Source organism: Ascaphus truei, unplaced genomic scaffold (assembly GCF_040206685.1).
Source record: "Ascaphus truei isolate aAscTru1 unplaced genomic scaffold, aAscTru1.hap1 HAP1_SCAFFOLD_289, whole genome shotgun sequence".
Lineage (NCBI taxonomy): Eukaryota > Metazoa > Chordata > Amphibia > Anura > Ascaphidae > Ascaphus > Ascaphus truei.
Window position 1 is genome coordinate 63,568 of NW_027455848.1, and position 72,089 is coordinate 135,656.

At 44.8% G+C, this 72,089-nt stretch overlaps 2 protein-coding genes and 2 long non-coding RNA genes across 6 annotated transcripts; 3 read left to right on the plus strand and 1 right to left on the minus strand.

The window, feature by feature from the left end:
• The first annotated feature begins 14,262 nt into the window (after window positions 1-14,262).
• On the plus strand, window positions 14,263-47,451 carry LOC142483040 (uncharacterized). Its single transcript, XM_075583126.1, has 10 exons — window positions 14,263-14,478; window positions 22,065-22,181; window positions 23,001-23,067; window positions 24,733-24,806; window positions 35,925-35,979; window positions 36,068-36,129; window positions 39,477-39,587; window positions 45,294-45,354; window positions 46,287-47,313; window positions 47,436-47,451. The coding sequence occupies exons 1-10, from the start codon at window positions 14,419-14,421 to the stop codon at window positions 47,449-47,451; spliced, it is 1,650 nt and encodes a 549-aa protein (XP_075439241.1). The 5' UTR covers window positions 14,263-14,418.
• LOC142483041 (uncharacterized) lies at window positions 27,710-34,628 on the minus strand. Of its 3 annotated transcripts, XM_075583129.1 has the most exons (3): window positions 33,931-34,628; window positions 32,922-33,101; window positions 27,711-29,757 (listed from the first exon to the last, which is right to left on the minus strand). In XM_075583129.1, exons 1-3 carry the CDS (start codon window positions 34,172-34,174, stop codon window positions 29,621-29,623), a joined length of 561 nt encoding a protein of 186 aa, XP_075439244.1. In that variant the 5' UTR covers window positions 34,175-34,628; the 3' UTR covers window positions 27,711-29,620. The 3 variants fall into 3 exon arrangements, 2 of the variants coding, with proteins under 2 accessions (XP_075439244.1, XP_075439242.1); XR_012797194.1 differs by having other exon boundaries at window positions 27,710-28,733; window positions 32,922-34,628; XM_075583127.1 differs by having other exon boundaries at window positions 27,711-33,101.
• A 129-nt stretch (window positions 47,452-47,580) lies between the features above and the next one.
• Window positions 47,581-54,416, plus strand: LOC142483037 (uncharacterized). Its single transcript, XR_012797193.1, has 3 exons — window positions 47,581-47,631; window positions 53,800-53,854; window positions 54,337-54,416. It is a non-coding gene; the product is annotated as an uncharacterized LOC142483037 (long non-coding RNA).
• Window positions 54,417-65,413: 10,997 nt separating this feature from the next.
• On the plus strand, window positions 65,414-69,170 carry LOC142483042 (uncharacterized). The gene is made up of 2 exons (XR_012797195.1): window positions 65,414-65,502; window positions 67,966-69,170. It is a non-coding gene; the product is annotated as an uncharacterized LOC142483042 (long non-coding RNA).
• The last annotated feature ends 2,919 nt before the right edge of the window (window positions 69,171-72,089 follow it).

The following is a 72,089-nucleotide window of genomic DNA, read 5'->3' on the forward strand; positions in this document are numbered from 1 at the left end:
TCCTGCCTACAGTATGTGATGATATCACAATGTCTCTCTTACATCACAGACAGGCTGACATCATCACACAGGCTGGCGGCCAGCAAGAGACAGAAATGCAGATAGAGACACACTGACAAATACATACACTGTAGGCACAGGCACCATGCGGCTTCTGCACCATAAAAGTTCATTTGAATCAAAAATAATGTCATCTTTTAAGTGAGGCGCTATTGAAATCTTGGGGGTCTAAGTGTCAAGACAATCTTGACATAAAACGGAGGCATCATTTTCAATCATTCAATAATGATGTGCTTTTGGATGACAGTATTCTATGAGATATCATGGGAAAATAATAGGAGACATAATGGAAATACAGTATCGTCCAATTTGTGACCATAATGCGAATATACATAGCGCTTCCTTCACAGGAAATAATACATGTGACATAACGGGAATGTAGTAAGTATGTGGGTTTGGCTGGGATTATCCTACATCCTGCAGGGATATAATAACTGGGAAAACGCTATATTTGATACCGCCACGTTGTGGGATGAGCGAGTAAACATTGCATGTCATTTCCCAGAATCCCTTGCTGCAGTGGGAGCACTGTATGCTACTGTACTGTAGGTGATAATGGTTGAAATATATATATATATATATATATATAGATATATAGATATATATCTATATATATATATATATATATATAGATATATATATATATATATATATACATACATACACATCAACCAGTACAATAATTTAAAAGGGGGGAATTAAAATGGTTGAAGTGGATAATGACAAGTATATACCGATCCAAAAAAACAACTCCTGAGCATGTATGTACTGCTTACATGGATGTACTATTAGCATGTACAGTGTTGTTTGTTACTGCAGTTACCAATTTATTTCCATTTTAAATATTTAATTTCTCTGAAATGGTGCAAGCAAATTGTATGAAAAGTTGCAAACGAATACATGAATGTTTTGTATCCAGAGTCAGGGGGATGAGATGAGATGGGGTCATGTTCATACAGTATTTGAACTGTACATTACTAAAAGAAGGCTTTTTTTCTATGCAGATACAGTATAGTGTTTCAAACACATGCTATACACACGTACACACACATACACATACACACACACACACACACACACACACACGAGGTAATGTAAAGATGTGGGTGAACAGAGCGAAAAAGATTGTACTAGAAACGCTTATTAACATCAAAGGAATGGGCCTAAAGCAAAAGTTTGAACAGCAGCAGCAGCTGCAGTACCCTTGATATCTATGGATGGGACAGATACCCCCTGCAGACGCACGCACGCACACACACACACACAGGGAGGGGTCTGTAGTGTGACAGAGCACACCAGCTTCGCCACCAGGCACTCCTTCTTGAATTAAAATAAAACTATCTCCTTACCTCTTTCTGGATGCCCCCTCTTTACCAACAAGAGGGACAGGACCAGCTCTCCTCAGCTTCCATTTTCCTCTTCCTTTCCTCTCTCCCTTGAAAACTTTCTGCACCTGAGACAGTGGGAGGGAGGGAGATAGAGCATGAAACAGCACCCCAAATCCTGTCCCATTACAAGCAGCACAGGCTTCTGTCCCTCTACTCCTCTGCCTCCAGTCATTTGCATGGGAGGGAGGAGCTGCTTGCTCTCTCTCTCCCTCTTTCTCCCTCTCTCTCCTCTACCTCTCTCCCTCCCTCTCTCTTTTAGAAGCTTTACACCTGCCATCCTGCCTACAGTATGTGATGATATCACAATGTCTCTCTTACATCACAGACAGGCTGACATCATCACACAGGCTGGCGGCCAGCAAGAGACAGAAATGCAGATAGAGACACACTGACAAATACATACACTGTAGGCACAGGCACCATGCGGCTTCTGCACCATAAAAGTTCATTTGAATCAAAAATAATGTCATCTTTTAAGTGAGGCGCTATTGAAATCTTGGGGGTCTAAGTGTCAAGACAATCTTGACATAAAACGGAGGCATCATTTTCAATCATTCAATAATGATGTGGTTTTGGATGACAGTATTCTATGAGATATCATGGGAAAATAATAGGAGACATAATGGAAATACAGTATCGTCCAATTTGTGACCATAATGGGAATATACATAGCGCTTCCTTCACAGGAAATAATACATGTGACATAACGGGAATGTAGTAAGTATGTGGGTTTGGCTGGGATTATCCTACATCCTGCAGGGATATAATAACTGGGAAAACGCTATATTTGATACCGCCACGTTGTGGGATGAGCGAGTAAACATTGCATGTCATTTCCCAGAATCCCTTGCTGCAGTGGGAGCACTGTATGCTACTGTACTGTAGGTGATAATGGTTGAAATATATATATATATATATATATATATAGATATATATCTATATATATATATATATATATATATATATATATATATATATATATATATATATATATATATATATATATATATATACATACACATCAACCAGTACAATAATTTAAAAGGGGGGAATTAAAATGGTTGAAGTGGATAATGACAAGTATATACCGATCCAAAAAAACAACTCCTGAGCATGTATGTACTGCTTACATGGATGTACTATTAGCATGTACAGTGTTGTTTGTTACTGCAGTTACCAATTTATTTCCATTTTAAATATTTAATTTCTCTGAAATGGTGCAAGCAAATTGTATGAAAAGTTGCAAACGAATACATGAATGTTTTGTATCCAGAGTCAGGGGGATGAGATGAGATGGGGTCATGTTCATACAGTATTTGAACTGTACATTACTAAAAGAAGGCTTTTTTTCTATGCAGATACAGTATAGTGTTTCAAACACATGCTATACACACGTACACACACATACACATACACACACACACACACACACACACACACGAGGTAATGTAAAGATGTGGGTGAACAGAGCGAAAAAGATTGTACTAGAAACGCTTATTAACATCAAAGGAATGGGCCTAAAGCAAAAGTTTGAACAGCAGCAGCAGCTGCAGTACCCTTGATATCTATGGATGGGACAGATACCCCCTGCAGACGCACGCACGCACACACACACACACAGGGAGGGGTCTGTAGTGTGACAGAGCACACCAGCTTCGCCACCAGGCACTCCTTCTTGAATTAAAATAAAACTATCTCCTTACCTCTTTCTGGATGCCCCCTCTTTACCAACAAGAGGGACAGGACCAGCTCTCCTCAGCTTCCATTTTCCTCTTCCTTTCCTCTCTCCCTTGAAAACTTTCTGCACCTGAGACAGTGGGAGGGAGGGAGATAGAGCATGAAACAGCACCCCAAATCCTGTCCCATTACAAGCAGCACAGGCTTCTGTCCCTCTACTCCTCTGCCTCCAGTCATTTGCATGGGAGGGAGGAGCTGCTTGCTCTCTCTCTCCCTCTTTCTCCCTCTCTCTCCTCTACCTCTCTCCCTCCCTCTCTCTTTTAGAAGCTTTACACCTGCCATCCTGCCTACAGTATGTGATGATATCACAATGTCTCTCTTACATCACAGACAGGCTGACATCATCACACAGGCTGGCGGCCAGCAAGAGACAGAAATGCAGATAGAGACACACTGACAAATACATACACTGTAGGCACAGGCACCATGCGGCTTCTGCACCATAAAAGTTCATTTGAATCAAAAATAATGTCATCTTTTAAGTGAGGCGCTATTGAAATCTTGGGGGTCTAAGTGTCAAGACAATCTTGACATAAAACGGAGGCATCATTTTCAATCATTCAATAATGATGTGGTTTTGGATGACAGTATTCTATGAGATATCATGGGAAAATAATAGGAGACATAATGGAAATACAGTATCGTCCAATTTGTGACCATAATGGGAATATACATAGCGCTTCCTTCACAGGAAATAATACATGTGACATAACGGGAATGTAGTAAGTATGTGGGTTTGGCTGGGATTATCCTACATCCTGCAGGGATATAATAACTGGGAAAACGCTATATTTGATACCGCCACGTTGTGGGATGAGCGAGTAAACATTGCATGTCATTTCCCAGAATCCCTTGCTGCAGTGGGAGCACTGTATGCTACTGTACTGTAGGTGATAATGGTTGAAATATATATATATATATATATATATAGATATATAGATATATATCTATATATATATATATATATATATATATATATATACATACACATCAACCAGTACAATAATTTAAAAGGGGGGAATTAAAATGGTTGAAGTGGATAATGACAAGTATATACCGATCCAAAAAAACAACTCCTGAGCATGTATGTACTGCTTACATGGATGTACTATTAGCATGTACAGTGTTGTTTGTTACTGCAGTTACCAATTTATTTCCATTTTAAATATTTAATTTCTCTGAAATGGTGCAAGCAAATTGTATGAAAAGTTGCAAACGAATACATGAATGTTTTGTATCCAGAGTCAGGGGGATGAGATGAGATGGGGTCATGTTCATACAGTATTTGAACTGTACATTACTAAAAGAAGGCTTTTTTTCTATGCAGATACAGTATAGTGTTTCAAACACATGCTATACACACGTACACACACATACACATACACACACACACACACACACACACACACACGAGGTAATGTAAAGATGTGGGTGAACAGAGCGAAAAAGATTGTACTAGAAACGCTTATTAACATCAAAGGAATGGGCCTAAAGCAAAAGTTTGAACAGCAGCAGCAGCTGCAGTACCCTTGATATCTATGGATGGGACAGATACCCCCTGCAGACGCACGCACGCACACACACACACACAGGGAGGGGTCTGTAGTGTGACAGAGCACACCAGCTTCGCCACCAGGCACTCCTTCTTGAATTAAAATAAAACTATCTCCTTACCTCTTTCTGGATGCCCCCTCTTTACCAACAAGAGGGACAGGACCAGCTCTCCTCAGCTTCCATTTTCCTCTTCCTTTCCTCTCTCCCTTGAAAACTTTCTGCACCTGAGACAGTGGGAGGGAGGGAGATAGAGCATGAAACAGCACCCCAAATCCTGTCCCATTACAAGCAGCACAGGCTTCTGTCCCTCTACTCCTCTGCCTCCAGTCATTTGCATGGGAGGGAGGAGCTGCTTGCTCTCTCTCCCTCTTTCTCCCTCTCTCTCCTCTACCTCTCTCCCTCCCTCTCTCTTTTAGAAGCTTTACACCTGCCATCCTGCCTACAGTATGTGATGATATCACAATGTCTCTCTTACATCACAGACAGGCTGACATCATCACACAGGCTGGCGGCCAGCAAGAGACAGAAATGCAGATAGAGACACACTGACAAATACATACACTGTAGGCACAGGCACCATGCGGCTTCTGCACCATAAAAGTTCATTTGAATCAAAAATAATGTCATCTTTTAAGTGAGGCGCTATTGAAATCTTGGGGGTCTAAGTGTCAAGACAATCTTGACATAAAACGGAGGCATCATTTTCAATCATTCAATAATGATGTGCTTTTGGATGACAGTATTCTATGAGATATCATGGGAAAATAATAGGAGACATAATGGAAATACAGTATCGTCCAATTTGTGACCATAATGCGAATATACATAGCGCTTCCTTCACAGGAAATAATACATGTGACATAACGGGAATGTAGTAAGTATGTGGGTTTGGCTGGGATTATCCTACATCCTGCAGGGATATAATAACTGGGAAAACGCTATATTTGATACCGCCACGTTGTGGGATGAGCGAGTAAACATTGCATGTCATTTCCCAGAATCCCTTGCTGCAGTGGGAGCACTGTATGCTACTGTACTGTAGGTGATAATGGTTGAAATATATATATATATATAGATATATAGATATATATCTATATATATATATATATATATATATATATATATATATATATACATACATACACATCAACCAGTACAATAATTTAAAAGGGGGGAATTAAAATGGTTGAAGTGGATAATGACAAGTATATACCGATCCAAAAAAACAACTCCTGAGCATGTATGTACTGCTTACATGGATGTACTATTAGCATGTACAGTGTTGTTTGTTACTGCAGTTACCAATTTATTTCCATTTTAAATATTTAATTTCTCTGAAATGGTGCAAGCAAATTGTATGAAAAGTTGCAAACGAATACATGAATGTTTTGTATCCAGAGTCAGGGGGATGAGATGAGATGGGGTCATGTTCATACAGTATTTGAACTGTACATTACTAAAAGAAGGCTTTTTTTCTATGCAGATACAGTATAGTGTTTCAAACACATGCTATACACACGTACACACACATACACATACACACACACACACACACACACACACACACGAGGTAATGTAAAGATGTGGGTGAACAGAGCGAAAAAGATTGTACTAGAAACGCTTATTAACATCAAAGGAATGGGCCTAAAGCAAAAGTTTGAACAGCAGCAGCAGCTGCAGTACCCTTGATATCTATGGATGGGACAGATACCCCCTGCAGACGCACGCACGCACACACACACACACAGGGAGGGGTCTGTAGTGTGACAGAGCACACCAGCTTCGCCACCAGGCACTCCTTCTTGAATTAAAATAAAACTATCTCCTTACCTCTTTCTGGATGCCCCCTCTTTACCAACAAGAGGGACAGGACCAGCTCTCCTCAGCTTCCATTTTCCTCTTCCTTTCCTCTCTCCCTTGAAAACTTTCTGCACCTGAGACAGTGGGAGGGAGGGAGATAGAGCATGAAACAGCACCCCAAATCCTGTCCCATTACAAGCAGCACAGGCTTCTGTCCCTCTACTCCTCTGCCTCCAGTCATTTGCATGGGAGGGAGGAGCTGCTTGCTCTCTCTCTCCCTCTTTCTCCCTCTCTCTCCTCTACCTCTCTCCCTCCCTCTCTCTTTTAGAAGCTTTACACCTGCCATCCTGCCTACAGTATGTGATGATATCACAATGTCTCTCTTACATCACAGACAGGCTGACATCATCACACAGGCTGGCGGCCAGCAAGAGACAGAAATGCAGATAGAGACACACTGACAAATACATACACTGTAGGCACAGGCACCATGCGGCTTCTGCACCATAAAAGTTCATTTGAATCAAAAATAATGTCATCTTTTAAGTGAGGCGCTATTGAAATCTTGGGGGTCTAAGTGTCAAGACAATCTTGACATAAAACGGAGGCATCATTTTCAATCATTCAATAATGATGTGGTTTTGGATGACAGTATTCTATGAGATATCATGGGAAAATAATAGGAGACATAATGGAAATACAGTATCGTCCAATTTGTGACCATAATGGGAATATACATAGCGCTTCCTTCACAGGAAATAATACATGTGACATAACGGGAATGTAGTAAGTATGTGGGTTTGGCTGGGATTATCCTACATCCTGCAGGGATATAATAACTGGGAAAACGCTATATTTGATACCGCCACGTTGTGGGATGAGCGAGTAAACATTGCATGTCATTTCCCAGAATCCCTTGCTGCAGTGGGAGCACTGTATGCTACTGTACTGTAGGTGATAATGGTTGAAATATATATATATATATATATATAGATATATAGATATATAGATATATATCTATATATCTATATATATATATATATATATATATATATACATACACATCAACCAGTACAATAATTTAAAAGGGGGGAATTAAAATGGTTGAAGTGGATAATGACAAGTATATACCGATCCAAAAAAACAACTCCTGAGCATGTATGTACTGCTTACATGGATGTACTATTAGCATGTACAGTGTTGTTTGTTACTGCAGTTACCAATTTATTTCCATTTTAAATATTTAATTTCTCTGAAATGGTGCAAGCAAATTGTATGAAAAGTTGCAAACGAATACATGAATGTTTTGTATCCAGAGTCAGGGGGATGAGATGAGATGGGGTCATGTTCATACAGTATTTGAACTGTACATTACTAAAAGAAGGCTTTTTTTCTATGCAGATACAGTATAGTGTTTCAAACACATGCTATACACACGTACACACACATACACATACACACACACACACACACACACACACACACGAGGTAATGTAAAGATGTGGGTGAACAGAGCGAAAAAGATTGTACTAGAAACGCTTATTAACATCAAAGGAATGGGCCTAAAGCAAAAGTTTGAACAGCAGCAGCAGCTGCAGTACCCTTGATATCTATGGATGGGACAGATACCCCCTGCAGACGCACGCACGCACACACACACACACAGGGAGGGGTCTGTAGTGTGACAGAGCACACCAGCTTCGCCACCAGGCACTCCTTCTTGAATTAAAATAAAACTATCTCCTTACCTCTTTCTGGATGCCCCCTCTTTACCAACAAGAGGGAGAGGACCAGCTCTCCTCAGCTTCCATTTTCCTCTTCCTTTCCTCTCTCCCTTGAAAACTTTCTGCACCTGAGACAGTGGGAGGGAGGGAGATAGAGCATGAAACAGCACCCCAAATCCTGTCCCATTACAAGCAGCACAGGCTTCTGTCCCTCTACTCCTCTGCCTCCAGTCATTTGCATGGGAGGGAGGAGCTGCTTGCTCTCTCTCTCCCTCTTTCTCCCTCTCTCTCCTCTACCTCTCTCCCTCCCTCTCTCTTTTAGAAGCTTTACACCTGCCATCCTGCCTACAGTATGTGATGATATCACAATGTCTCTCTTACATCACAGACAGGCTGACATCATCACACAGGCTGGCGGCCAGCAAGAGACAGAAATGCAGATAGAGACACACTGACAAATACATACACTGTAGGCACAGGCACCATGCGGCTTCTGCACCATAAAAGTTCATTTGAATCAAAAATAATGTCATCTTTTAAGTGAGGCGCTATTGAAATCTTGGGGGTCTAAGTGTCAAGACAATCTTGACATAAAACGGAGGCATCATTTTCAATCATTCAATAATGATGTGGTTTTGGATGACAGTATTCTATGAGATATCATGGGAAAATAATAGGAGACATAATGGAAATACAGTATCGTCCAATTTGTGACCATAATGGGAATATACATAGCGCTTCCTTCACAGGAAATAATACATGTGACATAACGGGAATGTAGTAAGTATGTGGGTTTGGCTGGGATTATCCTACATCCTGCAGGGATATAATAACTGGGAAAACGCTATATTTGATACCGCCACGTTGTGGGATGAGCGAGTAAACATTGCATGTCATTTCCCAGAATCCCTTGCTGCAGTGGGAGCACTGTATGCTACTGTACTGTAGGTGATAATGGTTGAAATATATATATATATATATATATATATAGATATATAGATATATATCTATATATATATATATATATATATATATATATATATATATATATATATATATACATACACATCAACCAGTACAATAATTTAAAAGGGGGGAATTAAAATGGTTGAAGTGGATAATGACAAGTATATACCGATCCAAAAAAACAACTCCTGAGCATGTATGTACTGCTTACATGGATGTACTATTATCATGTACAGTGTTGTTTGTTACTGCAGTTACCAATTTATTTCCATTTTAAATATTTAATTTCTCTGAAATGGTGCAAGCAAATTGTATGAAAAGTTGCAAACGAATACATGAATGTTTTGTATCCAGAGTAAGGGGGATGAGATGAGATGGGGTCATGTTCATACAGTATTTGAACTGTACATTACTAAAAGAAGGCTTTTTTTCTATGCAGATACAGTATAGTGTTTCAAACACATGCTATACACACGTACACACACATACACATACACACACACACACACACACACACACACGAGGTAATGTAAAGATGTGGGTGAACAGAGCGAAAAAGATTGTACTAGAAACGCTTATTAACATCAAAGGAATGGGCCTAAAGCAAAAGTTTGAACAGCAGCAGCAGCTGCAGTACCCTTGATATCTATGGATGGGACAGATACCCCCTGCAGACGCACGCACGCACACACACACACACAGGGAGGGGTCTGTAGTGTGACAGAGCACACCAGCTTCGCCACCAGGCACTCCTTCTTGAATTAAAATAAAACTATCTCCTTACCTCTTTCTGGATGCCCCCTCTTTACCAACAAGAGGGACAGGACCAGCTCTCCTCAGCTTCCATTTTCCTCTTCCTTTCCTCTCTCCCTTGAAAACTTTCTGCACCTGAGACAGTGGGAGGGAGGGAGATAGAGCATGAAACAGCACCCCAAATCCTGTCCCATTACAAGCAGCACAGGCTTCTGTCCCTCTACTCCTCTGCCTCCAGTCATTTGCATGGGAGGGAGGAGCTGCTTGCTCTCTCTCTCCCTCTTTCTCCTCTACCTCTCTCCCTCCCTCTCTCTTTTAGAAGCTTTACACCTGCCATCCTGCCTACAGTATGTGATGATATCACAATGTCTCTCTTACATCACAGACAGGCTGACATCATCACACAGGCTGGCGGCCAGCAAGAGACAGAAATGCAGATAGAGACACACTGACAAATACATACACTGTAGGCACAGGCACCATGCGGCTTCTGCACCATAAAAGTTCATTTGAATCAAAAATAATGTCATCTTTTAAGTGAGGCGCTATTGAAATCTTGGGGGTCTAAGTGTCAAGACAATCTTGACATAAAACGGAGGCATCATTTTCAATCATTCAATAATGATGTGGTTTTGGATGACAGTATTCTATGAGATATCATGGGAAAATAATAGGAGACATAATGGAAATACAGTATCGTCCAATTTGTGACCATAATGGGAATATACATAGCGCTTCCTTCACAGGAAATAATACATGTGACATAACGGGAATGTAGTAAGTATGTGGGTTTGGCTGGGATTATCCTACATCCTGCAGGGATATAATAACTGGGAAAACGCTATATTTGATACCGCCACGTTGTGGGATGAGCGAGTAAACATTGCATGTCATTTCCCAGAATCCCTTGCTGCAGTGGGAGCACTGTATGCTACTGTACTGTAGGTGATAATGGTTGAAATATATATATATATATATATATATAGATTCAGAGGCAGTCACGTGGCGACAGCCTCTGAAAAATCAAATTTGACCAGCACCAAATTTCGCGCCGCCACGTCGCATTGCGCTTACTATAAGCGCACACAATGGCGGCAATACATGTTTTGCCGCAACGTCGCCGGCATTATAAGCGCAGCCTAAGGCTGCGTTTATAGTACTGGCGACTGCGATTTTGCGCAGTGCCTTAGCAAGTACATGCAGTCCATCGCGGGTGCCCATAATGGGGTCGACGCGATCGCTGGAAGACTTCTTCGGCCCAAAAAAACCTTGCGCACCCCTGCTTTACGGTAATGTCATGATTTGCGTGGTGGGAAATTTAAGTGGTGGTCTTGCAGCCTCCATACTATTTAAGAGAGTGGGGAGCACTATACTTGCTCACTGCACCTGACATAGGGAATCATTCTCTGAACTGTTGTGATCTTTCTGCAAATAAATGCATGCCTTTTTTTTTTCCCAACGTAAAATAGTGCGCGCGACAAAGTAACGGAGTGATGTCGCCGTCGCAAAAACTGGAAGCCGGCAAATTTTGATTTTTCAAGGGCTGTTGCGTCACGTGACGGCCCTTGAACAAATCAAATTGCCGGAATCCCGCAACGCTGCTGCCCGGCGAAACATAACTTCCGCCGGTGGCGACGTCACACGTCGAGTCGCGGTCGACGGCATTATAGGCACGGCCTTAGATATTGTGGAGAAGGCTCGGTTCAGTGTCCAACTTATTCCAGACTGACTTTCATCAGACTATATTGAAGTCTATGAAACCCCTCATGCTAAAAATCAGTGACGAACTCAGAATCAGTGATATGGAGAAAATCAATGGGCATTGACATGTCTGATATAGTTATCAGCATCGGCAGCCCTCACTTTGTTGTCAGCCCGAAATCTGTCCTCATGAAGCTGCTTCCCTGCGTTCCGCTTCAGTTGAAGGCTATGTCCTATTAGATCTTACAATGGTTAAGGAGCATTATGATTGGTAACAAACTATGGACAGTGGTGGTAGTGCATTTGATAAAAGCTGTGGTTTGGTGCTTGGTTGCTGAAGAATAGAATTTCTTTTAAAGCATTTAGAACTGTGAAGTGGCTAAACAGGATTTGAAGCAGTACAAGCTCCTTGTAACTGTGGGATAGTCACTTTGTCTGCTTTGTCCTTAAGCTCCAAGGCCCTAATGTAACATGCTGTGGAGCCGCTTCTTTGTGCAAGAAACTATTTTAGTCCCTATTGTTTAAATGGAGCTGCTCTCTTCCCCAGTGCAGGAAAGTAGTTTCACAGCATATTGTATAGTGGTGCAATAATTAAACGGTGAGCTTTAGGCCCGCGCTTATAGTGCCGGTGGTGGCGACGCGACGTCGCCCGAAAACATGCATTGTCGCCGTCGCGTGCGCTTATAGTAAGCGTGACGGGGCGACGCGATTTTTTGCAGCCGGAAGATTTGATTTTTCAGGGGCTGTCGCCTCGTGTGACAGCTCCTGAACCAATCAGTGGCCTGGTCGCCCGCGCCGCCGCCGCAAAGCGAAATACAACTTTCGCTAGCGGCGACGGGTGACGTCACGTGTCGCCGTCGCGGTCTCTATACGCGCGGCCTTACACAGGCAGGGGACTAGTGCCTGGAAGCTGTATATAGAGTGCTATATAAATGAATACTGTAGTGCATTATCATACCATTACAGTTAGTCCCCGCTCTTCAACGTTTCACTATACAACGAATGGCATATCCAGGGGTGAGCAAACTTTTTATGCCGAGCCCCCCTTTTCATCCATGACCTTTCTCGGGGCCCCCCTGCCTGATGTAATAAAAATCGTATGGAAAAAAAAACCCTTTATTAAACGGTATACAATGTAAATACAAATATGTCTAAATACTTATATATTTCAACAGCTCACGCTTGCAAAATTAGGCTGCGTCCATGTTGCCGCTGAGAGCGGTGACATCTCAAAGCATGAGTCACATAATTTTGCAAGCACGAGTGGGGGGGGGGGGAGTGGATCAGGGCTATTTTTGTGTGTAGCTGTGTGTGTGTGGCTGTGTGCATTGACTGCTGCTGAGCGTGCTACAAAGACAATTTTGTTTGTCTCCCCAAGCGCCAAGCTTGGGAGAGCGTACGTGCACAAAGGCAATCCTTTAGGGTGGGCATTCATCCACTTCTTTGCTACCTCCCTTTCCTCTCTCCATTTTTTTCCCTTCCCTCCCTTTTTTCCTTCTCCCATTTGCCTTTTTATTCTCCCTGCTCTTTAGCTTGCTTTCCCCAGTGTCATCCACACTCCTACCTACAGTATTATGTATTATTTATTTATTTCCGTTTTCAATGTTGTGTTATTTTTAATTATTTCTGTATATTCATAGTATGATTGATAGTGGCAGCCTACCCTTTCACTTGCAGAGGAAGTTGCAGAGGATCGCAGCGAAACAGTTTGCCAGCGGAGAGCAGGAACCCAGCGCTATTGCAGGGCAGACACCGGAAGGAGGGGCGTTTGACATCACAGCGCTGGGGCGTGCTCCTCCCCGTACCTCCGAAGCCCTCGCGCGTGCGCACACACAATCACGTGGCCGCCACCGGCACTATCCTGTTCGCCCGCGCACATCTTCGGCTGCCCGTCCGTGCACATCTTCTTGGCCCTTCCATGCACAGCATCTGCCGGCCCACGCACACCAGGTTTCGCTGCACGCGCCCCCATAGATAATCTTGCGCCCCCCCCCCCGTTTACGCACTGCTGCATTCAATCACAACACAGACACAGCACACATGATCACAACACACACAGAACACATACTCATATCACAACCTACACAACACACACAGACACAACACACACACTCAATCACGTAGCAAGCGTGCCCTCTATAGAACAGCCCTTGCAACGGTTTCACTATCCACGCTACTTCCAGAACGGATTCCATTGGATAACCGAGGACAGCCTGTAATTATACACAGTACTATGCTGTTAAATTATTCCCCTTTCCCTGGCTGGAGATGAGATCAGCTCCAATCTAATGTGACTACAATCTTGTCCAGTACTCAAAAGCACCTTCACAGCATATTGAATTGGGAAGGTTTGTAGAATACAATCAGATCTTCTTGATGAAAATGAAAAGGCCACTTTCGGTCCAGAACACCTACATGTCACTCATGTTCTGTCCTTGGAGACTGATATCCGTGTTTCCTTCAACATGATTTCTGCTTTAATAACAGAAAGAGTAACATTGTTAAAAGAACGCACAGAACACGCGCACCTCAGCGCACAGAACACGCGCACCTCAGCGCACAGAACACGCGCACCTCAGCTAGGGAGACTGCTGCCCCAGCCCCCTCCGTGCTGCATTACTGTGACTAGGGCTGGCGTGCTGGCTATCAGTGACGTCACTACGCCTGCCCTCACCACCAGGCGCTGGTTTGGTGGCATAGAACGGGGCGTCTGCAGCGGCGGCGGCGGCATCATCATGCAGGGCGCAAGGGCAGGAAGGAGCGGGCAGGCTGCTGATCCGCGGCCGTGCAACGAGGTAACCACGGGCAGAGCCGGCGGGGCACTGAGCAGGGTTACCCCACGCGCTGCCAGGGTGGCAAGCAACACACGGGCAGAGAATTGGGTAAAGAGCGCCTTGTGCATGAAGAGCCGTGCTCAGAAGTCCGTGATTAGGGTGAAAGAGCCCGGACTCTGGGCCGGGTAGGCAGTAATATGCAAAGGTGAAGAGTGTCTGCTTCCTGGAGTGACAGCTCTCTGCAGGGCCCCGTGGTTGGATTACCCACTGGCCCTATCTCACCAGCCTTACACATCCGTTCATACAATTCATCTCTCATTCCCAGCATAGGACACTGCAGGTTTATGTGGTGACATCTGGGATGGGGCAGGAGTGCATCGCCATGTTAGCAATGGTTTGGCTAAATGTTACTGCATGTGTACTGTCCAAGTATTATTTTTTTTATCATAGGAATTCAGATTTTACTGCTTTTACACCTAGTTGTTTTTTTTGTTAATAATAAAACGCGTTACACGATTGTTGTGTCCAGCAGTTCTGATTAAAGCATTTACTGTAGTAAAAGAAAAACACTGCACAGAACAGCAAAGCGTTAATATTAAGCTATTATTGGATTCTTGTTTTTTGTTTTACACAATTGCATCCACATTTTAATGTATTGAAAGTATGCAGAAAAATTCATTAAAACATTTTTTTTTACATAGTGAAACCATGCAACACTGCATGTGTAATTTTTGTAACTATGCCCAAGACATACAGTACTTGAAAAGGAGAGGTAACTCAATGTATTACTTCCTGGTAAAACATTTTTATAAATAACTCATTTAACCCCTAACCTGCTTGCAGAAACACTGAAGTTTATTGCTGGCCCTGTGACTGAAGGAATCCGAGTACTTTGACAGCAAAGCTTTGATTTGCTATTGAGGGTGATGTTTAACCCTTTGAAGAAAAAAAATGTTCCCAGCACTCATAAATGATGAGTAAGTGTCAAATGGATATGCCAAAAAAAACTTTACCCATATTACAAAATCATAACAAAAAACACGAATGAATGAACAGTTTAGACACTGTATGTATATATACATGCAAGAACACACGGATAGAGAGAGAACAGAGCACAGTGTGTGAACACAAATCCAAAACACCGTGCGCAAAAGGGAAATACTACACACAAGAACAGATGACCAAAGGGGGGGGGGGAAATGAGAAGGAAAAGAACACAATGAAAATCTGTTACCACCGAAAGGTCTGTGGTACTTCCCTTAAGACCCTTAGGCCTTGCCCCCGCTGCCTACTACAGCGTCCGCTGTGGCGGACGCTGCGCGCACGAGAGCCCTCCCCGCAATGGCGCCGGGCCCGCTGCGAGCGGGGGCCGCAGCGCTCGAGCGAGAGCTACTCCTGCTCTCAATAGAATTGAGAGCAGGACCTAGCGTCGAGCGATACGGCACGCCCCCCGGCGGTTCAGCCAATGAGGGCGAACCTGCCGGGTGACGTCATGGCCACGCCCCCGTCACTCCTCCGCCACGCCCCCCCGGTCTCTTACTGCAGCTCCCTGCAGACCAGGTAATCGGCTGCACGCGCCGCCAATCTCGCGGGCGCGCGTTGCAGCTGAGTTACAGGGGCCGTAGCCTTAGGCTGCGTACATTGTGCGGAGACGACGTGAGTGACGTCGCTTGCGCCGAAAACAAACACTAGGGCGCCATTATAAGTGTGTATAGTGTGAGCGCGTGCACAAGAGCGACCGGCGCTTCGCGCGACAACCTTTATTGAATTTGCTGTGCGATGCTGGTTCTCGTGAGCAGTTCGCCCAATGAGTGTGAACCAGCTCTGTGACATCACAGCCACGCCTCCCTGTCGCTTCTGCCTGCAGGACAGAACAGGCGAGCGTGACGTTGCACACGCATTCACTATGGACGAGTCCTTAGTTAGGTCCTCCCTTGTTGGCAAAGAAAAGATGTAAAATGTGTACTGTAGTCCCAATGATGGGAAAGCAGTTGCACAATGGCTGGCCTATGTAATAGCCCAAGAAACAGGTATGTCCTCTAGCAGTGATAAACAAAACAAGAAAAGCTTCCCTGTTGAATGCACTCGTACAGTGAGTGCGTTCAACAGGGAAACTTTTCTTGTTCTGTTTATCATTATTATATTGTTCCTATTGCACCTCCAGTGTTAACATATCAATCAATATATTAAGGCTGCGCTTATAGTGCCCGCGGCGGTGACGCGACGTCGATCCGAAACAAATACATTGACGACCTCGCAAGTGCTTATAGTAAGCGCAACGGAGCGACATTGCAACCAAACATTTTGTCGCCGGGTCTATTTGATTTTTTAGAGACAGTCGCCACATGTGACTGTCTCTAAACCAATCAGGGACGTCGCTTCAAATCAAATTATAACTTTCGCTGGTGACGTCTTCTGCCGTCGTCGCCAGCACTATAAGCGCGGCCTTATACTGTAAGTACCAGGTCGCACTATATTCGGGCAAATATGGTACTTAGGCTGATGCGGGAGTATCATCCCTTCCCCCTTTCCCACAGAGCTCCGAAACTTGTGCAAAAAAAAAAAAAGCTAAGTACAAGCAAAAGTTCAAAACGCTGGAAAGCTCCAAGTATAAGCGTCCTCAATACTAAATATTCCCCAGCAGGGCTAATGGTATGTGATGCAGGAACCAAAGAACCGTATAGCTGCAAATTCAGATTTCCTCCCTCCCCCTTTTTTGGTCATCTGTTCTTTTGTGTAGTATTTCCCTTGTGTGCACTGTACTTTGTTTTGGAATCATTTGTGTTCATATTTTGTTCACACACTACTCGGTTTTATCTGTGTGTGTGTGTGTGTGTGTGTGTGTGTGTGTGTGTGTGTGTGTGTGTGTGTGTGTGTGTGTGTGTGTATATATACACACACACACACACTACATTGTTCATTCATTAGTGTTTTTTGTTATGATTTTGTAATTAAGTAAAGTTTTTTTGGCATATCCATTTGAGACTCATCATTTACCTTTCAGTGCTGGGAACTTGAGTGTGTTTTCGTGTGGATATTTTCAAGGGTTTTAGGGTCCCTCGCATGTTCCACTTGTACCACCATTGCGCTTTTGCATAGATGTGTTTATTTTTAGAGTGCTGCCTATACTCTATACTTTAATGTTTAACCCTTTGGTTGCGATCTTTCAGTGACCACGGGAATAGAGGAAATATGGTAGGGCACTCGACCTGCATTGCGACCTTTTTAAGTGCTAGATAAGACCAGGAGGGCTTTAGCGTTTTCCAGGTAAATCCAAGCGTAGAGTATGTTACAGCAAAAAGAAAAAAAGTGAGAAGCGCAGTCAAAATTGGGTAGTGGTAAAACTAGACACTTTTATTAAAAATCCTGTCCCAGGGATCACCCTCTAGGACAACAAAAACATGATGATCAATATATAGACAATAAAGTTTAAAAACTGTGCAGATGAAGCTGTTGTGCAATTGCACTCAATGGGTCTCCAAGGGGTTAAAAACGGGAGAATCCCGGTGTACAGTCAGAGTCCTGTAAACTGTGCGCTGCCCGGGCAGATTATGATATAGAGGGGTACCCCAGGGTTGAAGCAATGCTCGATATGCTCACCCTTTAATCGCTGCTGGTCCGTGGGGGTCCGATGACTTTCTTCAATCTCGAAATTTGCTCCAGTACACGCTGCACAGATGCACGTTGACACACGATACCACGCAGCCCTCCGGGTGTCCGGGTCTGATGTCACTTCCGGCCGTGACGCACAGACCCTTCCCGGTAGTCTCTGGACTGCGTCCGTCAGCTCTCCTCCTGGTGGTTGCCGATGAAAGGCAAACAAACTTGAAACAGGTGCTACTGGCTGGAGCCCACTGTATGATGTTGCTTGCTCCACTGCACTGAATGAGAGCAAAAACCCTATGCTCCTCCTCCTACGCGTTTCACCATGAAGATGGCTTCGTCAATTTGGGGCCCCTTATTTGCCTGACAATGTCTTGGTTAAATCTCATCTGGAATTCTAAGGACATCTTTTTATTTATAGATTATGTATGCCATGATCTTATTGCTTTTTCCAGTTGTTTCTTTGCCATTAATACTGCGTCATTGCTCTGGAACACATTGCTTCACGAGAGGCCCACGCCAAGTATAGGGCGTAGGATAACCCTCTATTATATGCTGGAACATTACTGCTGTAGTGTTGGTAATGAGCTTCCCATATGATTTGGGTTTTATTGTAGAACAGTTGCCTTTAATCTAACCCAAGCAGACCAGATTTTAGGAACCATTAATGAAGCATTGGGCAATAATGCAGTTACTTTTGGACATTTAAAGTAACCCGTATCAGTTGGCATTATTTTAATGATTTTTTTTTTTTATTATCGAAACTGAAACTCAGAGGAAGGCCAGCGCTAAAACGAGGCACGGGCCGTGGCACCCAAATATTGAGGGGGAGTGAAACGCAATCGCCAGGAGCAGTAGTGGTAATGTCACAACCTTTTGAAGTGGGTGATCACCGTTAAAAACCCAGTGTCTGCTGCCTACGTCCTGGGTAAAGTCACTTTACGTCCCCTTGTGCCTCAACTACTGTTATTATAATGTTACATTATAATGTTAATAGTGCAGGGATTTATGCCTGAAAACAATCCAAGCACAGGAATGCATAAGCAACAATATTATATTATCATATCACAATGTCCCTATATTATTACCTCAACTTCAAAAAGAGTTTCCCGTGGTTTTAAGCTTAAAGCTACAGCGCCAGTGAGCGTGCGCGAGCAACGGAGTGCCTGGTGGCGCTCGTGGCCTTCAGCCGAGCAATCTGAGGCGGCGGGGGCGCAGCCATGATCTCATGTGTCTGCTTCGCCCTCATTGGCTGAACCGCCACCGTGACGTGGCCATCGCTCGGCCGCACCATAAGTCAAATTTCTTGACTTCTCAAAATGTAGTCGCCACTCGCGCTTGATCATATGCGCGCATGCACTGACTGGGGCCGGCCCCATAGAGCCGTATTTTGTACGTGCTAGCAGTGGGGACGAGGCCTTATGCCTTGTCCATGAGGACGGAGCGCCATGGCGCTCGCTTGCAGCACGGGCGATTCCTGGCCTGCAGTGTAGCGCGATGGGCGGCTTGCTCGGGGTGTGCCCGTGATGTCACGTGCGCAGTTCGCTCTCATTGGCTGAACCAAGCACGTGACCGGCCCATCGCGCAACAGACAATTTTTGTCTCTGCATGAATCGCGCCTACAGACGCGCGAGCGCGCACACAGAGTATGGACACTCCAATGGATTTACATTGATCAACATGGAGAGGCCTAAGGCTGCGCTTATAGTGCTGGCGACGTCGCGGCAAAACAAATATATTGCCGCCATCGTGTGCGCTTATAGTAAGCGCGACGGATTGGTCGCGATCGCTGGAAGTCATCTCTATTTGATTTTCCAGCGACCGTCACCTGACAGTCGGATCGCCGGCACTATAAACGTAGCCTAAGGCTTGCTACCGCCGGGTCACTTATGACTTTTAATATGTCTCACTATCGCTTTAGTGGGTCGGTGTGTGTGTTGCACACTTTTTTGATTTGCGTTTAGGTGTGTATTGTGTGTTGATCTTAATGTCGATCCGTTAATACAGTACAGCAGTGTTTTCTTTATAAAGCTTTCTATGGTTGCCTGCATTTCCCCCTTGGTTTGGACTCCAGGGCCCTGACACAGCGCTTTGTATATTGCATACTTTGGTTAGTCACAAAAACCTGGTCTCTCTGGTGTCCCTAAGGGTAGACGTGAGAAAGTATGGCTTCGACGTTATTAGAGATGGACGAGCGTGTTCAGTCTGCAAATTCTCACGCACATTACTATTTCTTTGCAAATCCGTGGAGGTTTGTGCAAAGAGTTTGTTATAAAAAGTTTGTGCAAAAACATGCAGTTTCACCTTGCGCCACTAGAGTTCGCACCGACAAACTTCATAAATTTCGCTGAGACTCGTTATCACTAGAGTCCCAAGTGCTATACAGGCATACCCCGCTTTAAGTACACTCACTTTAAGTACACTCGCGAGTAAGTACATATCGCCCAATAGGCAAACGGCAGCTCACGCATGCGCCTGTCAGCACGTCCTGAACAGCAATACCGGCTCCCTACCTGTACCGAAGCTGTGCGCAAGCGGGGAGACTATAGAGCCTGTTACAAATGCGTTATTTACATCAGTTATGCACGTATATGATGATTACAGTACAGTACATGCATCAATAAGTGGGGAAAAGGTAGTGCTTCACTTTAAGTACATTTTCGCTTTACATACATGCTCCGGTCCCATTGCGTACGTTAATGCGGGGTATGCCTGTATATACCTCCCAAAACACACCATTTTATACAACGTGGAGAGAGACGTGCACCTAATGGAACACCCCTGAGATTCCTGGGAAACATGCTATTTTATTTATGCAATATATATATATATATATATATTATATATATTATGTCTTTAACAAAACTACAAAAGTTACAAACGTGACAACCGGTCATGTTTCACTCCCCACAAAAAGCGAAATGCTGACCCTGAGACCATTTTGGTGGACACTCATGAATGTGATTGCATTGTGCAGTAGTTTAAGTGGGGCAACGTAAAGTCATCAATGCACTCACAAGATGCCAGTATCAGCGGGTTCATCAGAAAAGTGGGTAGTTCTCCTCGAAGGCATTGCAGCTGTATATGCTGGATGCTTCTAGTAGTGGTCTGACTGCAGAGTGTGCTGGAAATGTCACCCGAGCCTATTCCCACACTCCTTTCCGGTATCTTCACTGCCGCGCGTGTCCGGAGCCGGTTCATACTGTTTTTTAGTGAAGTGCAGAGACAACCTTGTGTAATATTTTGGTTCAGTGATTCATAAACCGCCCCATTATAAGGAGAGAACTCACCAGTGTAACATCATTTAAAGCTTGAATAAAACAGTGTTATCAGGGTAATTGTGCTCAAAACCAAATATAAGTGCAATTCTTAAATAAGAAAGTGCTTAGTGAATTATTCAATACTGTATAACAATATAAAATATAAACTGAAAATTCTGTGATGAAAGACCAGAAAGTGACAATTTTCACTTTTTGATTATTTAAAGCTTACCTGAAACCCAGCAAGAATACCTAAGATTATAGGAACTACTGCCAGGTTTACATAAAATGGCTATTATTTGTAGGGTTTTTTTTTGTGTGTGTCAAAACAAGCACACAAAAAAACAACAAATATCTCAGGAATTAAATGGTCCATTGAAGGTTGGAGGACCATGGATCAGCTCAAGGGGAACCCAATTCCAAGTAAGTTATAAACCAAATAAGAACCAAAAAGGTATAGCATCGTGAGCTGCTGATTTTTAACCTGTCTTGAGTATCAAACAGTAATGTTGAAATTAAGTTCCAGCACTAGTCTTCCATCCTATTATGCTTGGTTCTGGTTAAACATCAGGTAACCGACCTCCTAGATAGTTAGTGAACGTATTGGCTTGTTTGTTGCCCCTTCTTCTGTACTACAACAATGACATTAGTGAGACATTTTAAGAAGTTAAAGCCCTACCCTGAGTGCCTTTGTCGGTGAATTCGGAAGACTTGATTTTTCGTGTTTAATTTTACCCTACCCAGGTCTTCGCTGACCTGTCCTCCGGGAAATTGCCTCTGGACCCAAGCGGCGTTTTGAACAGTGAACTGGACAGAAATGAGAAGGTCTTCCAAGCTAAAATGACAATGATTTTAATGAAGGTAGGAGCCATATCGCTCTACCATGAATATATGGATTGATGTTTCTTACATGATATTTTCATTTAACCGTTTAAAGCCTATGCCTGTGCTATATATTATTTATGATGTGATCTGCATCAGGGGGGTTCGCAGACATTTCTCAGGTCTGTCAGAGGAATGGAGTACATGGGTTTGAAAGCCTGTACAAGAGTAGAGAGAACACACCTGGTACACCTGTGCATGTGTTTTCACAGGCTACTTTAAGTTGGTATTCCATATAAAGTGACAATCTCCTGTGCCCGCCATAAAAATAAATGTTTATTTCATTTCTAAATTCTGTAAGGGCATTCTGGATAAATGATTTTTATTTTTCTTCCCCTCCGAGGGAAATAAAAATGGTTGCTGCCACCCACAAACATTTTAAAGCAGCTATTTGCATGGGGATGTCTTAACAGTGCAATAATAAACCGGTGAAAACTGTGTAAACCAGTTTTTTGGAAAAAAATTAAATAGAACAAGAAAAATCTGCACAATACAATCTAACTGTTTTGGGTTCTGATTTTTATTTTTTTTATATATATATATATTATTTTGGTGGGGGATGCTGCTTCAACCCTAATTTTAGTGGAGCACCTGAAAAAGCAGATTGTGTGCTGCAGTACAACCAGCAGTGAATGTTATATCTGTATCCAACACACACCACCACGACATTCCATATCAGATAAGTGTGAGGTGTAGCTGAATAATGTGAAGGTATTTGTTGTTATGGTTCTGTCTGCTACAAAGTAAATAGTAACTGCTGCAACGCCTTTTCATGTCTGTTTTTTTTTTTTTACATAGTACGACAAGCCTTTTGAAGATGATCTACTAATAGATATTGCAAGTTTAACTTATGATACCCCAAATGGTAAGGAAGTATTTGCAACCGATAAAAGTCCATGGGAAATCTCATGTGAGTGGGTAAATTGTTCTTTTAATCGGTTAATTGTTGGAGCCAAGAAATGTAGTCTGGTCCAATAGCACGGACATGTAAAGTGTTTATATTTCCAAATGAACATGAAAACTACTTACTACTTTAAAAAAACAAACCCCAGGAAATGTCAAGTGACCTGTTAATACTGTGTATGATTGTATGCATAATAATTGTACGGTTTCATTTTCTGGCTTGTTATATCTTGTAACATTATTTTAATGCGTGTCTCACATTCAAATGAATGTTGCAAGTGTTAAAGATCCCATCGGGACCAGAGATTGATCTATTTAATTAAACACTTGGAACATTCATTTGCGAGTGGCGTTTGTTGGAGATTCTGCAGTACCAAGGCAATTACACCAGTGCTGCTGTTTTGGTGTCCCGATTACACTGTAGTAGCCAAGCGTGTCAGCTTTTTTTTATGGTGGCACTCCTCTCTATAATTGCAATATGGCATCGCTGAAATTGGAGAAAGGTGGGAATAGATCTAACTGCTTCATATTTTTTTACATTAACCATCATGTCAAAGAATGAATTGCTTACAGGCATACCCCAGTTTAAGGACACTCACTTTAAGTACACTCGCGAGTAAGGACATATTTACAATAGCACCATACCTCTGTGTCCATACGCTTGCTTCGCGAGTGCGGACACTTATTCTGCCCTACAGACCGCCGTAGTAGCGATGCGCTGATTCCCCTCGCCCAATAGGCAAACGGCAGCTCGCGCATGCGCCTGTCTGCACGTCCTGAACAGCAATACCGGCTCCCTACCTGTACCGAAGCATCGATAAGTGGGGGGAAAAGGTAGTGCTTCACTTTAAGTACATTTTCGCTTAACATACATGCTTTGGTCCCATTGTGTACGTTAATGCCTGTATATATATCTAAAAAAAATTTTAGACATGTGTCCAGTGTTGCAAAGATCAATGGCTTCGTTTTGGACAGAACATGTAATTAATTTCCTGTTGCACGTGATTTGATCATCATTTCTTTGTAGCTATTAGTAAGTGTAGGAAGATGTTTGTGTCATCCCTACCAATGATATCAAAATGAACGTCTTCGGCCAGTTCATATTGGGACCTCCTTTCATTAATTGAAAGTTGAACACGATCCACTTCTCTCTCCTCAAGTCTGCAATACTTTCCATCTTTATTCAGCCATCCACTTATCTCTCCGTTATGCTCCTTGAGTGGTTCATTTAACACTCCTACCTATCTCAGTAGATGTCTTCTCAGATGTTTTGGCTCTTTTAACCTACTTCTGCCCACTGGTTCAGAGCAAGTCTCTGTAGCTGCCAGCATTTCTCTCCTCTCGGGCTACAGCCTAATTCTGACCTGATATTGATACCAACAGCTGCTACTGCAAGCATTCCTTGGTTGGGTATCCAGACTACAGCAATATTTGTGCTACCATTGTAGTTCACCTAGCACTGTGATGACACTTTTTAACCCATTAAATATGACAAGAAAAAGCAAACCTATAACGTCTAGCAATCCAATAAATTATTATCTCAACGGATGACTCCCCTTCTCTGCTTTATTTAATGTGTTCATTTTTACTCAATCTTTTCTTTCTTTTTTTTTTTTTTTAAATCTAGGACCCAAAATATGGAATGGCTGCTATAAAAATATTAAAAAGAAACCGAAATATAAAAATCGTTCAAAGAAAAAGGTATTTATCAACTTTGTAGTCTTATTTTGCTTAAGATAGATAGAAAAGACAAGCCCAAACCCTCATAAAGCATTACTAAACAAATATTTTAGTGGGTAAAAGGTACTGAATACACATATGGTACAGTGGAAAAATAAAAACAATTGGGTATAATAACCATCAGGAGTCGTCGGAATACCAGACCCTCATAGGCACACCGAAGTGACAGGGACCCCACAAGGAAGCCCAGCCAGCCTATTGGTAACAATGCAGGTAGGTGTATTCACACAATCACTGCAGCATTGGAAATACCCGTTCCGATAGGGAAAGCACCCTCTCCCGGTCCAAAGCATACACTCCATCACTGCAACTAAAATTTTCTTAAGACACGCTTGCGGAAGCCCCTTCTAAAGCCGCTCTCATTGCGGCTGCAGGGGCTCGCTGCCGAGCAGCAGCGCGCCTCAGCGCCTAAGCACTGACCATGCCCGAGGCCTAAGGCGTCCACACCCCACGCTCCACTCAGATGAGCAGGTTAAGCTGGAATCATAAGCAAAGAAAAGAAAGAAAGCTCCCTAATAGCCGCACAAGAGAACACCTATACCTATGTTAAAAATTACTATTTATTAATAAATGATTAAAATATATTTATTGCAGCAAAAAGCTAACGTGAACCAAAGTGATTAAAATAAATTAAAAAACGGAGCAGGTAACTGTATGCCTAATTCAAACTAACAGTGTATGCTAGGAATAACTATTTTAGAATGTCCCACTGCTATATAATTATACTAACAGTGGTAGTTATACCAATACAGTTCTATATAGTTTGAGGACTACACCTAAATGGAGAGTATAGCTTAATGTAGTGTGTGTGCTCAGAATAATATATTTGTTGAGCCAGCTAATGCTAGTATACGGATATATACACACACATATGTACCAGACCAACGGGTTCAAAGGTAAATGAACATAGAGGTCTGTTATGTTTAGCAGAACAGCTATTTCAAGATCACAAAGTATGTGTCTTGTACTCAGAACCATGACAAATAGGAAAGTAGTCAGAGTGTTGTGCTTCCTTTAGAAGGCTCCGAAACACTCTAACTGAGAGAAGGCAACAGTCCTCTCCGATATAGCCAGCGCACTAGGTGGTGACGCTTAGCTTGCCCAACATATGTTTCACCGTTGTGGCTTCATCGGGGGCTGGAATCACCTCCTTTCAGGGAGCAGCTGCGACACAGACACTCAAGGGTGACGTCACCGCTCAGGAGTGGTACAGAGATCAAATGATTACCGGTAGCATGTGTCACGGGAGACCAGGACTAACACGCATGGTACATCATTGGTGGTTTCTTCTCGCTCTTCCTCATCTGGATTATGCCCCGTGTTTTCCATGCTCCCATAACATTTCATGCATAAATCCTCAACTCCCTTTTAGATAAGTGCAAAGTCTTTTATGGAGATAATGTGTAATCCTTTCCCCTCCAACAGGACATACATGTACAGGTAAGGGAGGAGCTAGGTGTCCCTCTATAAAAGAGCTCTGTCCACCAAAGCTTGGGATTTCTTCCATTATGAGTTAATGTTCCTTTTTAGTAAATGCTGCAGCAATTACAAATTGAAGACTAACCCGGTTAGGGATTGACTAAAAAGAAAAATGAAACGGGAGCAATGAATTGCTGTGACAAGGACTGCCGTACCCTCCTGAGGGACTTACACATGCATACTCTCATATGCATACGTTGAAATGTGTCCATATATATATAACCAGTGTTCGACAAACCTATACATTTGCTCGCCCCGGGCGAGTGGATTTATCCCCCGGGCGAGTAAATATTGGCCCAAGCAGCACACGTTTAGTACTAGGTGGCGAGTAGATTTTTTTGTGTGGCGAGTAGATTTTTTGGTGATTTGTCAACCACTGTATATAACCATACACAAACAACTTTAATCACAAGCGTTTCCTGATATTAAGTATTCATATATAGCATATCACGCACAGTGAAAGCCCAAATAAATACTTATTCTAGTAGTACATTTATTATTATTATTATTATACCTATGTGGTCACACTTTTTTTTTTTACACTGCTTTACAAAGCAGATCTAGAATTTCCAACAACATGCATTGAAGTTGTGGTTCGGTCTTGGGTTTCTTTTGTCCCCCCTAGATTGGAAGCAGGAGCTGTACTGCGTTATTTTCAGCTTTGGGAATCATCTCTTGCAGATATACTTGCCTCTGACCCCCAGTGGTGGATTTTCCATTAGGCCTGTGCCTAGGCCGGCATATTTCTTTACACCCCCTCCCCCCACAATATAAAGAGGCCCCTCTCTCTTCCCCACTGGTTGCTGCAGGAGAGAATAGGGCCTCTAAAGTTCTTACCTTCTGCGTCATGCCGCGCTTCTTCTGCAGAGTCAAATGACGCAGCGACGTCCGGTACCATGGCAACGTGCTGCCGTGTCACATCGCGGTACCATGACAACATGACGTCACGTTACCATCGTAACGCGAAGCCATGGGACGTTGTAGCTTCATTTGATGCTGCAGAAGGAGGGGCGCGGCACCAGGTAAGTGACTATGGCCGGCAGTTTTTGTAAATCCACTACTGGTGACCCTCGGTACCATCCCCTGCTGGGGTAACAAAATTGCATCCTTTTGGCCCACGTGCCATGGGAGGTTTTAGATCCAGTAAGTACCAACAGCAACTACAGAAGTTAGTATCTTGGGAAGCATGGGGTCCGCAGAACCAAAACGAATGCGGTTCAGCTTCATACCGATTTACAATATGTGACCTTAGTATGGAATGCTCCTTTCAGAATTAAATATCTTAACAAATGTATAGATCCTTTTTATCTTAAGTTTGATATTTACATTATATGCATGCGTTGTCTGGTTTTCAAAACGTAAACATTTTCATTGACCAAGGAGGCGCGAGCTTCCCCCCCCCCCTCTCATAAAAACCCTCTACATAAAGACATACAAATAACAAGAGGACACATATATGGAGGTAAAAGGCCGCGGCTTATTTATTAACACAAATGGGGATAGCGTACCACCTGTCCGCGCCAGAATGCTCAGGGCTGGGCAACGCAAAGGGGGCACCCGGAAGTACGTCCCGGTGACCTGCCCAATTGCTTCAAACCCCCCGATAACCAGCCCCGAGCCACTTCTGGGGAACAAGCACCTACCCCCCCCCCCCCAACTGCCGCCGCGACAAAGCAATTGGTCCACTGACCCCTCCATCGTTATCTTTTCTTCCTTGTCTCGAATATATACTCTTATTTATCTGCAAAATAAAGAAATGTTAACACCCCCCCCCCCAACTGCCGCCACCAACGGGCCTGTTTAACCCCCTTAAATCAGACCCGTACCGCCATACCCCTTATGACCTCTTCCAAACCTTCCTGTAAATCATTTTTAAACATATCCACACCCACATCCGACAACTGTACCCCATCTTCCCTAAACCATCCACTCAATTAAAAACTAAACTGCGGGTGACGAATGACCCCACCCCCACATTGAACCAAGAAATTCCCCACCTTCCTGTTTAACCTCTTCCTCATCTTGTTAACTCTCCCCGGGATACGCGCACCTTTCCAAACCAACCTGCATATTATCTTATTATCTCGGACCAAAATAATTGCACCTTTGGCCAAAACGCTAACATGCGCGCCAAATCTTGCTTAATCTGCTGGAATAAATCAATCGACCGCAATTTTGCCACATCATTACCCCCAACATGAATAATGATGATGTCCGGTGCCCTCCTACCCCTGGCCCTAGAAATTAGCAGCGGAAAAAGACGTCCCCACCGCATCCCTCTCATCCCCCACCACGTTACCTCCACCTGCTCCATACTCAAACCTAAATTCTTTCCATACGGGCGCGAATTCACCCTCTTCCCCGCCCAGTGTACCATTGAATCTCCCACGATCCAAATTACCACGAAATCTGAGGAGGCAAAAACATGGTGGGAAAAAAGAAAAACAACAGCAGAGTGATTACTCTATCGCAACATTCTCCCCTACCAAATCCGGCCTGATGTATGTCCGGTAACTGTCTGACTTCCAGCGCCCAATCCTCCGTATCTTTGCTACCGCGAGCCCAACGCGTGCTGCTTCCGTCGCTGCCCCAATGCGAAAAGAATGCGTTCCATACTGCCCCCTTCTAACCCTTGCTGCTTGAGACACATCCGAAAGACCCGCAAATATTGAAACCTTGACAATGCCCCCCCGTTCATGTGCACTAACAGTGGACCCCCTTGTTCTGGCCTAATGGCCAAATAATCTTCCAAAGCTTTTACTGGGCACACCACACTTCCAGGCAAACCCTTCAACAAGATCCACGCTCCCTTTCCTTTCGGATCCGTTTTAGACCTCCGTACCAGCAACCTCACCAAACCTTCTCCTAAACTTACGTCAGCCCGCTGCAAGCCACCCCCTCCTTTCTTGGATACACAAACCAATTCACCTGCTCACAGAGCTGCAAAAAATGCTATGATGAATGTGACCTTAAAAAGTACTGCCTCAAAACTGGAAGAGCATACCACGTCTGTGACCCACAACAAACCTTCCAAAATTACCGGCGTCACTGGTCTTCTGCCATCCCTGCTAGTTATCCCTTTAACCATGCCTGCTAGCACCTTCCTTACCACAAAACACATCAACCCTACCATTCAGCCTAAGGAAGAACGATATACCCGCCATCTTTCTCCCTATGGATCCACCAGCTAAACACTTGTCCCTCAAACTCATCATGTGACCCAGCAAAATGTCTACCTCCGAGATCTTTCCTCCCGCCAACCTTTCCGCCTCCCGAAATTCTCGCCAAGCAGCCACCTAAGCACCCCACGTACCCGGGGCGAGTGAAGCCTTGATTATATCAATCACACCTCCGTTACCAGATCCCACAAGACTGCTGGGCACCGTTCGCCCTGGGTCTCCGCCCCCGGTGCCAACCTCCGAAACAGCTCCATCTGCAAACGTGATAATGCATCAGCAATGTTGTTCTCCACCCCAGGAACATGCCTAGCCTTGAAACCTATATTAAGCTGTAAACACCGTAACACAAAATGCCTCAACAGAACCAACACTGGTGGGGACCGTGAACCAAAATTATTCACAGCCTCCACCACACCCAAGTTGTTGGACCAAAACGTCACCTCCCTGTTAGCAAACTTGTCCCCCCAAAGATGTACAGCCACTAGTAAAGGGAAAAGTTAAAAAAATGTCAGATTCCTGATAAGCTGAGTCCCTCGCCAATCCTCTGGCCATTCCTCCGCACACCAAGCTCCATTAAAATATACACCAAACCCTACTGACCCAGCCGCATCCGTAAATAGCTGCAGCTCATCGTTCCGCGCTGGACGCCCCCTCCACAACGTCCTTCCGTTGTAACTCTGTAAGAATTCTTGCCACACCACCAAATCCTTCCGAATATCTGTTGTGACCCGAATGAAGTGGTTGGGACACCTTACCCCCGCTGTAGCTGCTGACAAGCGCCTGGAAAACACCCTTCCCACAGGCATAATGCGAGCTGCAAGCACCAAATGGCCCATCAAAACCGGAAACTGTCTTAATGAGGCCTTCCTAAGAAGCATGAAATCCTTTATCATACTCTCCAAAACAACTAACTTCTCAGGAGGTAACCTATATTCCCTGTTCACTGAATCAATTACTATGCCCAGAAAACTGAGAGTGGTCGTGGGTGCCACTGTTTTTTCATTCGCCAAAGGAACCCCAAATTCGCGCGCCATGGCTGAAAATGAAAAAGCCACCTTGCGCACAAATCAGACCCCTGCGGACCAACGAAAAGGAAATCATCCAAATAATGTATGATCCCTGCTGCCTGCACCCTATTGCGGATCACCCACTCCAAAAATGTGCTGAATGTTTCAAAATAAAAACAAGACAATGCACAACCCATAGGTAAACAAAGGTCAACAAAATAAAGCCCTTCCAACATACAGCCCGATAAATGAAAACCATCTGGATGTACCGGCAAGAGTCTGAAAGCTGACTTAACGTCAGCCTTCGCCATCAATGCCCCCTGCCCCATCCTTCCCACCAAAGCCGCCGCTTGATCAAAAGTGGCGTAGCTTACTGAGCATAAGTCCCTATCTATCCCGTCATTAACTGACGACCCTTTCGGGTAAGACAGATGTTGAATTAACCTGAAAGCCCCCGTCTCCTTTTTTGGAACCACTCCCAACAGTGACACCCTAAAATTTTTCAGTGGCGGGGAAAGGAATGGGCCCGCCATTCTGCCCAACTCAATCTCTTTATCAATTTTTTCTTTTGCCACATCCCCATTCAACCTGACCAACTTCAAATTCCTCTCGCCCCCCGATCCCTTCTGATACTCAAAGGGGATCCTGAATCCTTCCTTAAACCCCTCTCGTAATAAGCTAGCTGCCCGTCTATTGGGGTATTTTTCCAAAATGTGCTGAATGTTTCAAAATAAAAACAAGACAATGCACAACCCATAGGTAAACAAAGGTCAACAAAATAACGCCCTTCCAACATACAGCCCGATAAATGAAAACCATCTGGATGTACCGGCAAGAGTCTGAAAGCTGACTTAACGTCAGCCTTCGCCATCAATGCCCCCTGCCCCATCCTTCCCACCAAAGCCGCCGCTTGATCAAAAGTGGCGTAGCTTACGGAGCATAAGTCCCTATCTATCCCGTCATTAACTGACGACCCTTTCGGGTAAGACAGATGTTGAATTAACCTGAAAGCCCCCGCCTCCTTTTTCGGAACCACTCCCAACAGCGACACCCTAAGATTTTTCAGGGGCGGGGAAAGGAAAGGGCCCGCCATTCTGCCCAACTCAATCTCTTTATCAATTTTTTCTTTTGCCACATCCCCATTCAACCTGACCGACTTCAAATTCCTCTCGCCCCCCGATCCCTCCTGATACTCAAAGGGGATCCTGAATCCTTCCTTAAACCCCTCTCGTAATAAGCTAGCTGCCCGTCTATTGGGGTATTTTTCCAGCCAAGGCGCCATTGCCTCTGCTGAAACTGGCGTTCCCGCCTTCCTGAACAGCCTGCTGTCCTGCTCCCTTGAAACCCTTACTATCTTTCTTAAAGCACTTTGATTTGGGATGCTGACCCCCGCACCCAGCGCAAGTATGTTGGAATCTACATACAATTCTCAAAATTGCATCTTGACTCGTTGTAACGCCAACATACCCCCGACTGCTTCCCACCTGCACGCCCTCTCCCTGATGTGCGCACCTGAAAATGCTCCCGCCAGACCCCTTTGAGGCTATTTGACCCACGAAAGGACGACCCCCCGTGTTTCTGAAACGCTTTTCTAATCGTATCCTGATACTTAAAAAGCGCCGAGCATAAATGCGGATCCTTTTCCCCCGCAACGCCCGCCAAAATCCCAAATGCCTGCGACCAATTACTGAACTTGCGAGGAAAAAGACGCTTTTCCACATCCTCCTTTTTAGCCTCCCCCTTTTTTTTTCCGGATTTAGCTACCGCTTCATTGTAACCCGGAAGCAATGACAAAATCTCAACGTAATCACCCGCCCAAATCTTTTCCTTTACTTCCTTTGACAAATGCACGCCTAAGGAACGTGATATGGTCGTACATGAGTCCCCATAGGCCGCATCCGGCAGCCTTTTTGAACCTGCCAATGGCCTTCCGAGCCCTGTCCCCTGCCCAGCACCTGAATTCACCACCGGATGCTCACCTAACAAACTAACAACTGTCGTTAAATCAGCTCCTTGTCCCGCCACCTGCACCGGCAATGCTGTGGCCGATGCCAACGCATCTTGAATAACTTTCGGCACTGTGCTAAGGGTACAACCTGCTGTACTCTCCCCACCCAAAGACACCTGAGCCAACTCTCCACCCACTGTTCCACGGTTGCTCCCCCCATCAAGCACTGAATCTGACCCCCCCTGCCGCTCACTTGACTTGCATGCCTCCACTGCTTGCTTAGTGGATAATAACGTTGTCATCGGCAATAAAGCTAACTGAACGCCCTTAACCACCGCACTAATCATTCTTGCCTCGGCATCGCCCGCTAACCCCAACTCCAACACCTGTGGCCCAGGGGAGCTAACAATGCCCGGCAAGGTAACGCCCTTATTTCCCAAACAAGCAACTCTTTTTCGCTTACCCTTCGATGCCCCAGTCCCCGGCGGTGTTTTGAACCGCCTGTCGGGACCTGCCCCAAGACCCTTGTCCTCTAAGCCTCTGACAGCAAGCTCAACCCGAGGCCCGGACCGCTTGCGAGCCGTGGACGACGTACCAGCGCCACGAAGCGAGGTCGACCGCGTCCCGGCCGTTCCAGATTTACCTGTAAATGAGGAAGCAAATATTAAACCCCCAATTAAGCTAACCTTTATTCCTGAATAAACGCTTATTTTTTATTTTTTTTTAAAAGGACCAATCCTTTACCTACGTTCTCTTCTAGGCTGGGACCAAACCCCCCAACCTCTATTTTTTTTTTTTTTTTTTTTTATTACCAACTATCCTTTTCCAGCTTTCCTTTCACCAGTAACCGGCTATGGCGAGCATGTCGGCCCTCTCCCAAAATCCCCCCCTTTTTTTTTTTTTTAGGGGAGAAATGGAATACTTAGCCACCTACTGCTCGCCTCCATCCATGCTTTTTTTTTTTTTTTTTTATATAAGGTTGGGACCCATGTCCCACCCCTGTTTTTCCAGGGACCCATGTCCCACCCTTGTTTTTTTTTTTTATTTATTTTTTTTTTCTCAGGGACCCATGTCCCACCCTTGTTTTTTCCAGGGACCCATGTCCCACCCTTGCTTTTTCCAGGGACCCATGTCCCACACCGGTTTTTGTGGGGACCCATGTCCAACACTTGTTTTTGTGGGGACCCATGTCCCACACCTGTTTTTGTGGAGACCCATGTCCCACCCCTGTTTTTTCCAGGGGCCCATGTCCCACACCTGTTTTTGTGGGGACCCATGTCCAACACTTGTTTTTTGTGGGGACCCATGTCGCACACCTGTTTTTGTGGAGACCCATGTCCCACCCCTGTTTTTCCAGGGACCCAATGTCCCACACCTGTTCATGTGGGAACCCATCTCCCAGGCTCCTCCCAAAAGTCACCCAGCCTTCAACCAAATAGGCTGTGATTTCCAAAAACTCCGCCATGACATACCCTTCTGCACCACCAACGCTTCCCGTGCTCCGTAACTAGGACCCCCTTCATCACTTGATGATGGCCACGCCTCAGCGCAGGTAGCATGGGAACCACCCTGTCCTCTCGCGTTTCCACGACTGCCCAAACTTCCTTGATCACTTCCAGCTTTCAGCACTAGTGCACACATCTGCTTCTGAAACCATCCTTCCTCATTGTTGTGCGCCTCCGCCAAAAGCTGCATGGTGCTGACCTGAAAGGACATCGCTACTAGCGCTGAATTTATCCAATGGCTCGTCAAACACTGGTTTAATTCCACCACCTAAATCCTGCCAGCAAACTACTCTTGAACTCTTGCCTGGCCGATCTTTCCACGAAAACCAGTTCACTTGAATAGACTTAGAACCGCTCTAAAGCTTTTTTTTTTTTTTAAGTATGGTGTCACCCACGACACGAAAAACCTTAGAATTGGCTTCCATTAACCACAACCAAGACCAACCTCAAAAGGCGTTTTTTTTTTTTTAAACCTTTTTTTTTTTTTAATATATATTTTTAATTATTTATTTAATTATTATTATTTTTTTAAATGGACAGCCCCTGTTTAAAAGAGTGGAAGAAAAAAGGGGGGGAAGGAAAAGGGCCAATATCTCCCCAAGGAGGAGGGAGGAGGGGGGGCAAAAGCCCACCATTCCAGCCAAACCACGAACAGCCCCCTCCCCCAGACGTAATAACAGCCTTGCCCCCAGCCCCCCCCCAAAAAAACCACCCCCTGATCATCGTCAGGAGGCGGAACCACATGACACTCGTGTATGCAAAGACCTCCCTTGCCATTAGCCCAACCGCACGGCTAAGCGTGGGCTGGGCGAGCCTCTCTTCCCCCCCCCAGCCACACAAGCGGCCACAATAGGAGGACAGGAACAGGGCTCGCAAACGGCGCCAAGCAAAAACCTCCACGCCGATGCGCCTTCCTACACGCATCAGCCCCAGGTAGGAGTCACTCTCCTCATCCTTCTCCCTCCTCCCCCCGCCGCTGCTACCAATAAAACAGCGCGATAACGAAAGGCAGGACAAAAACCTATCCCTACTCGCAATCCCCAACCTCCCCCCGAGCACCGGCAAAACCGGCAAAAACACATGGGGGGGGGGGGGCGGAGGGTCCCTCACCACGAGGAAGGAAGGGAGGTCCCACGCAGGACAAAAAACAACAGCCTTACTTGCAATTCCCCCCCCCCCCCCCCCGGGCACTGGCAAAACCGGCAAAAACACACGGGGGGAGGCGGAGGGTCCCTCACCACGAGGAGGGAAGGGAAAATCCCTCACCCCGGGAGGGGGGCCCAAATCAAACCAATTTTAACCTACTAAACGCAGGAGAAGAGAGGAGAGTGTGTGAAACTGTTGAACGCCAAGGAACAAGTGACAGTTGCTTGTTCCTTGGCTCTATTTAAAAACTAACCGCCCCAACTGCCTTCCCTGATCGTGCACGCGACCAACAGCCTAGCTGGGGGGGGGGGGGGGCCGCACCCCCCGGTCAATAGCTGTAGCCACCCATGCGGGCTAGGCCAGCTCTATAACGGGTAATGAGGATATTACATTTAGATTTTTTTTTTTTAATACGTGGGGTTTATTGATTGTTATTCACATGTTCCAATGATAAAGGGGGTGACCCCCTTGCCAGGTGTGATTTGCCTTTTGTGTTGGCAAAACAGAGTGTAGAGTAGATTATTGATTTTATCTATGAAGCATGTTTATACAGTAGCTGAATATAGATTCCCAGTTCACCAGCGTGGCCTCAAATTCTCTCGCCTCACAATTCCATCATTTTAACTTGAGTATGGTTTAACCAGCATTTATCAGCTGGCTGTTCATAGGAGTTATCAAAAAGTCGAACGAAGATGCAATGCTGATACCTGAAATTTGTTTTAATGGGTGACATTATTTACCAGACATCCATATTCTGTAATTATTTCACTGTTTTTAGAATAAAGGTGTGATACTTTCGTTTTACTCCTTGTCAGGTGCATGCGATTGAAGATAATATTAATGTGTGCTGTGACAGCTACGTTATCTCCGGTAAGAAGGATAAAATATTACTCTGTCCCTAAAAAAAAAAAATACTAAATGAATTGGTTTGCAAGAATATATTTTCTTTCTGTTAAAGGTGAAGATGACAGTGGAAGCCATCCAGATACTACCAGCAATTCCGAACTGAAATCTTCTAATGTAAGTACTGTCACAGGAGACCAGAACTTTTACACCGGGATCACTAGCACCAAATAGGACAAGGTTGTTGAGTAAAATGAGGTTTATTCTGGCACGCCAGCAGACAAAACAAAGATGCACAAAGCAAGATACAATACCACCTGGGGAGTAGACTAGCCTCGCTAGGTGCAGGGGCCTGCTTCAAAAAGGCTTGCCCTGTCCGCTTCTCGTCCAGGATATCAGAGTGCTGATCACACAGCAGCCCCTCTAACGTATCTCCAGCTGGTCACAGTCAAGATCCAAACTCCTTCACAGAATGTCTCCCAGATAGATTCTCTGATCAGCAGTGCCTCTTATATAGCCCTCTGTTGCTATCCTTTACATGGGACGGGTTGCTGGCCAATCAGAGCAGACCTGATTAACCACTCTTTCCCACTCGCCAAATGTCTTTAACACCTCCACGTTCCCAGCCTTTGTCACAATACACATTTCTCTGAAGGAACCTCAGCTGATTAAATCACAGAGTCCCCTCTATAGAAATGTACACATGCAAATCACATTACAAGTCTGTCATCTTAGAAATGAGCACATACAGTCACCTAATCCAATTTACACTTTACAGGGCTGACTCCCAAATCACATCACAGAACAATGTTGATTCACTAAACTGGGGGCTTGCATTTACAGGGAATAAAGTGCTTTGATTTACATACATAGTGCATTATACTTTCCCTGTTCTCCCCCAGATATTAAAGTACATTTGGCCAAAATAAGCCTTACATAGGTGGCCAAGTTACATGGATTATGGGGTAGCTAGCTGGGCTTCATCCCAGTTTTGTGATGACAGCTACCCCATCCATCACAAGTACAGGTAGTCCTCGCTGTCCAACGTTTCACATTACAATGAATGGCATATCCAATGCTTTACAATGCAACCCTATGGGCCATTTTTCTACGCCGGAATGCGTTATCCAACGCTCACCACCACTGATTAACATGGGACTCACTTTACAACGTTTTCATTATCCAACGCTACTTCCAGAACGGATTCTGTTGGATAACCAAGGACTGCCTGTTATTTATTTGCTCCTGATAATGAATGCAACACGAAGGCCTCGGTCAGGGTGGCGCTGAGCGGGCGCTCACGCTGGCCGCGATGAAACACATTGCGACAATGTGTGGCCAGTGTGAGCAAGTGCATGAGCGGCGCCTACCTGCTTGCCAAAGCAAGCAAAATTGAATTTGTTCCTCGCACATCACGTGAGCTGTTTGCCCAATGAGGGCGAACCAGCTCTGTGACGTCATGGCCGCGCCCCCAGTGTGCGCATCTAGCCAGCCACAAATCTCCCAACCGAGCAGGGAGAGTGACGTCACCGCGCATGAGCGCCCGCTCCCTGCCTGGCCTCTGCCTAAGGCTTAATAAATTGTTTGCATGAGAATGTTTTGCTTTATTGTTCAGCCATTAACTACATTATTTAGGGTGCTTTTGTGTGTACCTCTGATGGGGAGGGAGCGTCCTTCTAATCATTCAATCTGACTACATCTGTCTGTCTTCAATGACAAAAACACTCTAACATGGAGTGAAATGAGTGTGGAGGTAATTGCAGCAGTTCAATGAACCAATCCCTATTAGTATTTATATTGACAGGAAACAAAAACAAAAAGAACTTACCCTGTTACTCTTCCGTCACTATGTATTAATGTTCCTTCATAGTTTTAAATGATTCAATGACTGTCATACATTTTTTAATAAACCAACAACTAGAATTTTTCAGAGATAATTGAGTGTACAGAGATTTACAAACCCCTGCATCTCTTTTTCATGTGCAGATGAAGATGCACAACTCTCTCAGCGATTACCCGCACGATCTAGCGTGCCTAAAAGGGTTCAGTTGTTGCTGCTCCCTCATTGGATACAGTGAAATTCATTATTAACTTATTACATTGTTTTGCTGGTGACTTAATTGCCTGATCTATTTTCTTATATATACGCTCCGCGCTGAGCCCCTGCATCCTCAATGAGGATGCCTTGAGAGGGGGCTCACGCGAGCGTCCGCAGGCATGCTGAGGCGCTGGATTTTTCAGCCGACAGCCAAGCTGTTTTTCAGAGCGCTGTCGGCTGAAAACAACCAATCAGCGCGGAGCAGCGTCAATGTCACGGCGCCGTGACGTTGACATTGGTGCGTCGCGGGCGATTGGCCCAGCGACGTCACTGCCCCGCCTCCCTCAGTCTCCCCCCGCCTCCGATCGCGCCCGCTGGCTCGCCTGCATGGGCATGAAATCGCGCAGATTTCAGCAGGCGAGCCTCAGCGTCAGCGCGGTCCAGCCCTGCTTCCCCTTCTATGGACCCAGCCTTAGGCTTGGATTTGAACCAGGGATGGTGGCTATTTTGTCCGATGTGGAATGTGTTGCTTACAAAAACAGGAAGTCCATCTTCAGTTTGGAGGCAAACTGACCACCAGAATTTCCCACGTTTGCGCAATGTAACCATTTATTTAAAATTCGTTTTTGAGAGACGGGCTTTTTTTCTGTTTCAATTTTGTTGTTGCAATTAGTTAATACAAAGAAGTGAGATTTTAGCTCAGGGGACGGGTTTAAAGCTGCAGTTCAAGCAATATCCTACGTGTATGTTTGTTTTAATAAATCAGTTCTGTACAATGAGAAAATACTTGTAGCCCTTTTTTTTTTTTAACAATTTTTTAAAGACATTTTTAATGTATTATAATGTAACAAGCATTTTTGTTTCTATAGCAACCATTTACAAAGTCACACACACTTCCTCTTCTGAAACGCTCTGGCATACCCCTTTTGCCCTCTCTAGCAGTACACCAATTGTATCTAGTGGCTGCCTGGTCACATGATCTTTCCCACAGAACTTTGCATCTTGGGGAATCTTCTGCTGCCCTAATGGTGATGTAAAGAACCCCCAAAACCAAATCTTCAGCGATTAATTACAGGAGAAACAATCGATCTGCAGCTTAGCTAATCACTTGTCAGTGTGCAGATTTTATTGATGCACATATTAAATGAAAAAATAAATACATTAAAAAAAAACGGCAGCCTGAACTGCAGATTTAAGTAAATCATTCCATTTATGTGACACCCCATACTTTTTGGATCAAGTTAAAGGTCTATTTTCCCGTGGGAGGTATCCACAAAATATCACTGCACAGTATGGTCTGTCCAAAATGAAATCGGAAGGTGGGTGCTGAATCCTCCCCTTCTTCCCTTTTTTTTTAAAAATTATATAAATATGCTTCATGATCTATTCTATACTATATATAGTGATATATATATATATATATATATATATATATATATATATATATATATATATATATATATATATATATATTTTTTTTTAACAGGATCATGCTCCTTTAGTGCATTTTTCAGATCTGAAGCTTGGGAAAAAATATGTTGCAGATGTAGATATTATTGTTCACTTCAATGAAAGAGCAATTCCTAAAACATTGGCCGTAAGTATATATTTTTGAATCTTACATTTTAGAACCACTGCTCTGTACACATTGCAAGTTCTCTCCAAACAACTCTTCCACACACACATTTTCCATGATATCTCACTTTTTAGTCTCCTATTCCTCAACTTGCATCCAAAACCTCTGCCGGGTCCAAACATTTTCTACCTACCCTGGAACATCAAATTTGCCTTACCCTTCACATAAGGTGTCTGAAAAACGCCTTCCTTCGAAGAATGGTTTTCAACATCCTCCTGTTATGTTACTCTGCTTATTCCTGCCTCTACTGCAACACACATTAGCTCAGGGGTGGGCAACTCCAATCCTCATGGGCCACCAACAGGTCCGGTATTAAGGATATCCCTGCTTCAGCGCAGGTGGCAGTTTTTGACTGAGCCACCTGTGCTGACGCAGGAATATCATTAATACCAGACCTGTTGGTGGCCCTTGAGGACTGGAGTTGCCCACCCCTGTGCTAGATTCATAGTAGTCTTTACAACCACACCCATCTTTTGAAGTGAAACTTTAATGGCACCTAGTAAATTCTCATAGGACAAAATCTCCTTCACGGAGGCGAAAATGTGTAACGGAAGTGACGTAATTTGCTGGTGCTGCACCGCGCATACACAGAAGTGGTCGCCGCATGCGCAGGTGACATCAGAACCGCTTGTGCAGGAGCAGTCAGAGTGCATGCGCAGAAGCGGCAAAAGTTGCATCCACATGCGTACAAACGCCTGATGGCATTCGCGCATGTGCTGAAGAACTTTTCCATTATCGTGCATGCGCAGAAACAACTAACAGAGGCCAGCACCGCATTCGCAGAAACGACCAGAGCCGCTTGTGCATGCGTGTAAACGGCCGTCCACCCTCACGCATGCATAGAAGAGGTTTCCCATTTTCACGCATGTGCAGAAACAGCCAGAGCTGCTTGCACATGTGCTGGATGTTGGGAAACGTTGCTATGGTGTTCCCACTATTTATGGCACACCTGGCACATTTTGTGAGGTAAATTCTCGCTTCATCAAAGGTGATTCAATAGCCCTCTAAATGAGCAGAACATGAGCTTATAAAGAAGTAACAATTGATATTACACACCCATCTGTTAAATTCATTGTATGTATGAAAGAAAGTACAACTCTGTCTTGTCCTCGTCTCTTGATCTACATGCCCCGCTTTCTCTCTGCCGCCCTCGCCCTTCTAACCCTAGACCCTGGCTAAATTCCCACACGCGCATGCTGCGTTCCTCCACTCGTTCCTCTGAACGCCTCTGGAGGAAGTCTCACACTCTCGCAGACTTCCTTCACTACAAATTTATGCTATCCTGTTTCAACTCTGCCCTCTCGCAAGCTAAACAAGCCTACTTTTCTGCACTAATCAACATGCACAAGTCTAACCCACGCCGACTGTTCTCTGTCTTTGATACTCTACTCAAACCACCCTCAGCTGCCTCTCCTTCTTCCATCTCCGCTCAGGACTTTGCTGACTATTTTAAGGAAAAGGTGGAATCCATACGGCAGAACATCCCCTCTGTTTCTTCCCCCCATCCTACACCTCTTCCTAACTCTCCTCCTGCCTTCCTTGAGTCTTTTTCCACTGTCTCAGAGGAGGATGTGTCGCTGTTGATCTCCTCTTCTCCCTCTACCACTTGCCCTCTTGACCCCATTCCCTCCCATCTCCTAAAACCTCTAGCTCCTACTATAATCCCTACGCTTACACACATTTTTAACTCCTCCCTCTGCTCTGGAACCTTTCCATCCTCCTTCAAACATGCAACAGTCATACCATTACTCAAAAACAGCAAGCTTGACCCTACCTGTCTTTCTAACTATCGACCTGTCTCCCTCCTGCCTTTTGCCTCTAAACTACTTGAACGTCTTGTATTCTCTCGCTTGCTCCATTTTCTCAACACCTATTCTCTCCTAGACCCTCTACAATCTGGCTTCCGCACTGCTCACTCCACCGAAACAGCCCTCACCAAAATAACTGACGACCTCCATGCTGCCAAAGACAGAGGTCATTACACTCTGCTCATATTACTCGACCTCTCTGCAGCATTTGACACCGTGGACCACCCTCTTCTCCTCCACATTCTCCATACTCTAGGTATTCGGAACAAAGCTCTATCATGGATCTCATCCTACCTCTCCCATCGTACTTTTAGTGTCTCTTCTGCTAACACCTCCTCCTCCTCTTTTGATCTCTCTTTGGGGGTACCCCAGGGCTCTGTCCTGGGACCTCTTCTCTTTTCTCTGTACACACTCTCTATAGGTGACCTAATAACATCTTTTGGGTTTAATTATCACCTCTTTGCCGACGACACACAAATATACTTTTCAACACCTGACCTTACACCTGCTGTACAAACCAAAGTTTCTGAATGTCTCTCTGCTATATCATCCTGGATGGCCCTCCGACGCCTTAAACTCAACATGGCTAAAACAGAGCTCCTCATACTTCCTCCCAAACCTGGCCCTACTACCTCCTTCCACATTACTGTTGGAACTACAATCATTCACCCAGTAGCCCAAGCACGCTGCCTAGGGGTCACACTCGACTCCTCTCTCACATTCGCCCCTCACATTCAAAACATTTCTAAAACTTGTCGCTTTTTCCTCCGCAATATAACTAAGATACGCCCTTTCCTCTGTTGTTCGACTGCTAAAACTCTGACTCAGGCCCTCATTCTCTCCCGTCTTGATTACTGTAACCTCCTGCTGTCTGGCCTTCCTGCCTCTCACCTGTCTCCCCTACAATCTATCCTAAATGCTGCTGCCAGAATCACTCTACTCTTTCCTAGATCTGTCTCAGCATCTCCCCTCATGAAATCCCTCTCCTGGCTTCCGATCAAATCCCGCATCTCACACTCCATTCTTCTCCTCACTTTTAAAGCTTTACACTTTTCTGCTCCTCCTTACATCTCAGCCCTAATTTCTCGCTATGCACCATCCCGACTCTTGCGTTCTGCTCAAGGATGTCTACTTTCTACCCCCTTTGTATCTAAAGCCCTCTCCCGCCTTAAACCTTTTTCACTGACTGCCCCACACCTCTGGAATGCCCTTCCCCTCAGTACCCGACTTGCACCCTCTCTATCCACCTTTAAGACCCACCTTAAGACACACTTACTTAAAGAAGCATATGAATAGCACTGTGGATATTCTGAACACAGGATACATAAAGATTGGCCCCCTGCAGACGCACTTACCAGAACTCCCTCCTACTGTCTGTGTACGTTCTCCCTACCTACCAATTAGAATGTAAGCTCCTCAGGGCAGGGACTCCTCTTCCGAAATGTTACTTTTATGTCTAAAGCACTTATTCCCATGATCTGTTATTTATATTATCTGTTATTTATTTGATTACCACATGTATTACTACTGTGAAGCGCTATGTACACTAATGGCGCTATATAAATAAAGACATACAATACAATACAATACAATACAATGTATGCAACTGTCTAAATAAACAAACACTTCTGGTCTAAGGATAATTGAAAAAAAAAACTTAGTATGTGTGTTGAAAATTTATGAATGAAAAGAACCAGCAACACAAGCATGAGGATGAATAATAAATAAAATACAAATGTATCACATACTGTAACTAAGGACAACATGGGTAATCCTGAATGAAAGCAAAATATAGAAGTGAGTTTTAAAAAAAAAGTGTGTGCCGATCACGCGCGTTCGAAGTGAAACTTCTTTGTTTTGTCACTGATTTGTATTTTGATTTTTATGATTTTGATTGAATGAAAGACTTTTGAAAGTATCGGCATTTAGATACTTTAAAATCCAAATTATGTATACAGGTAAACCCCGTTATAGCGCGGTCCTCGGGGACCACCCGATCCGACCGCGCTACAAACGGGGTCGCGCTAATTAAATTAATTAATTAATTAAACAAATTTAAAAATGGCCGCCGCGCCCGGGGTTCCGTGTCTACAGAGGGGGGAGAGCTGGGATCGCATCATCGCACTGTGCTGCACTGTGCTACTCCTCCCTCCTCCCCAGCAGTCAGAGAGCTGCAGGCAGTGCTTGGAGAGTGCGAGGCTCAGGGCTGCAGCCTTCTCTCCATGGCAATTTTACTCACATGTCCACTGATCACCCGCACAGCAGCTTCTCCTGCTCTCACTCGCAAACTTTTCAGGGACGCCAGGGGAGCCTGCCCTGTCTAGGAAGAGAGCTGTGTGTCTGTGTGTCTGTGTTCCTGATAGCTTCTCCTGCTCTACACCACAGACATTCTATCCTGTGTGTGGGGGGGGGGGGGGGGGGAGAGGGAGAGAGTGTGTGTGTCCTGTGAGTGTGTGTGCTGTGCAGTGTCCTGTGAGTGTGTGTACTGTGCAGTGTCCTGTCAGTGTGTGTGCTGTGCAGTGTCCTGTGAGTGTGTGTGCTGTGCAGTGTCCTGTGAGTGTGTGTGCAGTGTCCTGTGAATGTGTGTGCAGTGTGCAGTATCCTGTGAGTGTGTGCAGTGTCCTGTGAGTGTGTGCAGTGTCCTGTGAGTGTGTGCAGTGTCCTGTGAGTGTGTGCAGTGTGCAGTGTCCTGTGAGTGTGTGCAGTGTCCTGTGAGTGTGTGCAGTGTGTGTGCAGTGTGCAGTCAGTGTGTGCAGTGTCCTGTGAGTATGTAGTGTCCTGTGAGTGTGTGCAGTGGTGCAGTGAGAGTGTGTGTGCAGTGAGTGTGTGTGTGCAGTGAGAGTGTGTGTGTGTGCAGTGAGAGTGTGTGTGCAGTGTGTGCAGTGTGAAGCGTGCAGTGTGCAAAAAAACATGTAAAAAAAATTTTTGATTTATATATTTATTTATTTTTAAACGGGAGCCACGTGAAAACGGGTCGCGCTATAACGGGGTTTACCTGTATATCTTACTTTAGTTATCATAAGTCAATTGTATCATCTTTTCCAACTGGTATTATGGAAATTTCTGCAGGAAAAAAAATTAAAAAAAATTATACTCAAGTCTTTAATTCAATCAAAATCATAACAATCAAAATACAATGTCAGTGACAAAACACAAAGAAGTTTCACTTAGAACGCGCATGCTCGGCACACACCCTTCCTTTTTTCTTCCCCACTGTAACTTGCACGCCCTCACGTTTTGGACTGTATCCTTTGAGCAAGGCCCTCCTTGCTTATTGTCTGTTAATGTCATTTTATTGTTATGGTCTTTCACAGCCCGTTGTACTGCGCTGCTAAATATTATCTCTTTATAAATAAATGACTTTTTACTAAGTAAATTCTATGATCTGTAGCCAATTGGCTTTTCTGCCATTTGATAGGAAATTGGCAAGTAAAATGTAGAGTATGACTTGTAGATGTCACTGCTAATTACACCTTTAGGCCTCGTCCATGGTAAGCACTTGCTTGCTGAAGCATGCTGACGCGCGCTCCCGTTCAGCACTGAGCCCCTACAGTCGCAATTAGAGCGGCTTCAGTAGGGGCTCGCTTACGCTTCCGCAAGCGCGCGGAACCGTAGGTCTTACCCAATTTTAAAAATCCAAAAAAATCAAGCGCTTGCCGGTCACGTGAGCGGTTCGCCCAATGAGGGCGGACCAGCTCCGTGACGGAACTGGCCCGCCCCCTGACGGAGCGCAGGGCAAGCAACCGCAAGGCCAGGGAAAGACAACGCTTTCCCTGCGCCTCAGCACGCAAGCGAAGAGCCTGGACGAGGCCTTAGTTAGGACGTGATCTATTATCTTTTTCTTTTCTTTTTTTTGTAGGTTGAACGCACAGGAGAAAAATATTTTTCTGTAAAAGTTTCGCCAATGAAAAATAAACACGGTAATAAAAAATGCCCCCCTCCCCCGCCATTCTCTGCCTTTGTATTGGATACAGATGTAGCCAGTATTACTATCGCCAGAGCTGTGTGAAGAAAAGCAAAACGCTGCGGCTCGGGGAACGAACCGTAAAAACCATGGCTGCTTTCAGTGGGTTTATTCTACCTGATACGACCAAGGCTGCATCTGTATAGTAATGTTTGGTAGATTGCTCAAGGACCTTGTAGACAAAATTGGTTGATTTGGAAACCATTCACTGAAAAATCTGATATCTGTCTTGTCCAGTTGGTTGTTTAGGAACTGCGGTCTCTTTTATGGTGAGAAGCAATGTGCTGTACTGTACAATCAATGGTGCATTAACTTTCATTTATGTGAATGGAAGTGACGTCACTGTTATAATGGTGCATTACTTCACTTCACAGAGGGTGTGTCATTGCAGATGGAAAGCTTGTGTGATCTGAGTTAGCATTATGTCAATGTTTTGTCACATTGTTACATCATGACAGAATATATTCACTAGCCCCTATTCTACAGCATACGTAACAGAACATTGTACATCTATCAAAGATCTCGCGGCAAACCCGGCTGGTTTTTATTAGTTTTGGGGAGTTCCCCGGAGCTGAATCTTACTATATGCTGGTGCAAATTACTGGTATAAAGCCTCCAGGGAAATTAAATGTCCGTTCAAATCGCAGGCCAATAGGAAGCTGGAATCATGGCCATTTAAATCTCCTGCTTCCACAGCGGTAACTTCACCGAAGGTATGTCTGGAACTAGGAGGTCACAGAGCTGAAAATAATGCAGGTCATGGGACTTGTCCAATCCAGTTACAAAAACAACTGCAGAATAAATACACAGTGTTAAAGCTGAACAATTATTGACTTTTTTTAGATCTTTAAAATGTAATTGATAACGTTATAAATTTTCATTTTCCAGGTAACAGAGAAGATATTTCTCTTGGATATCTTGAACATAAAAGTACCAATGCTTCCCGTTCTTTTGCTTCTCCTCTAAAAGTCTCCATTGCCACACAACTGAAAAGATTTATTGGTAGACACAATAGACAGTTGGCGTCGGATAGTACAGCAGGAGCATGTAAGCAGACACTTTGTTTTACGGAAGGGGAGGACAGTGAAACAGATAAGCCAGAATCTGTGGACTGTAACGACTCTAATTTCTCTGAATTCGGGGATGTCACTCTTGCTGACTTTTATCCGAATATGATACAATTTTTCAGCAGACTGATGGAAATCCAAAGCAAAAAATGGGCAGCCGTTAATGTACTTCAATACTACAGACGCAATGTTTGGTACGCTAACAAGCACAAGACAGATCTTACCAGAGTAAAAAGAGAGATTCCCACATCCAGGCTTTCAAAGTCGCTGCTGGGCCCAATTTCTAAGAAAGAGAAAGCGTGTTGCACTGTTAATTATGAGGCAAATTCCCACATGCCTTGGAGACCTGAAGATACAAGCGATTTGAACAATTCCGGTATTGCTGAACGTGGGCAGAGGAGCTTGTGCTCCAGAGATCCTTACACAGAACAAAGTCTTCAAGTTGCAAAGCCGAATCTACTGCAAGCTTCTTTTTTGTCACATACCCTTCCCACAGACCAGACTTTTACTAACGAAATCTGTAATGAGAGCGGCATCGCATCAAGGCCAGAATGTTTGCGTAAAAGTGACGCATGGTTTACCAGATGTGTACTTCCATGTTCTTCATTATTGGGTCCAAGAGAAAGCTATCAAGTTGGTGAATCGCCATCAAAACTGTTGTCTGCGGCGTTGCTGAATCAAAGGAAGCTGGAGAATTGTGAGATAAAGTCACCAGCACAGACTTCTAACCATGTAGGGCTGATTATGTGGCCCAAAGAGATTCAAGGCACCATAAGAAGAAGGCATTCTTTTTCCACATTTCCTATAGTGAAAAGTCCTGCTAAAACCAGTTCAGAACTTAAAACCGTGTACAGGAAACTAGTTTTAGGGGATCCACATCCGATGTTTTTGCCCAGGCGAAGAATCCTAAACGCAATTAGCCAAGAAACGCAAGTATCAGAAACTGTAAATGCTCTGATCAATTCACCAGTGTCAAGCAGACGTAAAAGGGCAGCAAGTGATGATCTGTCTTTTTCAAAGCTTAAAAGGCACAGAAGTATACCAGAAAGCCATATGTCGGGTGCATTGCAGCCACAATCTTATTATATAGCAAACCGGTGTCCCCAGTGGGAAAGGCTGAGAGTGTTTTCGAAGCCTCGTACAATGGCAACTCTAGTCATTATCCAGTAAGTCAATCTGCCTTTTTGGTCTTGCAAATGTATTTTACTGTTATGGTTCTAGAACAGAGTGCATACTGACTAAGCCAAAGTCTGTTTTCTAATCTTCCTCCTGGATATAGTGCAGTGTATGGGTTCTCTCCCTCCCCACCCACCTTATTGAATCAAATCAAAACTGTAACTCTGATCCTTTGTTCCAAAAATACGCTTTAGTTGAATTTTAGCCATTTGAGCTTTTTGGAGTAGAACGGTCCGTGAATGCCAGTGCCTGTTACTAGTCTCTTTGCCTCAGCTTGCAGAGCTGGGATCTTTTTTCACTTTGTAGGCTATCGTTCTGTGCAAATTAGTGCATTAGAAAGTTCTGCTGGATCCCACTTCAGAGCTGACTGCAAATTGCTCTGAAGTAGTTTTATAGCAACTTGTAATTGTGTGTGTCTGCGACACTTTCTCTCAATCTTCTCACTTGGGCACCTTAGCTAGGCTATTGGCTGGTTATATCCATCACACATTCATATTTAATATAATTGCACACATGCTTGGTAATTAATTTGTTATTCCTAACATTTGAGTTGTCCTGAGAAGATTGTTGAGAAAAACTGATTATAGTGAGTGCAAACTTTTTTTGAAGTGAAACTTCCTTAGTGGCACCTCATTCGTGATGGGGCAAAAAAGAATTGTGGAGACAGAAATGAAACGGATGTGACGTCAGTGCTGGCAGTTGAGGCCGGGCTGTGTTCTGGCTCAGCCCGACCCCAACACTGACATCACACCCGCTCCACAAATCAGATCGCCGCCGGCGCCGCTCCTAATCGCTCCCCCCCCTAAGCCCCCTCCCCCCCCCAGCCCCACCCCCCCCACACATCGTGACAAATGCGGCGCTCCTAACGGCCGCTGCCATGCCGCGCATGCGCAGTTGTGACGGCGCCGCTGATTCCCCGCCCGTTCCCCGCCCATTGATATGCTGCGCATGCCCGGTAGTCATGGCGACGCTCGAGACGCCATGACTCTCCTCACAGGGACACTGAAGCCCACACTGCTCCCCGGGGCTCTATGCAGGCACTGATCTCCTGCGGCCTCTCCTCCCGGTGCATGCCCCGGCCGAGGCATAGAACTGCTCCGGAAACGGGGGGGGAGGAGGGGGGTGATGAGTGCGCTGCGTCCCCCACGTCCCCCACAGCACCATCAGAAGCCTCCGAGTTGGCTCCAGCTGACGATGACGCGCTTCTCCCTCTCCCCCCGCCGACACTGCCTCCATCTCCTCTGTGCCGCGATCTGGTAGGAATGGGGGGGGGGGGGGAATGCTGAAAGGGTCTGGGTGCAGGGAAAGGATAAGGGTGCTGGGGGGAGGACAAGTGTGCTGGGGGGAGGACAAGTGTGCTGGGGAGAGTCAGGAGAAAGGGGGGCAGGACACACACACACACACACACATACATACACACTGACACATACACACTGACACATACACACATACTGTACTGACTCACATACACACACACTGACTCACATACACACACACACATACACACTGACTGACACACACACTGACACACACCCCCACACACTCACTGACCCCCTCCCCCACACACTGACTGACCCCACCCACTGACTGACCCCCCCCACACACACTGACTGACCCCCCCCACGCCCCCCACACACTGACTGACCCCCACACCCCCCCCACACACTGACTGACCCACCCACCCCCCCCGTCACTGACTGACCCCCCCACCCCCCCCACACACTGACTGACCCACCCACCCCCCCACACACTGACTGACCCCCCCCCACACACTGACTGACCCACCCACCCCCCCCACACACTGACTGACCCACCCACCCCCCCCCACACACTGACTGACCCACCCGCCCCCCCCCCACACACACTGACTGACCCCCCCCCCACACACACTGACTGACCCCCCCCCCCACACACACACTGACTGAACCCACCCCCCGACACACACTGACTGACCCACCCCCCCCCACACACTGACTGACCCACCCACACCCCACCCACAGTGACTGACCCACACACTGACTGACCCACCCACCCCCCCCCCACACACTGACTGACCCACCCCCCCCACACACTGACTGACCCACCCACCCCCACACACTGACTGACCCACCCACCCCCCCCACACACTGACTGACCCCCCCCCCCCACACACTGACTGACGCACCCACCCCCCCCACACACTGACTGACCCACCCACCCCCCCCCCACACACTGACTGACCCACCCACCCCCCCACACACTGACTGACCCACCCACCCCCCCACACACTGACTGACCCCCCCACCCCCCCCCCACACACTGACTGACCCACCAACCCCCCCCCCACACTGACTGACCCACCCACCCCCCCCACACACTGACTGACCCACCCACCCCCCCACACACTGACTCACCCACCCCCCCACACACTGACTGACCCACCCACCCCCCCACACACTGACTGACCCACCCACCCCCCCACACACTGACTGACCCACCCACCCCCCCCACACACTGACTGAACCCCCCACACACTGACTGACCCACCCACCCCCCCCACACACTGACTGAGCCACCCACCCCCCCCCCACACACTGACTGACCCACCCACCCCCCCACACACTGACTGACCCACCCACCCCCCCACACACTGACTGACCCACCCACACCTCCCCGCACACTGACTGACTGACTGACCCACCCACACCTCCCCGCACACTGACTGACTGACCCACCCACACCTCCCCGCACACTGTCTGTCTGACTGACCCACCCACACACACCTCCACGCACAATGACTGACTGACCCACCCACCCACACTTCCCCGCACACTGACTGACTGACCCACTCACCCACACTTCCCCGCACACTGACTGACTGACCCACCCACACCTCCCCGCACACTGACTGACTGACCCACCCACACCTCCCCGCACACTGACTGACTGACCCACCCACACCTCCCCGCACACTGACTGACTGACCCACCCACACCTCCCCGCACACTGACTGACTGACCCACCCACACCTCCCCGCACACTGACTGACTGACCCACCCACACCTCCCCGCACACTGACTGACTGACCCACCCACACCTCCCCACACACTGACTGACTGACCCACCCACACCTCCCCGCACACTGACTGACTGACCCACCCACCCCCCCCCCACACACTGACTGACCCACCCACCCCCCACACACTGACTGACCCACCTACCCCCCCCACACACTGACTGACCCCCCCACCCCCCCCCCACACACTGACTGACCCACCCACCCCCCCCCACACTGACTGACCCACCCACCCCCCCACACACTGACTGAACACACACTGACTGACCCACCCACCCCCCTACACACTGACTCACCCACCCCCCCACACACTGACTGACCCACCCACCCCCCCCACACACTGACTGACCCACCCACCCCCCCACACACTGACTGACCCACCCACCCCCGCCCCCCACACACTGACTGAACCCCCCACACACTGACTGACCCACCCACCCCCCCCCACACACTGACTGACCCACCCACCCCCCCCCACACACTGACTGACACACTGACTGACCCACCCACCCCCCCACACACTGACTGACCCACCCACACCTCCCCGCACACTGACTGACTGACTGACCCACACCTCCCCGCACACTGACTGACTGACTGACCCACCCACACCTCCCCGCACACTCACTGACTGACCCACCCACACCTCCCCGCACACTGTCTGTCTGACTGACCCACCCACACACACCTCCACGCACAATGACTGACTGACCCACCCACCCACACTTCCCCCGCACACTGACTGACTGACCCACCCACCCACACTTCCCCGCACACTGACTGACTGACCCACCCACACCTCCCCGCACACTGACTGACTGACCCACCCACACCTCCCCGCACACTGACTGACTGACCCACCCACACCTCCCGCACACTGACTGACTGACCCACCCACACCTCCCCGCACACTGACTGACTGACCCACCCACACCTCCCCGCACACTGACTGACTGACCCACCCACCCCCCCCCACACACTGACTGACCCACCCACCCCCCCACACACTGACTGACCCACCTACCCCCCCCACACACTGACTGACCCCCCCACCCCCCCCCCACACACTGACTGACCCACCCACCCCCCCCCACACTGACTGACCCACCCACCCCCCCACACACTGACTGAACACACACTGACTGACCCACCCACCCCCCTACACACTGACTCACCCACACCCCCCACACACTGACTGACCCACCCACCCCCCCCACACACTGACTGACCCACCCACCCCCCCACACACTGACTGACCCACCCACCCCCGCCCCCCACACACTGACTGAACCCCCCACACACTGACTGACCCACCCACCCCCCCCCACACACTGACTGACCCACCCACCCCCCCCCCACACACTGACTGACACACTGACTGACCCACCCACCCCCCCACACACTGACTGACCCACCCACACCTCCCCGCACACTGACTGACTGACTGACCCACACCTCCCCGCACACTGACTGACTGACTGACCCACCCACACCTCCCCGCACACTCACTGACTGACCCACCCACACCTCCCCGCACACTGTCTGTCTGACTGACCCACCCACACACCTCCACGCACAATGACTGACTGACCCACCCACCCACACTTCCCCGCACACTGACTGACTGACCCACCCACCCACACTTCCCGCACACTGACTGACTGACCCACCCACACCTCCCCGCACACTGACTGACTGACCCACCCACACCTCCCCGCACACTGACTGACTGACCCACCCACACCTCCCCGCACACTGACTGACTGACCCACCCACACCTCCCCGCACACTGACTGACTGACCCACCCACACCTCCCCGCACACTGACTGACTGACCCACCCACACCTCCCGCACACTCACTGACTGACCCACCCACACCTCCCCGCACACTGTCTGTCTGACTGACCCACCCACACACACCTCCACGCACAATGACTGACTGACCCACCCACCCACACTTCCCCGCACACTGACTGACTGACCCACCCACCCACACTTCCCCGCACACTGACTGACTGACCCACCCACACCTCCCCGCACACTGACTGACTGACCCACCCACACCTCCCCGCACACTGACTGACTGACCCACCCACACCTCCCCGCACACTGACTGACTGACCCACCCACACCTCCCCGCACACTGACTGACTGACCCACCCACACCTCCCCGCACACTGACTGACTGACCCACCCACACCTCCCCGCACACTGACTGACTGACCCACCCACACCTCCCCGCACACTGACTGACTGACCCACCCACACCTCCCCGCACACTGACTGACTGACCCACCCCTCCCCGCACACTGACTGACTCACCCACACCTCCCCACACACTGACTGACTGACCCACCCCTCCCCGCACACTGACTGACTCACCCACCCCCTCCCCGCACACTGACTGACTCACCCACACCCCCCCGCACACTCTGACCCACCCAAACACTGACTGACACACACACTGACTTACACATACACACTGACTGACACACATACACACACACTGACTGACACACACACACACACTGACTGACACACACACTGACTGACTGACTGACATACACACACACACACTGACTGACTGACTGACTGACTGACACACACACTGACACACATACACACAAGGAATTCACACTTAGTGCAAATAGCTAATACATGGGATGTGTGCCGAGCACGCGCATTCTAAGTCAAATTTATTTGCGTTTTGTAACTGAAATTGTATTTTGATTTTTAATTAAAACATCACCAACACAAATACAATTTCTGTGACAAAAGTCAAAGAAGTTTCACTTACTATGCGCGTGCTCAGCACACACAGCTTTTTATTTTTTTTTTAATGTTGCAGTGGTCTCAATTTTGTACTTTAAACTGTGAAGGGCTAACAAAGTTGAAGAGACAATGTTATATTGCTTAATCCTTATTGCATCGCCAGTTTACATTCTTAAGTCGGACGGCACGTGCTCCTAGAAAGTATGCCAAATTTCCTGTTCTTTTGGTGACCGGTTTAAATTCAAATAATGTTTATTAGCAATGTTTAGTAGTTAAGGTAAGAAATAATAAGTCTGTGCTTTGCATAATATAGAACTATTTGATTTGCAGAATGAATATCCTGCTCTTTCAAATCGTACATTATCTCTGAGTCCAAGTGCCTCTGGTAAGTTGTTTAGAACACTTAGCAATGTATTTCATTATCAATTTGCAGTGCAAGTTCATTTTACAATAATTTGGTGTACTCTGGGTGACAGAGATTTGGGAACAGGTACAGAGAAAAACAATCTTACCTAATTGATTGTCAAATCTGTAGTTAACCTGTTGAGAAGCAGACTTCACACACGTTTTGAATTATTTTTGAGTATGGAACGAGTAGATATACTGACATATTTATGGTATGATGACCAAGAGAGAACATCGATATAGGAAGGTGCAGTGCAGCAGGTTTTCTGTTATAGGTATTATTTTGTTACTCATCACAGCACAGTTTTCTCTTGCCAACTTACCTATGATATTATCTCACTTCAAATGTGTATTGACTGTCTAATTCCAATGAAAACAACATGTTTACAACAGAAGTAAATTACGACAGCCTGTCATTCCTATGACCAAATCTCGGTATATGAATTTTCATTCTGCTTCAAGGTTCTTTGGCTCAGAGGGGATACAGCTGGAGCCCAAGAGGTCCCAATACTTGGAGCTCACCTAGAAGAGTACAAAGGACCAACACCAGGTATGGTGAAATGACGGTAACTTCTAAAAAATGGAACAAAGGATTTAGTAACATAAGCTTTCTTCAGTACTCCTTAGTTTAATTTGAAACCTGATTTAGCTGTTGAGCAGCCAGTAAAAATCCATGTGTTTTTTCATTTCTTAACTATTTGTTTGAAAGCATAAATGTGCATTGTTTCTGTTTTTTGTTTTTAAAGGCACAATGTTTAGTATCAAATCCTGGTTTGGCTGTTGTTATTACCATCACAGTTTGGTTAATATATGGAGTCGTGATAAATGTTCCTGTAAAACATGTCACGAGAGCTGAATGTCAGATGTAAAAGAAGTACAGTACAAGCATAAATGCAACTGTACACATTATATTATCTCTCACCACATTTAACATGCATTCCAATTAGGGAGTGTTTACCGCATTCTCGTCCCTGAGCACTTCACTAATCTGCGGGTAGAGAATTTCTCCTATGGAAAAAGAGTACAATAGAAAGAAAGCCATGTTGATAAATGTCACGTAGATGCTTGAGTGTATGAAAGGGATCAACCACAAAACGGGTCTCTAAATACCTTTACAAGTCTGTAGGGGAGTGTCTTGATTGTTTATCACTTTCCCTTGACCGGGGACACATTTATGACCTGAAATCGAGGACTTTCATTTATTTCGACTTTAATCAGAGTATAAAAGACTCCATAAGTCTCTCCAAGTACTTAACCAGCACCATCATATTCCAGATAACCCCTCAGATATATACATATTAAATGTAATTTGTGGGTGAAATTAATGTATCTGCAACTGGTTACATGTAAAAATGTGTAGAATATCATTATAACAACCACGTACATTGGTTTGTACACCAACACATACTGTACAAAACATTTAATTCTTGCTAGCCTGTAGTTGTAAAGACATACCAACCCCATGGTAACTCCATTTAAATCTGGTTTTAATGGATCCTTTGGAGAGAACGTCCTTAGAATTGCAAATCTGAGTACACGCGATCCGTCTTGGTCGCCCCAGCTGTCATTTTCATATAAAGAATTAGAGAGCCGGCATTCCCTTATATATTTTAGTACATGGGCCTGCACTTGGAACCTAAGCTTTTGACACAGACGCAAGGCAGAACTTAACCAGGGTATTAACCTTACTAAATGTGTTCATCATACCGCACACAAAAGCAATATTTACTATATTGTGACTATATAAATTCAATTGAATAATAATTAAATGTTGAATCATAATTATTACTCCAGTAACTATATGGGGCAGACTTTGTAGCAGGCTTTCCAGAAATAACGAGACCACACACCAGGCAACCTGAATTCCAAGATGTATTGCAGGTAAGTGGTACAAACACCCAACGTTTCGGTCCTACAAACTGGACCGAAACGTCGTGTGTTTGTGCCACTTACCTGCAATACATCTTGGAATTCAGGTTGCCTGATGTGCGGTCTCGTTCTTTCTGGAAAGCCTGCTACAAAGTCTGCCCGGTGAGGATACTTTTGTCTATCTGCTTATTATGGGACAAGCACCTACAATCACTTTTATACACGAGAATGCCATCTGTTCATATATATATATTTATATATAATATATATATATATATATATATATATATATATATGTATATATATAGTCAATCGGTGCTAGAGGTATCATATGGTTCTCTTGGTGGCTCTAACAGGTTGTGGTGGTCCCTACTGACATGTCCTAGCACTGTGCTTGAGCTCAGAGGGATCGCGAGACTGAGATCCGTGTTCTGCATTCAGTTTCCATCCCCCCTACGCTCCTCACATTGAAGTGGCAGTTGTGAAGTGGGGGAAAAGTAGCCAGGGCGTGGCAGGTTCTCTTGCACTCTCCTAGGGGCTGAGGCCTATTGTTCATCAGGATTTTTACTGTTTCCCTTATATGCAGCCCAGAAGACTCCCATTCATACACAAATACTACAGTATTACTACCAACTCTGACTCCAGTTAGGCATGTGGTGTATTTCTGTCTCTGTGCCGCACAGATTGTATTTACAGTAACTAATTTCACGTACATTTTGCTGAAGATGGCATCTCACCAGAGCTTGTAGTAAATAATACATTTGTAAAGCGTGGCGAATATTTGGAAATGTCACTAATTATTTGTTTGTGGCGGAAGTCCCAAATTGACCAGTTTTGCTCATTTGTGTAACATTTTTATCTCCAGTCGCGACATTAAAATAGAATACGTAGAACCTGCCAATGTATAAACTGTTGAAACTTCTCTTAAGGGTTAACGTGAAAGTTGTGTACATTCTAGTTATGATAAATTAAGTTAACCACATGCTCCATAGATCCTGGTAGATTAGTGAATGCCAGATATGGGGGGGGGGGGGGGGGGGGGTGAAGAAGTAACAGCATTAGAGACCCCCTGTATTTGTCTTTTTCATCTCTTTGTATTTGTGAAGAGTTATGGGATATTAAAGATTTCTAATATACTGCTCTTCTTTTTAGCATCTACAGGAAATTGAGCTACAAGTAAGATATTGACTCGGCTGCTGAGAACTGCAAGATCATTTTTGAAATATGTATATTTTTGTACTGATTCATGCTTAAGCAATCCCTTTGCTGGTTGCATTTTATCCTAAGAGTAAATCATTAAAGTCCTTTTAGGTTGCCTACAAATGTAGGCAAATCTAGCATTCCTGGAGCCACGGCAGAAAAAAAACAAACATCCCTAGGCTCCAGGGAAGGTAAAAGCCACGGCTTCCTGTGGGAGAGGGTTCATTCCTTGTATCTGTCCCTAGGCACTATCGATGCCTGCTGCCGGGGAACGCTGTGGTCACAAGCCTGTGGCTTTCCTAGCTTATAGGTAAATTTAGTTTAGCTACACCTGTATTAAGCATCTGCACATTTTACAACGGGAGTCCACAGCTGTACGTCTCCAGTTTCTGCATTGTCCCTTATGTAGGTGAAGGTGGATATTGCTCTCCATCGCCTATCTCCCAGGAGCTATAATACGCACGTGAAAATGTTGTCATAGAACTCAGTTGGTCATGTCATGAGATGCGCCGTAACATCACGGAATCCAACATTTCCATTCTTGACGCGTATTTCGTGTGCCGACTGAGAATAAACCTGTAAACCTTTTGTGTGGATAGGAAGTCTCAGCTATATTACTAACGTGTTAAGTGGATTTGAAATGCAGATTTGGGGAAATCTGAATTCGCCGCATTTTATCCTTTTTTTACTTCCAATTAGCAAGTAAATTCAGTTGAGTTGAAAAGCATGGTTTTAATGTTAGGATACATTTTTAATCGAGGCAATTGTGTAACTGATAACGGGATATTCCTGTAATGTACATGTTTTTTTTTTATTTTAACTGCCACTTAGTGTGTCTAGTTCAACTGTTTCTTAATTGTAAAAACATTTCTATTTAGATCCGTTTTATCCAAATGTAATACTTATTTTAAATATTGTGGCGATTCTTTTCTTTTTTTTAAATTTTTTTATTATTATTTTAAAACACCGATTGCCCAGTTATACAAATACTATGGAAACCTCAACATTTATGCTGAAAGATGTAAATATTTTCAACAGTATGGTTGTGTTCACTAAACCTGTATATGGTTACTTTTATACAGTATTTGTTCAATGTAATGTTTTTGTGAGTTAATATTGTGGAACTGTCATTAAACTTTGTGGTTTACTATATAAAATACTTCGTCTTGTATAGTTATTGTTTTTGTATGTCCAGATTTTGTGAAAATATTCATGTTCTCAAAAAAAAGCAAGAAAGTTATATTTCCTGAAATTGAAGTTTACTGCACGATCCTAACACACTACACCTGTATAGCAAGTCCTCTACTATACGTTCTCACCATATATAAGGCCAGCATTTAGCAACAAGTCACGTTCATTCAACACTGAATGATGCATAAAATATACCTGGCTGTTAGAGGGCATACTTTTTACAATAACTTGTTCTCCTTGAATTATTCTAAGGATTTTGTATTGGGTGCAAGAATGTAAACTGGTTTGGCATTCCCTTCCGTAGGTGTAAAATGTATTACTTTGCCTCATAATGTATTGTTTTTTTAATCTGTAGCCTGCCTTTACATGCACAATCCTAGTTTACCAAAACATATATACAGCTCAACCCCATTATAAGGCGATCCGTTACAACGCGAATCTGCTTATACCGCGATGCAAGCGTGGCTCCCACTTTTCTTATTTATGAATACTTAACACTATTATTGATATCTTAAATACTTTCTTGTACAATGCATACAATTATACATTATTTCTAACGCGATCTGCTTATAGCGCGATGTGATTCTTTGGACCCCAAGAAAAGCGTTATAAGGGGGTTGAGCGGTATAATGAAAATGTAGCAATGAAATGGTCTTTGTTTAAACAAATGTAATCAGACTTTAAAACATGTCTGCTTTAACTTCTTTTAAGTAAAATTTTATTTTCATCAAGGACCTCTTAATGAGGGGGTGGGAGTCTTCTCAATTACGCATTCAATCTTTAATTGCCAAGACCTTGATTTTTCTTGGACCTCTAACCATAACATTGAAGAAGGTGTAATGAAGGGAGCTTTGCTTGTGCTTATTCATTAAGGCTTGATAAAGATTACTTTGGTACAGTAACTGAAATGTCAAATATTAATGTTTTGAGTGCCTGTTTCTGGTTTTCATATTCTTTTCATAGGCAGAGATACTAGGGTTTAGTTAATCTTGAAATTCCTTTCAGATTTAGCAGGTCAATCAATGTCAGACTGTTCTTGGAACAACCAGTGCTGTGTCGTCATGGTTTTAGTACAGCAGTGTTATTTTGTTGATATGTGAACCTTCAGTTGCTTAGGTACTTGCAAAGAATATTACTATATAAGTGGTAACACAACCATTATTGTACATAGCATCCCCTGGGGTTACAGATGGGACAATGGGGGTTATTAATTCATCTGTAATGGCACCATCGAGTGGAAATTGCCATTGACATCCATGGGAGTTTGTGTGCCATAGTGCCTCTATCGGCTCCATCTCAATTGAATGAATAACACCCAATATGTATTTTGTACACTCCCTAAGCAAAATAAGTGGTTTGACGTAAACTTAATTAGAGAATAAACAAATATATACAGTATAGATATAGGCAGCAACGTTAAAAATTCTAGGGAAATTACCTCTGCGCTGGGCTGTGATCGTGCTTGGCCGCACTTGAGCCGCGGTCCACCACGTGATGCACGGGGAACTTGTATCGCGCCTCATCTGTATATAGATCTAGGTCATACACTTTTCATTGATCACATCATGGGTGAAGGAGATCAGGATAAATATCTAGCTCTGGGTCTTTTCAATATTTGACATTCTTCTGAAGTTTTCCAACTCTTGACAAATATACACAATGTTGGTCAGAGATACGAAGTTTAACTTGGGTGGATATTCTCTTTGTTTTTTATTATAACGGATGCAGTTCTTTAATGCGTGCTAATATATGTTCCAAATCTACCCGTAATCTTTCAGGAACCCTATACAAAGCAACGTACAGATTCCTTTTTATCTACTTCTAAAACTTGTCACAATTTTTGTATAATCTTGTAACTTTGACCCAGTTAATCGAAAAATCATAAACTCCCTCGACAAAATAATTAAATCAATGCTTCTCATTGATTGTAGGTGGACTGCAAATATTATAAATTTTACTTCAAGTAGCTGTATACCACAGTGCATTTATTTTCTATCACCACTGAAGATCTAATGATTAGATTAGTTTATGCTATATTTACGGGTATTATATATACACCGATTTTTATTGCTAGTGTTTATTTTTATATTTATCACTAATGTATCCACCTTTAATATTTATACTGGTTTGTTTTTGTTAGTTTTGTATAGCACACAGTGCATTTTATGCGATTTTAGTATTGATTATATCATTTTTCTAACAATAATATCATACTATTAGCCGTTTTCGATTGTGTGTTGAATCAGCAGAGCTGATTCCAGTCTTCTTTGAGCTTTTTTCGCCGTGTTTACGTGGACTTTGCCCTATAAAACTGGCTATGACACATCAACCAATCAACTCCTGAGGAAGTCACGCAACGTGACGAAACGCGTAGAGACGCGGTGACGTCATCTCAGGCGGGCGTGTGGGAGGAGGTACTGTGTTCTCGTTACCTTTCAGCTGCTCTGCCTGTATTTCCAACGGTGCATTACAGAAGGAAGCTCTTTTGAGCACTTGAAACGCTGCAGGGCTCGTGGCAGGAGTCAGATGCAGCTACACCAGATGCACAGTATCACTATGCCCCCCACCCCCCCCCCTGCTCCTGTAGATGACGCCCCATACAGTTTCTCTCCAATGTACATGTTATTTTAACCTTTTGTAAGTGTATCTCCTAAGGACACTCTCCTTAATAAATTTACCCATTTTTGTACACAGTTACGCGCTATGAAGCATGTGCTTTTTTTTGTGTTATGTATTAAAATATATTGAGAATTAAAAAAAATATATATATATATTATATACATATAACCCCTCTTTATTTTACCTCAGATTATATGGCCTATCACTGAGGTGGGAGCCTGAGTCCTATGGGTTATTGTTTAATTCTTATAGTGTGAGCTACATGTTGTGTGAGACTGTAGTGACAAGATACAACACAGTGGTAATGAATTATAACAATTTTTATATTCTCATAGCTATAATTTGTGGCGTTGCATATCTCATATGAATTAGTACGGTGACTTAATCTCAGAATCACTCCATACACATATTTAAGCAAACTATACCAACAGTGCGAACGCTGTGCAAACAAATAATAACTTTTATCTCTGTCTGGCCTCCCAATCATGGGGTACTGGCCTGTAGATCCTGGTGCGCTAGCACAATCGTTGCAGCTCATAAACTGTGTGTGTGTTGCAGGCCTGGTGCTTCATAAAGATCAAACTGATGGCAATATAACTGCAGTTTAAATCCTTTGTGGGTTAGCTCACCCACTCCAACCTGGTGTAATTCATGCACAGCCGGGCTCCCTAATCTCTCTCTGTAGTAGCCTCACTCCCTCGGCTCCCTTTCCAACTGTCACTCCACTGGCTAAGCACAGTCACATGGTCCAGTGGAATGTAATTCTTAAAGGGGCCATGTCCTGTGCTGATAGCAGATACAGGGGGTTACAGTAGTATCAATCACAAAATCTGAGTGGGAATCAGGTAGTCCATGTGTAATCCCAAATAGTAAAGTGAATCCAAGTTTCCTCCGTGGATTAGTCTGAGTTACTGGTATTCTCTGAGAACATATTGAATGGGTGAAATGACATCACAATACCGTGCAGGTCATAGTACAATGAGTAATGGAATGGAGTGTTGTTCTAAGGTTCTAAGGTTTCTATGTTTCTTTATGAAGTTCAGATGCATCAGACCTTGACTCAACAGTGATTATCCCTGAAGCCTTTCATATTCTCTCCACACAACTTTCTGCTGAGGTCTGTCACTTTTATCTTACTTATTTATGGTACCAACGTCTCCGTCTGCTGATGAAGGCCCCATAGCTGACCAAAACATTGGTATCATTTCTTGACCACAATACAAACTTTTTTGATTCACTCAGTGTGCTGTGTCCTTTATCCAAGTTCCTGCCTGGGTATTGTACGGTATATATGGTTAATCGTAGATACATGCTGGGCTGCCAAGAGTGAGTTCGGGCCCCGGTGAAATGTTTTTTTCCGGGACACTTAGCAGCTCTTTTCTCTCCCGCACTTAGATGTGTGGCCGCCTCTTTGCTTACGGCCTCCTTCTCCATCTGAACCACAGCGTAAAATGACGCCGCTGACGTCACCGTGACGGTGTCGCGTTGCCATGATAACACGACGTTCTGATGTCATTTAATACTGCGGTTCAGAAGGAGAAGGAGGGCGGCAGCAAGGAGTGACAAATAATGATACTACCGAGAAAGCGAAAACATGCAATATAGTCGGGTCCCGGGCCCCCTTTCAGACCCTGTTAATTTGTACCAGCTTCTCCCCCCCTTTCCTTTGTAGTGGTGTCCACCCACCCCCCCACACACTGACTGACCCACCCACCCCCCCCACACACTGACTGAACCCCCCACACACTGACTGACCCACCCACCCCCCCCCACACACTGACTGAGCCACCCACCCCCCCCCACACACTGACTGACCCACCCACCCCCCCACACACTGACTGACCCACCCACCCCCCCACACACTGACTGACCCACCCACACCTCCCCGCACACTGACTGACTGACTGACCCACCCACACCTCCCCGCACACTGACTGACTGACCCACCCACACCTCCCCGCACACTGTCTGTCTGACTGACCCACCCACACACACCTCCACGCACAATGACTGACTGACCCACCCACCCACACTTCCCCGCACACTGACTGACTGACCCACCCACCCACACTTCCCCGCACACTGACTGACTGACCCACCCACACCTCCCCGCACACTGACTGACTGACCCACCCACACCTCCCCGCACACTGACTGACTGACCCACCCACACCTCCCCGCACACTGACTGACTGACCCACCCACACCTCCCCGCACAATGACTGACTGACCCACCCACACCTCCCCGCACACTGACTGACTGACCCACCCACACCTCCCCGCACACTGACTGACTGACCCACCCACACCTCCCCGCACACTGACTGACTGACCCACCCACACCTCCCCGCACACACTGACTGACCCACCCACCCCCCACACACTGACTGACCCACCTACCCCCCCCACACACTGACTGACCCACCCACCCCCCCCCACACACTGACTGACCCACCCACCCCCCCCCCACACTGACTGACCCACCCACCCCCCCACACACTGACTGAACACACACTGACTGACCCACCCACCCCCCTACACACTGACTCACCCACCCCCCCACACACTGACTGACCCACCCACCCCCCCCACACACTGACTGACCCGCCCACCCCCCCACACACTGACTGACCCACCCACCCCCGCCCCCCACACACTGACTGAACCCCCCACACACTGACTGACCCACCCACCCCCCCCCACACACTGACTGACCCACCCACCCCCCCCCACACACTGACTGACACACTGACTGACCCACCCACCCCCCCACACACTGACTGACCCACCCACACCTCCCCGCACACTGACTGACTGACTGACCCACACCTCCCCGCACACTGACTGACTGACTGACCCACCCACACCTCCCCGCACACTCACTGACTGACCCACCCACACCTCCCCGCACACTGTCTGTCTGACTGACCCACCCACACACACCTCCATGCACAATGACTGACTGACCCACCCACCCACACTTCCCCGCACACTGACTGACTGACCCACCCACCCACACTTCCCCGCACACTGACTGACTGACCCACCCACACCTCCCCGCACACTGACTGACTGACCCACCCACACCTCCCCGCACACTGACTGACTGACCCACCCACACCTCCCCGCACACTGACTGACTGACCCACCCACACCTCCCCGCACACTGACTGACTGACCCACCCACACCTCCCCGCACACTGACTGACTGACCCACCCACACCTCCCCGCACACTGACTGACTGACCCACCCACACCTCCCCGCACACTGACTGACTGACCCACCCACACCTCCCCGCACACTGACTGACTGACCCACCCCTCCCCGCACACTGACTGACTCACCCACACCTCCCCACACACTGACTGACTGACCCACCCCTCCCCGCACACTGACTGACTCACCCACCCCTCCCCGCACACTGACTGACTCACCCACACCCCCCCGCACACTCTGACCCACCCAAACACTGACTGACACACACACTGACTTACACATACACACTGACTGACACACATACACACACACTGACTGACACACACACACACACTGACTGACACACACACTGACTGACTGACTGACATACACACACACACACTGACTGACTGACTGACTGACTGACACACACACTGACACACATACACACAAGGAATTCACACTTAGTGCAAATAGCTAATACATGGGATGTGTGCCGAGCACGCGCATTCTAAGTCAAATTTATTTGCGTTTTGTAACTGAAATTGTATTTTGATTTTTAATTAAAACATCACCAACACAAATACAATTTCTGTGACAAAAGTCAAAGAAGTTTCACTTACTATGCGCGTGCTCAGCACACACAGGTTTTTTTTTTTTTTTTAATGTTGCAGTGGTCTCAATTTTGTACTTTAAACTGTGAAGGGCTAACAAAGTTGAAGAGACAATGTTATATTGCTTAATCCTTATTGCATCGCCAGTTTACATTCTTAAGTCGGACGGCACGTGCTCCTAGAAAGTATGCCAAATTTCCTGTTCTTTTGGTGACCGGTTTAAATTCAAATAATGTTTATTAGCAATGTTTAGTAGTTAAGGTAAGAAATAATAAGTCTGTGCTTTGCATAATATAGAACTATTTGATTTGCAGAATGAATATCCTGCTCTTTCAAATCGTACATTATCTCTGAGTCCAAGTGCCTCTGGTAAGTTGTTTAGAACACTTAGCAATGTATTTCATTATCAATTTGCAGTGCAAGTTCATTTTACAATAATTTGGTGTACTCTGGGTGACAGAGATTTGGGAACAGGTACAGAGAAAAACAATCTTACCTAATTGATTGTCAAATCTGTAGTTAACCTGTTGAGAAGCAGACTTCACACACGTTTTGAATTATTTTTGAGTATGGAACGAGTAGATATACTGACATATTTATGGTATGATGACCAAGAGAGAACATCGATATAGGAAGGTGCAGTGCAGCAGGTTTTCTGTTATAGGTATTATTTTGTTACTCATCACAGCACAGTTTTCTCTTGCCAACTTACCTATGATATTATCTCACTTCAAATGTGTATTGACTGTCTAATTCCAATGAAAACAACATGTTTACAACAGAAGTAAATTACGACAGCCTGTCATTCCTATGACCAAATCTCGGTATATGAATTTTCATTCTGCTTCAAGGTTCTTTGGCTCAGAGGGGATACAGCTGGAGCCCAAGAGGTCCCAATACTTGGAGCTCACCTAGAAGAGTACAAAGGACCAACACCAGGTATGGTGAAATGACGGTAACTTCTAAAAAATGGAACAAAGGATTTAGTAACATAAGCTTTCTTCAGTACTCCTTAGTTTAATTTGAAACCTGATTTAGCTGTTGAGCAGCCAGTAAAAATCCATGTGTTTTTTCATTTCTTAACTATTTGTTTGAAAGCATAAATGTGCATTGTTTCTGTTTTTTGTTTTTAAAGGCACAATGTTTAGTATCAAATCCTGGTTTGGCTGTTGTTATTACCATCACAGTTTGGTTAATATATGGAGTCGTGATAAATGTTCCTGTAAAACATGTCACGAGAGCTGAATGTCAGATGTAAAAGAAGTACAGTACAAGCATAAATGCAACTGTACACATTATATTATCTCTCACCACATTTAACATGCATTCCAATTAGGGAGTGTTTACCGCATTCTCGTCCCTGAGCACTTCACTAATCTGCGGGTAGAGAATTTCTCCTATGGAAAAAGAGTACAATAGAAAGAAAGCCATGTTGATAAATGTCACGTAGATGCTTGAGTGTATGAAAGGGATCAACCACAAAACGGGTCTCTAAATACCTTTACAAGTCTGTAGGGGAGTGTCTTGATTGTTTATCACTTTCCCTTGACCGGGGACACATTTATGACCTGAAATCGAGGACTTTCATTTATTTCGACTTTAATCAGAGTATAAAAGACTCCATAAGTCTCTCCAAGTACTTAACCAGCACCATCATATTCCAGATAACCCCTCAGATATATACATATTAAATGTAATTTGTGGGTGAAATTAATGTATCTGCAACTGGTTACATGTAAAAATGTGTAGAATATCATTATAACAACCACGTACATTGGTTTGTACACCAACACATACTGTACAAAACATTTAATTCTTGCTAGCCTGTAGTTGTAAAGACATACCAACCCCATGGTAACTCCATTTAAATCTGGTTTTAATGGATCCTTTGGAGAGAACGTCCTTAGAATTGCAAATCTGAGTACACGCGATCCGTCTTGGTCGCCCCAGCTGTCATTTTCATATAAAGAATTAGAGAGCCGGCATTCCCTTATATATTTTAGTACATGGGCCTGCACTTGGAACCTAAGCTTTTGACACAGACGCAAGGCAGAACTTAACCAGGGTATTAACCTTACTAAATGTGTTCATCATACCGCACACAAAAGCAATATTTACTATATTGTGACTATATAAATTCAATTGAATAATAATTAAATGTTGAATCATAATTATTACTCCAGTAACTATATGGGGCAGACTTTGTAGCAGGCTTTCCAGAAATAACGAGACCACACACCAGGCAACCTGAATTCCAAGATGTATTGCAGGTAAGTGGTACAAACACCCAACGTTTCGGTCCTACAAACTGGACCGAAACGTCGGGTGTTTGTGCCACTTACCTGCAATACATCTTGGAATTCAGGTTGCCTGATGTGCGGTCTCGTTCTTTCTGGAAAGCCTGCTACAAAGTCTGCCCGGTGAGGATACTTTTGTCTATCTGCTTATTATGGGACAAGCACCTACAATCACTTTTATACACGAGAATGCCATCTGTTCATATATATATATTTATATATAATATATATATATATATATATATATATATATATATGTATATATATAGTCAATCGGTGCTAGAGGTATCATATGGTTCTCTTGTGGCTCTAACAGGTTGTGGTGGTCCCTACTGACATGTCCTAGCACTGTGCTTGAGCTCAGAGGGATCGCGAGACTGAGATCCGTGTTCTGCATTCAGTTTCCATCCCCCCTACGCTCCTCACATTGAAGTGGCAGTTGTGAAGTGGGGGAAAAGTAGCCAGGGCGTGGCAGGTTCTCTTGCACTCTCCTAGGGGCTGAGGCCTATTGTTCATCAGGATTTTTACTGTTTCCCTTATATGCAGCCCAGAAGACTCCCATTCATACACAAATACTACAGTATTACTACCAACTCTGACTCCAGTTAGGCATGTGGTGTATTTCTGTCTCTGTGCCGCACAGATTGTATTTACAGTAACTAATTTCACGTACATTTTGCTGAAGATGGCATCTCACCAGAGCTTGTAGTAAATAATACATTTGTAAAGCGTGGCGAATATTTGGAAATGTCACTAATTATTTGTTTGTGGCGGAAGTCCCAAATTGACCAGTTTTGCTCATTTGTGTAACATTTTTATCTCCAGTCGCGACATTAAAATAGAATACGTAGAACCTGCCAATGTATAAACTGTTGAAACTTCTCTTAAGGGTTAACGTGAAAGTTGTGTACATTCTAGTTATGATAAATTAAGTTAACCACATGCTCCATAGATCCTGGTAGATTAGTGAATGCCAGATATGGGGGGGGGGGGGGTGAAGAAGTAACAGCATTAGAGACCCCCTGTATTTGTCTTTTTCATCTCTTTGTATTTGTGAAGAGTTATGGGATATTAAAGATTTCTAATATACTGCTCTTCTTTTTAGCATCTACAGGAAATTGAGCTACAAGTAAGATATTGACTCGGCTGCTGAGAACTGCAAGATCATTTTTGAAATATGTATATTTTTGTACTGATTCATGCTTAAGCAATCCCTTTGCTGGTTGCATTTTATCCTAAGAGTAAATCATTAAAGTCCTTTTAGGTTGCCTACAAATGTAGGCAAATCTAGCATTCCTGGAGCCACGGCAGAAAAAAAACAAACATCCCTAGGCTCCAGGGAAGGTAAAAGCCACGGCTTCCTGTGGGAGAGGGTTCATTCCTTGTATCTGTCCCTAGGCACTATCGATGCCTGCTGCCGGGGAACGCTGTGGTCACAAGCCTGTGGCTTTCCTAGCTTATAGGTAAATTTAGTTTAGCTACACCTGTATTAAGCATCTGCACATTTTACAACGGGAGTCCACAGCTGTACGTCTCCAGTTTCTGCATTGTCCCTTATGTAGGTGAAGGTGGATATTGCTCTCCATCGCCTATCTCCCAGGAGCTATAATACGCACGTGAAAATGTTGTCATAGAACTCAGTTGGTCATGTCATGAGATGCGCCGTAACATCACGGAATCCAACATTTCCATTCTTGACGCGTATTTCGTGTGCCGACTGAGAATAAACCTGTAAACCTTTTGTGTGGATAGGAAGTCTCAGCTATATTACTAACGTGTTAAGTGGATTTGAAATGCAGATTTGGGGAAATCTGAATTCGCCGCATTTTATCCTTTTTTTACTTCCAATTAGCAAGTAAATTCAGTTGAGTTGAAAAGCATGGTTTTAATGTTAGGATACATTTTTAATCGAGGCAATTGTGTAACTGATAACGGGATATTCCTGTAATGTACATGTTTTTTTTTTATTTTAACTGCCACTTAGTGTGTCTAGTTCAACTGTTTCTTAATTGTAAAAACATTTCTATTTAGATCCGTTTTATCCAAATGTAATACTTATTTTAAATATTGTGGCGATTCTTTTCTTTTTTTAAAATTTTTTTATTATTATTTTAAAACACCGATTGCCCAGTTATACAAATACTATGGAAACCTCAACATTTATGCTGAAAGATGTAAATATTTTCAACAGTATGGTTGTGTTCACTAAACCTGTATATGGTTACTTTTATACAGTATTTGTTCAATGTAATGTTTTTGTGAGTTAATATTGTGGAACTGTCATTAAACTTTGTGGTTTACTATATAAAATACTTCGTCTTGTATAGTTATTGTTTTTGTATGTCCAGATTTTGTGAAAATATTCATGTTCTCAAAAAAAAGCAAGAAAGTTATATTTCCTGAAATTGAAGTTTACTGCACGATCCTAACACACTACACCTGTATAGCAAGTCCTCTACTATACGTTCTCACCATATATAAGGCCAGCATTTAGCAACAAGTCACGTTCATTCAACACTGAATGATGCATAAAATATACCTGGCTGTTAGAGGGCATACTTTTTACAATAACTTGTTCTCCTTGAATTATTCTAAGGATTTTGTATTGGGTGCAAGAATGTAAACTGGTTTGGCATTCCCTTCCGTAGGTGTAAAATGTATTACTTTGCCTCATAATGTATTGTTTTTTTAATCTGTAGCCTGCCTTTACATGCACAATCCTAGTTTACCAAAACATATATACAGCTCAACCCCATTATAAGGCGATCCGTTACAACGCGAATCTGCTTATACCGCGATGCAAGCGTGGCTCCCACTTTTCTTATTTATGAATACTTAACACTATTATTGATATCTTAAATACTTTCTTGTACAATGCATACAATTATACATTATTTCTAACGCGATCTGCTTATAGCGCGATGTGATTCTTTGGACCCCAAGAAAAGCGTTATAAGGGGGTTGAGCGGTATAATGAAAATGTAGCAATGAAATGGTCTTTGTTTAAACAAATGTAATCAGACTTTAAAACATGTCTGCTTTAACTTCTTTTAAGTAAAATTTTATTTTCATCAAGGACCTCTTAATGAGGGGGTGGGAGTCTTCTCAATTACGCATTCAATCTTTAATTGCCAAGACCTTGATTTTTCTTGGACCTCTAACCATAACATTGAAGAAGGTGTAATGAAGGGAGCTTTGCTTGTGCTTATTCATTAAGGCTTGATAAAGATTACTTTGGTACAGTAACTGAAATGTCAAATATTAATGTTTTGAGTGCCTGTTTCTGGTTTTCATATTCTTTTCATAGGCAGAGATACTAGGGTTTAGTTAATCTTGAAATTCCTTTCAGATTTAGCAGGTCAATCAATGTCAGACTGTTCTTGGAACAACCAGTGCTGTGTCGTCATGGTTTTAGTACAGCAGTGTTATTTTGTTGATATGTGAACCTTCAGTTGCTTAGGTACTTGCAAAGAATATTACTATATAAGTGGTAACACAACCATTATTGTACATAGCATCCCCTGGGGTTACAGATGGGACAATGGGGGTTATTAATTCATCTGTAATGGCACCATCGAGTGGAAATTGCCATTGACATCCATGGGAGTTTGTGTGCCATAGTGCCTCTATCGGCTCCATCTCAATTGAATGAATAACACCCAATATGTATTTTGTACACTCCCTAAGCAAAATAAGTGGTTTGACGTAAACTTAATTAGAGAATAAACAAATATATACAGTATAGATATAGGCAGCAACGTTAAAAATTCTAAGGAAATTACCTCTGCGCTGGGCTGTGATCGTGCTTGGCCGCACTTGAGCCGCGGTCCACCACGTGATGCACGGGGAACTTGTATCGCGCCTCATCTGTATATAGATCTAGGTCATACACTTTTCATTGATCACATCATGGGTGAAGGAGATCAGGATAAATATCTAGCTCTGGGTCTTTTCAATATTTGACATTCTTCTGAAGTTTTCCAACTCTTGACAAATATACACAATGTTGGTCAGAGATACGAAGTTTAACTTGGGTGGATATTCTCTTTGTTTTTTATTATAACGGATGCAGTTCTTTAATGCGTGCTAATATATGTTCCAAATCTACCCGTAATCTTTCAGGAACCCTATACAAAGCAACGTACAGATTCCTTTTTATCTACTTCTAAAACTTGTCACAATTTTTGTATAATCTTGTAACTTTGACCCAGTTAATCGAAAAATCATAAACTCCCTCGACAAAATAATTAAATCAATGCTTCTCATTGATTGTAGGTGGACTGCAAATATTATAAATTTTACTTCAAGTAGCTGTATACCACAGTGCATTTATTTTCTATCACCACTGAAGATCTAATGATTAGATTAGTTTATGCTATATTTACGGGTATTATATATACACCGATTTTTATTGCTAGTGTTTATTTTTATATTTATCACTAATGTATCCACCTTTAATATTTATACTGGTTTGTTTTTGTTAGTTTTGTATAGCACACAGTGCATTTTATGCGATTTTAGTATTGATTATATCATTTTTCTAACAATAATATCATACTATTAGCCGTTTTCGATTGTGTGTTGAATCAGCAGAGCTGATTCCAGTCTTCTTTGAGCTTTTTTCGCCGTGTTTACGTGGACTTTGCCCTATAAAACTGGCTATGACACATCAACCAATCAACTCCTGAGGAAGTCACGCAACGTGACGAAACGCGTAGAGACGCGGTGACGTCATCTCAGGCGGGCGTGTGGGAGGAGGTACTGTGTTCTCGTTACCTTTCAGCTGCTCTGCCTGTATTTCCAACGGTGCATTACAGAAGGAAGCTCTTTTGAGCACTTGAAACGCTGCAGGGCTCGTGGCAGGAGTCAGATGCAGCTACACCAGATGCACAGTATCACTATGCCCCCCACCCCCCCCCTGCTCCTGTAGATGACGCCCCATACAGTTTCTCTCCAATGTACATGTTATTTTAACCTTTTGTAAGTGTATCTCCTAAGGACACTCTCCTTAATAAATTTACCCATTTTTGTACACAGTTACGCGCTATGAAGCGTGTGCTTTTTTTTGTGTTATGTATTAAAATATATTGAGAATTAAAAAATATATATATATATATTATATACATATAACCCCTCTTTATTTTACCTCAGATTATATGGCCTATCACTGAGGTGGGAGCCTGAGTCCTATGGGTTATTGTTTAATTCTTATAGTGTGAGCTACATGTT

Bases quoted from the DNA above. Each gene is read 5' to 3' on its own strand.
- LOC142483040 (XM_075583126.1), top strand. From the start codon at position 14,419: ATGCAGGGCGCAAGGGCAGGAAGGAGCGGGCAGGCTGCTGATCCGCGG. The intron at 23,068-24,732 runs GTAAGGAAGTAT...TTTTAAATCTAG, and splicing joins AACTTATGATACCCCAAATG to GACCCAAAATATGGAATGGC. The intron at 39,588-45,293 runs GTAAGTATATAT...TTTTTTTTGTAG, and splicing joins CAATTCCTAAAACATTGGCC to GTTGAACGCACAGGAGAAAA.
- LOC142483041 (XM_075583127.1), bottom strand. From the start codon at position 34,174: ATGTCCTTTCAGGTCAGCACCATGCAGCTTTTGGCGGAGGCGCACAAC. The intron at 33,102-33,930 runs GTATGTCATGGC...CCTCATTTACAG, and splicing joins AGCGTTGGTGGTGCAGAAGG to GTAAATCTGGAACGGCCGGG.